This window comes from Rattus norvegicus, chromosome 3 (assembly GCF_036323735.1).
Source record: "Rattus norvegicus strain BN/NHsdMcwi chromosome 3, GRCr8, whole genome shotgun sequence".
Classification (NCBI taxonomy): Eukaryota; Metazoa; Chordata; class Mammalia; order Rodentia; family Muridae; genus Rattus; species Rattus norvegicus.
Window position 1 is genome coordinate 146031108 of NC_086021.1, and position 72089 is coordinate 146103196.

Consider the following 72089-nt stretch of genomic DNA (forward strand, 5'->3'; position numbering starts at 1 on the left):
TTTTTGTTTGTTTGTCTGCTTTATTTTAGGGGATTTTGGACTTTGGTTCTTTTGAGATGAGGGTCTCATTATGTAGTCAAGGCTTGACTTTAACTCTGGTTCTTCTTGTCTCAGCCTCCCAGGTGGTGGGATTATAGGCATGTAGCACCCAACCTGATGTCATCGTGTTAAATACTGCTTCAACATTTGTCTATACGATAAAGTCTTTTTTAAAAAAATAAGAGGAAAGTAAAATTTGAAATTAATTATTACTGCCTTGTTTGCTGACCTCTTTGTTAGATTTTAATCATTTCAAGATCAAATGCACTGACATTAAGAAGCCTCTAGAGTGACATTGCCTGCTAAGTAAAGAGACAACATTCTACTGAAATATGAACCTGGATAAAGTGTTTTGAAAAGAATTAGTATAAAGAAAGATCATGGGAGAGAACTGCATGAAAATCAAGGCAGGATAGTTGAGTTTAATTTTAAAGAATTAGGAGGTAGCATATTACGTAACTTTGTGAGACATCATTCCAAGGTTTAAAAATCTTTGAACAATCTTGCTCATGATATATATTGCAACTTCTATTATCACCACTACCATTCATCAAATGATAATTCTCATTTATGGTTTGAGACCAGTCCCATCAATTTTATTAAAACTCCTCCATTTCTAGGATAGATTGTTCAGAATAGTTTATTTCCAATTGCTGTGACACAATCACAAAATGAATGTATTCAGAAATTCTCATAAGAACATATCCTGATGATTTAAACATCCCCCCGCCCCCACCTGATCATTTGTTTTTGTGAGTTCTGGTATTGAAGTACTTTATAGAGCAGTATTTTATGCTTTGCCATTGTCCCATTAGCAGCCCAGACCACATCTTTTGTTATGGTTTTGTCATGTACTTGGGTTACAAATTTCCATTATGTCAGGAAAATTATTATTTTATACTTTACACATAAATTCTCCTTTAAATAAAATAAGACAGCAAGAAAAGATAAAAGAAAAAGGGAATTTTAGACCTAAATAAGCTGTACTTCTGACTCACCCCACCTTCCTGTGTCCTGTCATCTGAGAAGCTGAGAATCAGTGAAATGAGAATATTAAGGTATCTAAGACTTATCAGCCTCAAATGAAACCTATTTAAAATATTCTGTCATACCTCATTGACTTTTACCAAACCAAAATAGAAAGTTAGGAACCATAGTGAGGCCAGCATGAGGAAAGAAAGCCCCTGGCATTAACTATCTGATGAAGTATAATTGGCCAAATCATTCATTTCCTCTTAAGGTACCTGTCACATTCTTCTAAATTATAGTCAGGATTCTTTTTCTTGGACTATTTAATAAATTCCCTCAAGATAGAGGCATTGCCTAGAATAACAAATTGTGGTATTTGTAGACTAAATGGAATATTTTAATCATTTTTGCACGCTGCCTCAGCTATTGGACTCTACAGAAAAAAAAATCAATAAAAATGCTGATAAAGATTGAGCTTTACAGCAGCAGCCACTCTGGGAAGTTGGGAATTTCGTCAGATGTAAGCTCCTCGGTTTTTCCCAGCCTGGCAGCAAACAGAAAAAACAGAACCAGAATAGAAATTAGAATAAAATATGCCAGTGTGGTCTTCTATGTCTTTCTTTTTAAGTCCAGTGTCTTATCATATACCTAGCATGTATTTCTTATTAGTATCTATTTAGGAAATTTATTTATAAACATTTATACATATGTCATCTTTCCTGTGTTGGATACCAATCTTTTCTATTTCTTTCTATTTCTTTCTATTTATTTCTCATAAATCTGGGTTTTAAGTGTTTATGAGCCAGTGAATTGAGAAAAGTATTTTCAAGGTGCAAATATCTTTGATATTCATTTACAGATGATAACATTTGTCATTTAATTATCTTCTACTATGCATTGGATTTAACATACCTGAATTTGATTTTTCATAAGGTAACAAGTTAAAGATAGTAATATTTGGTTTTTAAATTTTTTTCCTCCATCTTTTTTTTTTTTATTAACTTGAGTATTTCTTATATACATTTCGAGTGTTATTCCCTTTCCCGGTTTCCAGGCAAACAACCCCCTCCCCCCTCCCCTTCGTTATGGGTGTTCCCCTCCCAACCCTCCCCCCATTGCCGCCCTCCCCCCATAGACTAGTTCACTGGGGGTTCAGTCTTAGCAAGACCCAGGGCTTCCCCTTCCACTGGTGCTCTTACTAGGATATTCATTGCTACCTATGGGGTCAGAGTCCAGGGTCAGTCCATGTATAGTCTTTAGGTAGTGGCTTAGTCCCTGGAAGCTCTGATTGCTTGGCATTGTTGTACTTTTGGGGTCTCGAGCCCCTTCAAGCTCTTCCAGTTCTTTCTCTGATTCCTTCAATAGGGGACCTATTCTAAGTTCAGTGGTTTGCTGCTGGCATTCGCCTCTGTATTTGCTGTATTCTGGCTGTGTCTCTCAGGAGAGATCTACATCCGGCTCCTGTCGGTCTGCACTTCTTTGCTTCATCCATCTTGTCTAATTGGGTGGCTGTATATGTATGGGCCACATGTGGGGCAGGCTCTGAATGGGTGTTCCTTCAGTCTCTGTTTTAATCTTTGCCTCTCCCTTCCCTGCCAAGGGTATTCTTTTTCCTCATTTAAAGAAGGAGTGAAGCATTCACATTTTGATCATCCGTTTTGAGTTTCGTTTGTTCTAGGGATCTAGGGTAATTCAAGCATTTGGGCTAATAGCCACTTATCAATGAGTGCATACCATGTATGTCTTTCTGTGATTGGGTTAGCTCACTCAGGATGATATTTTCCAGTTCCAACCATTTGCCTACGAATTTCATAAACTCGTTGTTTTTGATAGCTGAGTAATATTCCATTGTGTAGATGTACCACATTTTCTGTATCCATTCCTCTGTTGAAGGGCATCTGGGTTCTTTCCAGTTTCTGGCTATTATAAATAAGGCTGCGATGAACATAGTGGAGCACGTGTCTCTTTTATATGTTGAGGCATCTTTTGGGTATATGCCCAAGAGAGGTATAGCTGGATCCTCAGGCAGTTCAATGTCCAATTTTCTGAGGAACCTCCAGACTGATTTCCAGAATGGTTTTACCAGTCTGCAATCCCACCAACAATGGAGGAGTGTTCCTCTTTCTCCACATCCTCGCCAGCATCTGCTGTCACCTGAGTTTTTGATCTTAGCCATTCTCACTGGTGTGAGGTGAAATCTCAGGGTTGTTTTGATTTGCATTTCCCTTATGACTAAAGATGTTGAACATTTCTTTAGGTGTTTCTCGGCCATTCGGCATTCCTCAGCTGTGAATTCTTTGTTTAGCTCTGAACCCCATTTTTTAATAGGGTTATTTGTTTCCCTGCGGTCTAACTTCTTGAGTTCTTTGTATATTTTGGATATAAGGCCTCTATCTGTTGTAGGATTGGTAAAGATCTTTTCCCAATCTGTTGGTTGCCGTTTTGTCCTAACCACAGTGTCCTTTGCCTTACAGAAGCTTTGCAGTTTTATGAGATCCCATTTGTCGATTCTTGATCTTAGAGCTTAAGCCATTGGTGTTTTGTTCAGGAAATTTTTTCCAGTGCCCATGTGTTCCAGATGCTTCCCTAGTTTTTCTTCTATTAGTTTGAGTGTGTCTGGTTTGATGTGGAGGTCCTTGATCCACTTGGACTTAAGCTTTGTACAGGGTGATAAGCATGGATCGATCTGCATTCTTCTACATGTTGACCTCCAGTTGAACCAGCACCATTTGCTGAAAATGCTCTCTTTTTTCCATTGGATGGTTTTGGCTCCTTTGTCAAAAATCAAGTGACCATAGGTGTGTGGGTTCATTTCTGGGTCTTCAATTCTATTCCATTGGTCTATCTGTCTGTCTCGGTACCAATACCATGCAGTTTTTATCACTATTGCTCTGTAATACTGCTTGAGTTCAGGGATAGTGATTCCCCCTGAAGTTCTTTTATTGTTGAGGATAGCTTTAGCTATCCTGGGTTTTTTGTTATTCCAGATGAATTTGCAAATTGTTCTGTCTAACTCTGTGAAGAATTGGATTGGTATTTTGATGGGGATTGCATTGAATCTGTAGATTGCTTTTGGTAAAATGGCCATTTTTACTATATTAATCCTGCCAATCCATGAGCATGGGAGATCTTTCCATCTTCTGAGGTCTTCTTCAATTTCTTTCCTCAGTGTCTTGAAGTTCTTATTGTACAGATCTTTTACTTGCTTGGTTAAAGTCACACCGAGGTACTTTATATTATTTGGGTCTATTATGAAGGGTGTCGTTTCCCTAATTTCTTTCTCGGCTTGTTTCTCTTTTGTATAGAGGAAGGCAACTGATTTATTTGAGTTAATTTTATACCCAGCCACTTTGCTGAAGTTGTTTATCAGCTTTAGTAGTTCTCTGGTGGAACTTTTGGGATCACTTAAATATACTGTCATGTCATCTGCAAATAGTGATATTTTGACCTCTTCTTTTCCGATCTGTATCCCCTTGATCTCCTTTTGTTGTCTGATTGCTCTGGCTAGAACTTCAAGAACTATATTGAATAAGTAGGGAGAGAGTGGGCAGCCTTGTCTAGTCCCTGATTTTAGTGGGATTGCTTCAAGTTTCTCTCCATTTAGTTTAATGTTAGCAACTGGTTTGCTGTATATGGCTTTTACTATGTTTAGGTATGGGCCTTGAATTCCTATTCTTTCCAGGACTTTTATCATGAAGGGGTGTTGAATTTTGTCAAATGCTTTCTCAGCATCTAATGAAATGATCATGTGGTTCTGTTCTTTCAGTTTGTTTATATAATGGATCACGTTGATGGTTTTCCGTATATTAAACCATCCCTGCATGCCTGGGATGAAGCCTACTTGATCATGGTGGATGATTGTTTTGATGTGCTCTTGAATTCGGTTTGCCAGAATTTTATTGAGTATTTTTGCGTCGATATTCATAAGGGAAATTGGTCTGAAGTTCTCTTTCTTTGTTGGGTCTTTGTGTGGTTTAGGTATAAGAGTAATTGTGGCTTCGTAGAAGCAATTCGGTAGGGCTCCATCTGTTTCAATTTTGTGGAATAGTTTGGATAATATTGGTATGAGGTCTTCTATGAAGGTTTGATAGAATTCTGCACTAAACCCGTCTGGACCTGGGCTCTTTTTGGTTGGGAGACCTTTAATGACTTCTTCTATTTCCTTAGGAGTTATGGGGATGTTTAACTGGTTTATCTGTTCCTGATTTAACTTCGATACCTGGTATCTGTCTAGGAAATTGTCCATTTCCTAAAGATTTTCAAATTTTGTTGAATATAGGTTTTTATAGTAAGATCTGATGATTTTTTGAATTTCCTCTGAATCTGTAGTTATGTCTCCCTTTTCATTTCTGATTTTGTTAATTTGGACGCACTCTCTGTGTCCTCTCGTTAGTCTGGCTAAGGGTTTATCTATCTTGTTGATTTTCTCAAAGAACCAACTTTTGGTTCTGTTGATTCTTTCTATGGTCCTTTTTGTTTCTACTTGGTTGATTTCAGCTCTGAGTTTGATTATTTCCTGCCTTCTACTCCTCCTGGGTGTATTTGCTTCTTTTTGTTCTAGAGCTTTTAGGTGTGCTGTCAAGCTGCTTACATATGCTCTTTCTTGTTTCTTTCTGCAGGCACTCAGCGCTATGAGTTTTCCTCTTAGCACAGCTTTCATTGTGTCCCATAAGTTTGAGTATGTTGTATCTTCATTTTCATTAAATTCTAAAAAGTTTTTAATTTCTTTCTTTATTTCTTCCTTGACCAGGTTATCATTGAGTAGAGCATTGTTCAATTTCCACGTATATGTGGGCATTCTTCCCTTATTGTTATTGAAGACCAGTTTTAGGCCGTGGTGGTCCGATAGCACGCATGGGATTATTTCTATCTTTCTGTACCTGTTGAGGCCCGTTTTTTGACCAATTATATGGTCAATTTTGGAGAAAGTACCATGAGGAGCTGAGAAGAAGGTATATCCTTTTGCTTTAGGATAGAATGTTCTATAAATATCCGTTAAGTCCATTTGGCTCATGACTTCTCTTAGTCTGTCGACATCACTGTTTAATTTCTGTTTCCATGATCTGTCCATTGATGAGAGTGGGGTGTTGAAATCTCCCACTATTATTGTGTGAGGTGCAATGTGTGTTTTGAGCTTTAGTAAGGTTTCTTTTATGTATGTAGGTGCCCTTGTATTTGGGGCATAGATATTTAGGATTGAGAGTTCATCTTGGTGGATTTTTCCTTTGATGAATATGAAGTGTCCTTCCTTATCTTTTTTGATGACTTTTAGTTGGAAATTGATTTTATTTGATATTAGAATGGCTACTCCAGCTTGCTTCTTCTGACCATTTGCTTGGAAAGTTGTTTTCCAGCCTTTCACTCTGAGGTAGTGTCTGTCTTTGTCTCTGAGGTGTGTTTCCTGTAGGCAGCAGAATGCAGGGTCCTCGTTGCGTATCCAGTTTGTTAATCTATGTCTTTTTATTGGGGAGTTGAGGCCATTGATATTGAGAGATATTAAGGAATAGTGATTATTGCTTCCCGTTATATTCATATTTGGATGTGAGGTTATGTTTGTGTGCTTTCATTCTCTTTGTTTTGTTGCCAAGACGATTAGTTTCTTGCTTCTTCTAGGGTATAGCTTGCCTCCTTATGTTGGGCTTTACCATTTATTATCCTTTGTAGTGCTGGATTTGTAGAAAGATATTGTGTAAATTTGGTTTTGTCATGGAATATCTTGGTTTCTCCATCAATGTTAATTGAGAGTTTTGCTGGATACAGTAACCTGGGCAGGCATTTGTGTTCTCTTAGGGTCTGTATGACATCAGTCCAGGATCTTCTGGCCTTCATAGTTTCTGGCGAGAAGTCTGGTGTGATTCTGATAGGTCTCCCTTTATATGTTACTTGACCTTTTTCCCTTACTGCTTTTAATATTCTTTCTTTATTTTGTGCGTTTGGTGTTTTGACAATTATGTGACGGGAGGTGTTTCTTTTCTGGTCCAATCTATTTGGAGTTCTGTAGGCTTCTTGTATGTCTATGGGTATCTCTTTTTTTAGGTTAGGGAAGTTTTCTTCTATGATTTTGTTGAAGATATTTACTGGTCCTTTGAGCTGGGAGTCTTCACTCTCTTCTATACCTACTATCCTTAGGTTTGATCTTCTCATTGAGTCCTGGATTTCCTGTATGTTTTGGACCAGTAGCTTTTTCCGCTTTACATTATCTTTGACAGTTGAGTCAATGATTTCTATGGAATCTTCTGCTCCTGAGATTCTCTCTTCCATCATTTGAATTCTGTTGGTGAGGCTTGTATCTACAGCTCCTTGTCTCTTCTTTTGGTTTTCTATATCCAGGGTTGTTTCCATGTGTTCTTTCTTGATTGCTTCTATTTCCATTTTTAATTCCTTCAACTGTTTGTTTGTGTTTTCCTGGAATTCTTTCAGGGATTTTTGCGATTCCTCTCTGTAGGCTTTTACTTGTTTATTAATGTTTTCCTGTGCTTCCCTAAGTGTGTTCATGTCTTTCTTGAAGTCCTCCAGCATCATGATCAAATATGATTTTGAAACTAGATCTTGCTTTTCTGGTGTGTTTGGATATTCCGTGTTTGCTTTGGTGGGAGAATTGGGCTCCGATGATGCCATGTTGTCTTGGTTTCTGTTGCTTGGGTTCCTGCGCTTGCCTCTCGCCATCAGATTATCTCTAGTGTTACTTTGTTCTGCTATTTCTGACAGTGGCTAGACTGTCCTATAAGCCTGTGTGTCAGGAGTGCTGTAGACCTGTTTTCCTCTCTTTCAGTCAGTTATGGGGACAGAGTGTTCTGCTTTCTGGCGTGTAGTTTTTCCTCTCTACAGGTCTTCAGCTGTTCCTGTGGGCCTGTGTCTTGAGTTCACCAGGCAGCTTTCTTGCAGCAGAAAATTTGGTCTTACCTGTGGTCCTGAGGCTCAAGTTCGCTCATGGGGTGCTGCCCACGGGCTCTCTGCAGCGGCAGCAATCAGGAAGACCTGTGCCGCCCCTTCCGGGAACTTCAGTGCACCAGGGTTCCAGATGGTCTTTGGCTTTTTCCTCTGGCGTCCGAGATGTGTGTGCAGGGAGCAGTCTCTTCTGGTTTCCCAGGCTTGTCTGCCTCTCTGAAGGTTCAGCTCTCCCTCCCACGGGATTTGGGTGCAGAGAACTGTTTATCCGGTCTGTTTCTTTCAGGTTCCGGCGGTGTCTCAGGCGCAGGGGTCCTGCCGCTCCTGGGCCCTCCCCCACGGGAGCCCAGAGGCCTTATACAGTTTCCTCTTGGGCCAGGGATGTGGGCAGGGGTGAGCAGTGTTGGTGGTCTCTTCCGCTCTGCAGCCTCAGGAGTGCCCACCTGAACAGGCGGTTGGGTCTCTCTCTCACCGGGTCTGGGAGCAGAGAGCTGCTGCGGGCCGGGATCCGCGGGTGTGGGACTTCCGCTAAACACAGAACGTGCCCGGTCCTAGAGAAATTCTGCTTCCGTGTGTCCCAAGCTCACCAGGCAGCTTTCGTGCAGCAGAAATTTTGGTCTTACCTGTGGTCCCGAGGCTCAGGTTCGCTCGTGGGGTGCTGCCCAGGGGCTCTCTGCAGCGGCAGCAACCAGGAAGCTTCCTCCATCTTTATTAACTTGGGTATTTCTTATTTACATTTCAATTGTTATTCCCTTTCCCAGTTTCTGGGCCAACATCCCCCTAACCCCTTCCCCTCCCCTTCTATATGTGTGTTCCCCTCCCCATCCTCCCCCCATTACCACCCTCCTCCCAAAAATCACGTTCACTGGGGGTTCAGTCTTGACAGGACCAAGGGCTTCCCCTTCCACTGGTGCTCTTACTAGGCTATTCGTTGCAGTTGGAGCCCAGGGTCAGTCCATGTATAGTCTTTGGGTAGTGGCTTAGTCCCTGGAAGCTCTGGTTGGTTGGCATTGTTGTTCATATGGGGTCTCAAACCCCTTCAAGCTCTTTCAGTCCTTTCTCTTGTTCCTTCAACTGGGGTCCCGTTCTCAGTTCCGTAGTTTGCTGCTGGCATTCGCCTATGTATTTGTTGTATTCTGGCTGTGTCTTTCAAGAGAGATCAACACCTGGTTCCTGTCAGCCTGCACTTCTTTGCTTCATCCATCTTATCTGATTTGGTGGCTGTATATTTATGGGCCATATGTGGGGCAGGCTCTGAATGGGTGGTCCTTCAGCCTCTATTCTAAACTTTGCCTCCCTATTCCCTGCCAAGGGTATTCTTGTTCCCCTTTTAAAGAAGGAGTGAGGCATTCACATTTTGGTCATCCTTCTTGAGTTTCATGTGTTCTGTGCATCTCGGGTAATTCGAACATTTGGGCTAATATCCACTTGTCAATGAGTACATACCATGTGTGTTTTTCTGTGATTGGGTTACCTCACTCAGGATGATATTTTCCAGTTCCCTCCATTTGCCTATGAATTTCATAAAGTCATTGTTTTTGATAGCTGAGTAGTATTCCATTGTGTAGATGTACCGTATTTTCTATATCCATTCCTCTGTTGAAGGAATGTTTGGTTTTTAACTACAATTAATTTACATAGCATTTGAGAGAAAGTTATAAATTGTATTAGCCAGAGTTGTCTCAAGCAACAGAACCAATAGGATGAACATTATGCGTGTGTGTATGTGTGCATATGTGTATATATGTGTGCATGTGTGTATGTGTGTGTGCATGTGTGTATGTATGTGTATGTGTATGCATGTATGTGTATTACTTATGTCAGCACAAAACTTAAAGTGGTTCCGTTGGCTTGACTTTTGGCTTTTGTCAGTGGTCCATGAACCAAGTAGTATCAAAGTATGAAAGTTGTTCCTGTGAATTAAACAGAGAGGGCAAATTTTACAGGCCTAAGAGATTGAGGAAAGATGGGCCAAGAAACAAATAGAGGTTTTGTGCGCTTCAAGGTCATTTTCATTATAAAGACGTAGCACAGATTTGTTAGTTTGCTAGTTTACAAGGATGTGGTCATCATGTCTATCCCTATTTGTCAAAGGATCCGATCTTACTTGTAAAGAGCTCTGTCTCATTTTGATTTGGGGATGTGGAACTTGTTAATGAATCACTGAACTTTGTATTTCTGTTTTTCTTTAATTTACATGTATTTGTCCATGTTAGCTATGCAGCTTACATATGTGAATACTAAACAATACGCGCATATGGACACACACATACAGTATGATATAGAGCAAGAGGAGAGAAAGAGAGAGATAGAGACAGCAACACACACATACACACACACACACACACACACACACAGAGAGAGAGAGAGAGAGAGAGAGAGAGAGAGAGAGAGAGAGAGAGAGAGAGCAAGAGAGAAAAATTGATTAAGCAGGAGTACCAGAGACCCTGGGAAGAGCTGCCTAAGGCTGACTGCTGGTAAAATTCATTTGGATTATGAAAAGTCAGTTTTTGTATTGAGCTTTTCAGCTGACTGGATGAGATTCACAACAGTGAATACTAAAGTGCTTTTCTCGGAGCTACAGATGTGTTAATGATATCTCAAACACACAGTACCTGAACCATCTAGAATAACAACTACAATATAGAATTTATTTTGTCCACCACAAAACTAAGCACTGTCCAGACAACTATTATGATTCCACATCACAGATGGGCATGGTAAGGCTCAGAGTCATTAAGTCATTGGGGCTTCAACAAGCCTTTTATTATGTCAAGTGCCTTCTATTTAAGGGGCTTTGATTTGGAAAGCCCGACTGTCTTTCTAATACACATCATTTTTCATATTGTTTTTCATATAAACAAAAAGACACCCTCACAGGGCCAAAGTCACACTAACATAAGTCTTTAGCGCCTATGCCTGTATGTTCTACCGGTGTCATTTGTCCACTGATTTATCCTTACCAAGGATGATGGTCCGATGCTATATGGAAGGTACCTTCCAGGATAAACGTGTCACTACTTCAAAGGGGAATTAATCAAAGCTAGGAAATATTCTGTGTTTTATAATCTCTGGACCTTCTCTATCTTCTTTATATTCTTTCTCTTTATTCTTTATCCTGTAGTAATTATACATACTAATAGGCATGACATTTTCACATACATACATACATACATACATACATACATACATACATACGTAATGCATTTTGATCCTATTTAGCAACCAAAATCCTTTCTTGGGTAATTGCTCCCTTTGACACACTCATCTATGTCCTTTTTTCCATTTTATGCCATTTTGTTTTGTTTTGTTTTTCTTACGATCCCTGAAGTTTACTTAGACTTGTTCACAGGGGCATGGGTAAGGGGTTATTTTCTGGAACAGCCTTGTACCCGTCACTGAAGGAAGGGTCTTTCCCTCCGCTCAGAACCAGAGCTGAATTCATTCCCTCAGGGAGGAGTACGGCCTGCTGAGTTCTTTTCTGCTCTGTGACAGAATGTTGATGGCTCCTACCTTGAGCTGGCCTTGAGCTGATAACCAGAGTAACGAACAACTCAAGGATATAAGACCATGCCACACTCTATAGTAAGTGACCCCTTCCCCCTCTCTTCTATCCTTTCTGGAGTTACTTCAGTGTTCTCTAAGCCCTTTGGGGGGTGATATAGATGTTCCGTTTAGAATTCAGCTTTCCACAGTTATTCTCAGGACTTTGAACAGAAATGAGGGTCTGCAGTAACTGCTGCCTACTGAACCCATCAAGCCTTTGGACCAAAGCTGACAGTATCATCAATCTATGAACACAAAAAATATTCAGGAAGCAACTTGACAGATAGGTATGACACGTGATATCCAGTTAGTAAAATGACAACAGCAGTGTTTCCACTAGGGCCCATGATCTTCTGGCCACAGGTTTTTGACCAAGTCTATGATAGCAGTTGAAGATTTCTTTCTGGGAAGCAAGACTCAAATTAAAAAAAACAAAAACAAAAAAAGAAACAAAAGACCAGAAGGGGTTGGTTATCTCCATAGCAGATTTCCCACTACTGCACCAATGAGCTCATCTTGCCTGGGCAGTTAGTAATGTAGCATGCAGCTCCACAACTAAGACTGTTCACGACAGTTCTCCCTCAGCAGCCTGTACAGCACATTCTGGTAGAGTACAGCTTGGTCTCTTTAAGTTTTGTAACCAAACCAGGTATAGTTTCTTCAGCAATAGTTTCCCAGTGAGCGAGCAACGGTAACACTGGTCTGTCTTGCTTTATGGGCTCCAGGGAGTTTGCTGACCAGTAACTCACTAGAGCTGGTTCACCCCAAGCTGTCTTAATATTCTTGAACTTAGGATCCCACTACTTCTTACACAGGAGATAGCAAAGCATTTCGGACATTGTACCTCAAAAGGCCAACACAGGATTCCTGTTTTAAGCAATTCCCATTTATTCACTATAGGAATCTCGGGGTAAGCATTAAAGATTATTTCCAGAGGAGTCCCAACTACATTTTCAGCTGCCACTTTAACCGTCTAAGCAGCACCCAGGGTATTCTTGCCTCTGAGCGTTCAGAAGCTCATAGATCCCTTCCAAAATGTTGTGCCCTTGGGTGTATAATTCCCCAACAGGTGAGCTTGTCTTCTCACTTCACTTCTGCCTGTTTTCCGTCTCTCAACTAAGCTTTCTTTAGCACTCCGGCCAGGGCCATTCTCCTTCCTTCTACTATTGAAGAGTGTAGGTAATGTTTGTTCTTTCAAACGCTGAGTGATCTCTTGTTCATACACTCCTCTCATCAACCTCAAGGGAGTTCCAAAATCAAAAGCCAACATATCTACTACTCGGGAAGACTACTCTGGTGTCTGCAAAATAGATGCTCCACAATTATTTAATATCTGATGTAATGAGTGAACTAGAGAAGGAAGTGGCAGTTTGTGGGACAAGGACACAGATGTCTCCAGTGAGACTCTAACCCTTGAGCTTTCCTCCAATCTTTCCAGCCAGTCTTCCAGAGTCTCCGCCCACTACTCGCAGGGCCCGGGAAGGGGAGGGCTCTGCGCATGCCCCGTATCCAGGGCAGCCTCCGGGAGCGCCTCCCGGCCCCTCCTGGCGCTCGGGCGTGCGTTCACGGTCCCGGGGAGCGTGCCCTGCGTGCGGGTGCCCGCCTCGCCCGCCGGGCTCTGGATCCCTGAGTTCCCGGACCGGGCCAGCGGAGCGGGCACCTGGTCGGAGCTGCGAGCGGCGAGAGCGTCCATAGCCACGCCGAACGCTGACGGTGAGTGGGGGCAAGTGGCGGGCAGCTGCGCGCGTGCGCGGTGTGGGCCCTGGCGGGGGCGCGCGCCCGGAGGCGGGAGTGGCCGAACGAGGGGGCTCGGGCGGCGGCAGGAGAGGGGAGGAGGGTGGGTGGGGGGCGACGAGGTACCGGGGCTTCGTGCGGGGCCGAGGGCGCAGAGCTGGGCGGCCGATGGGACCCCACAAGACGATGCAAGCCTGGCCGCGACTGGGCGGAGGACGTGGGCCAAACCACCTTGGTCGGGGCGGAGGTCCGGGACAGGGTGGCGGCCACCTGCACGGTGCACAGCCGAGTCGGTCCCGAGCGCACCGAGAGCACCTAGGGGCCCGAGCAAACTTCTCCCAAGAAACTTATTGGGGCGTGGCCGACGGGGTCGGGGGCTGGGGATTCTGAGGACCCACGCCCTGCCTTTTCGCCCGGATCCCTGCAGGTGCGCCCTAGCCTAGGTCCTGTTGCTGCAGAAGTGCATCCTCCAAGTTCCTGGTGCCTTGCAGGTCCGGTTCGCACTAACCTAGAGGTTGAACTTTGGTAGCTTGGTTGTTCATGGTTGTTCGCTGCCTCGGGAAGGAAAGACTCGTACTGCCTTTATCTCAAAGAAAGTATTGTTGTTAGGGCGTGCTACATAGACTGTGTGTCAAGGAACCTATTGTCCCATGTGCGTGTGCAGAAGGCTAGCAAATTCTATTTGTTTTTATTTTTAAAGAAGGCCGGTGGAGATAAGTGGACTTTTTCTTTTTGAAATACTCCCGCCACCTCTGTAAATCCTGCCTAAGATAGTTCCTAAACTTGTCTGTGGGGGAGATTCGCCGGGTAGTTTTAAATCTCACGTGTTCGTATTGACTAATTCAAACCCAAGGCATTTATTTGTTTAAAAAAAAAAAAAAGAGCCACATGTAATTCTAAGTTCAGAAACACTGGTTCGGTAAGAGAAAGTCGGGACTTTTAGGCTTTACAAAGTAGTAGCATTCGGTTTATAATTGCTGGGATGAAACTCCAGTTCACTCCTCCTAGTCCGGAACACAGAACAGCGGTTTGTTTCCCATTGGGGGGGGGGGGCGGCGGGAAACGTCTCTAAATGCACAAAAGTGGTTTGTTTCCCCGCAGAGGAGGGAGAAAACTTCCTAACAGTCAAAGTTAAAAGTTGAGCTTAACTGTATGACTCTGGCGTTTTGCATTCCTGTTGGAACTAACGTTCTCCCCCTTGGCCCCCTGTTACAGCCATGAGGCTGTCTATCTCATTTTAACCTTTCTTCCCAACCCTCTAACACGGCCTCCTCTTTAATGTACCTCAGTCTCTGGGAGAATATCCCTTCTTAGGCTTCTTGAATCTAAAGGGTTACTGTGGTTTCCATAGCAACGGGTCCTCCAGGGGAAGTGGGCGGGACCTGTTACCATTGGGTTCTAAGCAGGACTCTTCCTTTTCATTCTCCCTTTTAAGTTCTTCGGCCTCATTACTGGTAAAGGTGAGGTCCTCTGATTCCACGTTTTGTTTCTGAGATAGAGTTTTCAAGGGTAAGATACTGCTCAATTTGTTTAGCAAGGTTCCATGTTCCTAACACTTTTCCTTCCACACGCACAAACCTGTGGATTGTGAACAATGTTTTTTAAAGCACTAAAAGACTTTATGTTTTACCAGTTTATAAACATGAAATATCTTACAGCCAGGCAAAGCAAAAAAGGAAACGGGAGGAAAAAAAAAGGAAAGTGACTCTAACAATTTTTGAGGGAAAATGCCACTGTCAGCATTTTTACATTGTTTCATTCCTAGAAGGTGTTTTCTAAGATTAGTTACAAAACTCAAAACCATTTGAGTAATATAATACTTAAAAAATGACAAAGGGAAAGAGAGAGAGAGAGAGAGGCTTGGAACTCCTTCCTTCTAGCAATACACATTCAAAGGTCAAAAACAATACAACACAACCCAAAAAACCCCATAAAACCCAAACCCAAAACAGACAAACCCCCAATAAAGCAGAATAGACATATGTTGCCTATGTGTTTCAGACTTCACTGTAGGTAATGAGTGTTGTGAATTCGAGTGCATCCTTAAGGCTGCAGAGGTTTTGAGCCTGTTTTGGGCCTCTTCTCTTGTCTTTGTGTGCTAATACAGTTTCTGTTAACTTGCTATCAACCAAAGCCTTGCGCGGTGGCAAGGAAATGTTGCATGGTGACAGAGCACACGGGCTCAGTGCAGGCCAGGGAAACAGGTGCAGCTTAGGTCAGTGCCCTGTGTGAAAGGCTTAGCATCTGTGATTTGTTGGGCAAGATTTACAGCCCAGGAATCAGGTGAGCTTTTTTATGGTTCCTGAGGCTTGTTAATGTACAGTGACCTGTCCCTTCTTTACCCACACCGTGGTCAGGTGTTCCAGCACTCGAGTGTTTACTTCATCCTGGATTTCTGTAAAGATGGATTTTGTTTTAATATACTTCATAACTGTTGGAGTTGATGATTTATTGCTGGTGGGAGTTGTCTCTGCTGGTAACAGTTCTACTTTACTTGTAAATGGTGATTTGTTTTTAAGTGAGTTAAATATATATATATAGATAGATAGATAGATAGATAGATAGATAGATAGATAGATAGATAGATATTCATTTCTTGTTTTGTCTTTCGGCTTTTTGATAGTGGAGTTGAGATTTATTGAAAACTGCATATAGATTTTAAGAACAGTGTTTTAAGAGAAGGAATGGTACTTAAGAAGAAAGGCCTATTTGGAGGTATAAATGTGGCCTCCTCCCAGAAGAGTCTGTAAATTACTCCTTGGTAATCTGCATTGTGGTGTTTTCCAGACAATAAAATGCTTCCATTTCTTTAACAAAATATTCAACCCATTTTATAATATAATACACTGGACATTATTGTCACAACTGTATACTTCCATGTATAAACTCCAGTTGTCTCTTTGGTCCTTCATGATTTTTCCTGATAAACAGTTGTGCTTGGTAAGTCCAGGGGTAACGTGAACTAAGCAAAACCTTTGGAGATTTGAATCTTTTAGGCCTTTTTCCATCTGTACACCAGTCTACATCTTTATGCCAAAATCTTAAATTTAGAATACAGAGAAATCTGATAGATTAGGTCATATGGTTTTAAAGAAGCCGTTTATTTACCTGTCCGTTCAGATAAAGATGCTAGATTTAAATTAGTCTGTAGAGTTGTAAAGGTCTCCCATACTTGTAGTATCAGTGGCCTTCTATCCCAGTCTGTTAGTCTGTCTCTCAAGTGGTAACTAAATAAAAATAAGGATGTGACTCCTCCCATGTGTGGTTAAGGAGAAGGGTGTATTGTGGATATGAGGGAGAGCATAGCCAAGAAGCATCTGGAAGGGTCCAGACTGAACTGAGAGGAGAGATGGGGAGAAAGCAAGAGGGAGAGCTGAGCACATGGGAACCAAGAGGGGAGCCAAGAAACCGTGTGGCACAGGATCTGAGGTTTAGGGTAGGGACAGGGGAAGAAGAGCTGGGAACTGCCCCATACTGAGTGAGACTTGTCCAGGTTTTTTGAGACCTAACAGCAACCAGTTTGGGCTGTTGCTTTTTCCTGCATATTTCCCAGACTCTACTTGGCTATGTGTCAGTGCCCTCCTCTAGAATTTATGGAGGGATTTGGCTCCCCACATCCTCTTTGCATAGTGTCACGAAGGTGTTTAATTTACTTGTTGAAGAACACATCTTTAGTCTTGGGCTCTGGAGCTGCCAGTGTCACACAATGAGAAGGTGTGCGTTAGAGAAAGGTCTCTGCGCTGTTACTTTAGCGGAGCATATGGAAACGGCATGACTGGATGTTAAATCAGGGTCCTTAAAGACCGTGAAGGTGTATCTTGAGAACTAGACATCACTGCTGCTTTTGGCAAGCACCATGCCCTTGTAGAGTGGTCAGTGCTCCTGTTGGGAGACAGGAAAGGTGGCTCTAATCTAGACCCCCATCTGGCTCAGCAGAATCCACTTTCTTCAGGAAGAAGGCCTGAACTTTTTTCTCCTGAGCTCTTCATTTTGTTCCGTTTGTACTTTGTTTATCAGACTGACTTGCCCGTATGGAGGATGGTGGTTTTGTGCATTTATTTTATGATTGCCTGCTACTCTAAAAGCTTTGCATCTTGTTCTCTTGGGTGCAGATAATGACACTTGTGTTTTCTATTTTGTAATAATAACATTTTAAAATTTGGCCTTATGGAAGGTGCACTAGCATTTTGTAATCTTATAAAATGCTTCTGGGACACGATTGGTAACTGTTAATGTATGAACTTGTGTTTTATTTTGATAGAACAATTTGGCTCTCGGGTTGTCATGGTTTCATGTCAGGACAAGGGAAGTTATCCTTCCATTTCGTTTACATTTAAGATTTTTTTTTTTTAAATATTTGGAAGGATGGTAGTTGAGTGTTAGCAAATGGCCATTGGCATCTGTCACTTATCACTGGTACTTCTTAAAATATCGAACTGGTTTGAGTCTCAGTTATCAGTTTGGATCAATCCCCTCTCTGCATAATTTTTTAGAAAGTTAAATTCACCAGAAGACTGAAATGCAGCGTATTCAATTACAATCATGTTTTCTTTGATTTTGAGGTACGAGTCACTTACTGTGGGTTATTTGGGAGAAAATATTCCTGGCTACTAAATTCTTACCTCCTTTGTTGACAGCTTTGGACATAATTGGCAGTCTCTCCTTGAGTCACTTCTGTAGTTGGCTCCTGTAGTTATTCTACCTCTTCCTCCTACACCATTGGTCTTTTGGGTTTTTTATTCAGATTTTCTTAATGTATGCTCACTTTCTCTCTCTCTCTCTGTCTCTCTCTCTGTCTCTCTCTCTGTCTCTCTCTCTCTCTGTCTCTCTCTCTCTGTCTCTCTCTCTCTCTCTAACTTGCTACTTTGAAATAGACTAAAGCTTACTGCCTACCAGCCTCAATGCAGTACTCAGAATATTTTAATGTAGTACAATGTACCGCCATGCAGTTTCCAAATGTATGCCATTACCTGTTCAGACAGCTCCAAATACCTTTTCTTTTGATTTAATTGCCTTAAATAAGACAATGTTAACAAGCCCAGCATTGAAATGATCCTTCTCTGTTAACGTGGTGTGTGAGCAGCCCACTTCCTTTCTAGGGCTGTTCATTCTAAAACCATCGACTCTTCTCTTCTACCCTACATCTGGGCTTCTTCAGAGCTGTGCCGCCAACCTGAACCAGGAAGTAGCGCCTTTCCTCACCTCCTATTAGCATCTTCTCTTTCCTATCACTTCCTGCTGCCTCTATTACAGCGGCTTTCCGAGGGAAAACTAGTTTCCTTTCCCTAACTTGTACCTATGGCCATAACTACCAGAACGGCATCTTTCTCCTCCCCTCTCCTGTTTTGTCTCTGCCCTCACCTCTTCTGCTTTTCCTGGTTGTTGTTCTGAGGGCTTTGCTCATACCAGGAAACTGCTTTCTCTGCCACCAATCTGTGTCCTCCACATCAAAATGGTGCTTTCAAATTTTAAATCGGTATAGGCTTAAAACTCTCTGGAGCCCTCTGTTCCTCACTACTCACCTGACCTACACAACCCTGTCCTACTAACTCCAACCTCACCTCCCATTTCTCCCCTCCCACTCTCCACCCCAGCTGGGCGTCCTTCCCTGCTCACCCTGAACACAGGAGCCACACTCCCATGTTAAGTCTTGTGCTGGACAGTCCCTCTGTGATATTACACGCTCCCATCATCCAGATCCCTCCATGAGCTCCTCACCTCCTTCGGGCCTTCACACCCTTCCACCTTCCTTAGTGAGAGCTAATCCAAATGAGTTTCAACCCGCACATAATGAACGGTAAGAGTTACACTCTGTCCTTGGCTGTGTGTGCCTTTCCTCTTTTCACAGCATAACTTACCTTCTAAATTATGTATAAGATGTTATTATTTTGGCTTTGTGAATTGCTTCTCTCCTCCACTCCTGTTATATTCTTGGGGTTCTGGAGGGCATGAAATAGATGTTTGTTGAGCGTCCCAAATGTCTACCATATAGAGGAGGTACAGTTAAATATTTTTGTGAGTGAACATAGTCTCTTTACTCCCCTTTTCTCCAGTGCATTTCTAAGAAAATAGTATATTCATAACCTTTGGCACTTGTGGTCCTAACACTGATGATTGATCATCCTACCAGCAAGGATGAGGTTGCAGAATGTCTGTATAGCTTATGATGAACATAAGGCAGAGTGACTTGCTCTGAGGATTAAGTGGGATTATTACCTGTGAAGTACTAAATTATACAGCTGTGTGACCAGGTCATTTAGCTGTCAGGAAAGCTGCCTCAGTCTTCCTATTCCCATCTAAGTTATGTAGATTCTAAAATCTTTGGTTGTTAGCATAGTAGGATACGCAGTAGCACTGCCTGAGATATCTTTAAAACATGCTTCCTCGGTGGCTCTCAGTGGTGTTCTGTCCCTCTCCTTGGTTCTTTACCCATCTGTGTCTGCTTCTAAAGTTAAGATAGATCCTTTTGTCGCTTCCCTCCCCCCCCCACGAGATTTTGGCCGCTTTTATGTGGTCCTTAAGTCTATTTTCTTCTGGTGCTCTCCCTGAAATCTCTTCAGTGACATGATTTTGACACTACAGAGAGGTTCAGAGCCATTATTAGATGTGATATTAAATGCACAAAAACAGAGGGTCTCGATTCTTTACCTTGAGTTTCCCTGAGAAAGGGGCATTGCTCTCCTTCCTGCTTTAGTCACTAGTTGTCATTTTAGTTTGCTTAGTTTGTAGCCCCTGTTCCAGTCCTTCAACTCTAAGAATACAATAAAAACTCATCCCCCCCCTTTTTTTCCCGTGGCAAGACATTGTCTTTTGGCCTTCAGATTCATATTGTGAAACACACACACACACACACACACACACACACACACACACACACACACACACACGGGGGGGGTGATTTTAAATTAGGGTGGTGCTCTCTAGACATACATGAGTAGCTCTGTTATCTAAATCCAAAATTAAGGTTTTGTTCTATTATTTTTCCTCTCTAGATATATTTAGTTCCTTGTGTGTATGCATTTTATAGGTAAGAGTTATTTATCTGCATATCCAGTTAGATAGTGATCTACACAAACCGCATGCTAGAGAAGCACTGTTCTGGTGAATTTGCCTTGTCTTTGAAACTGATTAGATCTACGTTCTGTCATTAGGAAAACTTAATGGCACAGTTACCACTCATTTTATATTGAGTCCTTAATAGTAAGTACTGTTGTCTAAAACCGAAAGGAAAGAAAGGCTTGACCTCTTCCATGGTGAATGATGTTTTCGGTAGGTTCAGCCATTAATGGGTATTCCTCGGAAAATACACCTGTTAACGGGTCTGCCTTGTTGAGGGTCTCCTGAAGGTAGTTAGTTCGCTTTTAACTAAGCCCTATGAAATTTTTGGTTTTATTTTTTTAATCTACTTATTTATTTTATTTTGTCTGTTTTGATTTGTATAGGCTTCTCTTATAGGCTGTTTTTGTTCTGTTTTTCTGTTTGTTTGTTTGTTTTTATGTCATATTCCGGTTCATTTCTGAGTGACTAACTTTGGTCCTTGGCTGCTATTATATTTTAAATCTCTGCATAGAGAAGGGCTTCTAATAACAACCACCCCCACCTTTTCTAATGTTTGTTAAAGGAAAATATAAGTAGTTTGAAGTCACATTGCTTTTAATGTGACTTAGGCTGATCTACATGACTAAAAAGCCTAGAAATGCATTAAGTTCTTAATCTTACTATCCACATTACAAATGCTGAGAAGGTCCCCAGAAGCACCTTTTAAGGAGGAGGGTTCAAGCTTCAAGGAGCTGCTGGCAGCCGGCCAGATCTCATCCAGTGCCCTTCCCCCTGCTTCCTGTCCTGCTGTGTAGACTAGGATGAGTGCCGCCTCTTTCCCTCACCTCCCTGGCTTAGGGCCATGAGACTCTTGAGTTCTTGGAGCTGGAGCGTGTCTTTTGGAGAGTGGGCTGCTGTGAGTGTGGCCAGCAAGGAGAGAAGGGTGTGCAGTCGAGCCATCCCCACATGTCCTCCACGTGACATCACTACATAATTAGTGAACGCATACAGTTTCTTTATTGAATAGAAGTTCCAGTTAATTTACTGCTTACCCTTCTCACTTGGTGTCTCCCTGAGATCCGTTCATGTGTCCCCTGACATCTTTAGCTGATTCTTTTCATCATTGTCTTGAACGTCTCCACAGAGCTTGCATCAGTTCTGAGCTCCTGTTAGCAAATGGCTCTGGCATGGCCCCGAGTCACCATCAGGCAGGATGTACCCGACTATGTGAAAGGGTCTTTTTTTTTTTTTAAAGCTCTTCTTGTACTTTGGATATTTTTTAAGTTTTGTTGATCTATGTCCCATTTTTAACTGGTGTGTGATTCTGTGCATTGTGGTTAGAAAACACCGGTTCGCTGAGTTATGTAAACCTTTCAGATGCTGACACATTTCATTATACAGTATCAAGAAGCCAGATAATACTATAGCCTATTTCATCATAACAGTGTTAATTAGGTCCTGGGAAGTTTCCTGACTTCATAACCATGGTTTCCAAAATTTTTGACTTTTGCCAAGAGGCCTGAAATTCACCAGCAGCAATAAACATTGTCAGTTTTTCTTGAAATGCCAGGCTTAACTTCTTTTGAGAAACTGTCTATCAGTCTTGATAAGCACACCTTGCTAATTCTCTGAGGTAACAATGGCTTACAATGCTGCAGGTTTGACTCACACAGATTCCACAAAAGCTTCACTTGAGGCAACCATTTTCTTTTCAGTTTTGTCAGAAAAGCCTTGTGCAGGCATCTTGTTTCATAGTACAGTATTAGAAGGTTTGTGCTCAAGCTTTGCACTTACTAAGTTGAATGTTTTCACTGTGGCTTCTCTTAGATGCCACAAATCATTACTTTACATTACTTTGGTGCTAGCTGAGGAGTGTAGTGTGTTGGGCTAATCCTCAGTCAGACAAGCTGTTCCAGTGTTGGTGTGGCTGGGGAGAAAGAGGAAGGTAAAGTGATTTACTGTGTCCTCCCTTCTGTGTATCTTACCATCTTCATTTTAGTGTCCACTGGGGTGACCTTCCACAGACTTTGCATGATAGTGAAGAGAGTCCTGCTGTGGAGCAATCTTCTCCTTTGGAGTTTGTGAAGAAAATTCCCCCTTCCTTTCTGTTTGTGACACAGAGCTCTCCTGTGGAGACTTTCAGTTCTGCATCACTAATGCCAGCTGCTGCTCTGGGAGTCTCTCACTGGTGTCTCTTTGAGCTACCTCCCCAAGCAGTGAAGTCTTTAAGATACATAATACTTTTAATTAAACAGATCCACACAGAATATATTGACATTATACCCAGAAATATGTTTTTATAGCCAGGAGAATTTACCATTGAATTTTTTTCTTTTTTTTATTCACCAGAATAAAGTTCATTTTATCCCAGGATTGTGAGGGAATGTGTAGGTGTGCCTTGACTCCCTTTCACACAGCTGACAGACTGAGACACATGTGAGCAGTGTACTGTCCCCTGTGTTAGGAAATGACCTGGACCTAGACGTGCACAGGTGGCTGTCTGCTGGGCATGCATGAGTTTTCCAACTGCCCTGTTCACACATGCCTATTTTACTGTATGTTTGAAGATTGGGTGTGTCTAATGTGGTGGAAATTTACCCATTCAATGTTAAATACAGATCAAACATATCTCAGAGCCACAAAGTCCTTTTAATTATAATTTTTGGGTTATTCATGACTGCTTTGCTGCTTTCATGTGGATCACAGAATTTATCATCCTTTCCAGTCCATTAAATCACTAAAACTCTCTACTAGTGCTATAAATAAATATGCCCGACCATGAATTGGGTTTGGTTGAAAGCAGCTTTGTCCTGGTAAGTGATCTTGCTCCTGGTTAACCCACACTTCTCTGTGAATGTCTGCACTGCATTAGACGTTAGGCTTGTAATGATCCAGATCCCTACTTTGAGTGCATGTAGGGACTGGCTTTAGGTTAGGCTTCATTATGTTCAGTTGCATTTAGCTACAAGCTAAATGTGGTATTATAAACTGCATGTGTGCTTGAACTTGTTTGGGAAAGCCTCAGGATACATTTAATAGCTCTAGATTCTTTGCCACTGCACCTAGTTTAAGCTTGCACCACAGAGAGTTGGAAACACTTAGACCCCAGTCTCAGGCCATATCACCTCAGGATCAGCTGCGCTGCACACATTTAATATAGACTGCTAGCTGGACGTGGATGTGTTGAGTGTGAACTTTGCTCTTATGTAGCCAGAGAAGGCCAGGTGTGTGGGTGTGACTTGTTAGCTCTCCATAGAGATATGAGATGCAGCCTCAGAGAATGAACTCTAATCCGGTGACGTAAAGCAAGGCCGTGCAGTTGGATGTGGAGAGCAGAAATGCCAAGGCGGATGTTTTTGATCAGCTTATGGAAGAGGGCTGCGAGAACGACAGGTTGCCGCAGACCATTTGTACTGTGAAGAAAGAAGAGGACAAGTAAAGAACTCGGGTCAGAGTGGACTCACAGAGACCCAGAGCACATTGTTAAGTCTTGTGACTTTTTTCCTGATTGTGAAAGCGAGGTGGGTTTCTCTCGCCTGTGTAGACATTTGTGTACTCTCTGGTGTGCAGCAGAGTCCATTCCCATCGTGTTGTGCTAGTTTTTTTATGATGAGCATCTCAGTACGGCTGAAATTTGGCCACCTGCCACTTAATAAACATCTCTCTTTTTGTCTCCCTGATTGATGTTATTTTAAATTTTACTAGAGGACATGAGTGTAAGCAAATATGGTTCCATGACGTGCCCACAGCTGCCTGTGTAAAGAGAACTAGCTGACTTCGACATAAACTCTGTTCTGTCTTCAGAGCCTAAGGTTGGCTTTGCTCTGATCCCAGTTGTCACCACACTGACACGGCTCTCCTGTGAGACTGTGCAGCTGTAAACTATGTCAAAATGTGTGATTAAGAAAAGCTAAGAGTCACCCCCTCAGAAGAAGATGTATGCTAACTTCAGTGGCAGTGAAGGGCCACAGCACATGCTTGTGTCTGAGTATTGTGGGACGTAGATTGGGAAACCCACATTTAATAATAGGTCTTCACTTTTGAAAGAGAGACACATCTTAAGAGCAGTTAGATTAATTTTTTTTACCTGTGGGTAGTACAAACACTGACCACTTAGGAAGTATCCTTACCACAAAAATGAAACTTCTGAGCATATTATTGGAATTGAACTTCTGTTTCAAATACTTTATTTTCTTGTTTTAGTATTATAAGCTACGTTACATACAGACATTCCTCAGCATCTGTTCATTTGACAAGAGCAAAAGAAGAAGGGCGACAGAGGAATGCTCTCCCCGTGCCACCTTATCTCCTCTGGCAAGTGGAGGCTCTCTGAATGGTGCTGGTGTTGATGTCATTAAGGTTAAACAAAAATTCACAGTACACTGTACCTTCATAACAGCTTTCACAACACACCTAAGGAACTGCAGTTTTCATTGCAGAAGTAAAACCCCGGGCCAGGGGAGATGTTGTAACCGTTGAGAGTGCACATCGCCTTTTCAGAAGACCTGAGTTCAGTTCCCCTGGCCACCATGATAGCTTACTACTGTCTGTCACTAGTGCCAGAAGATCCAGTGCTGTCTTCTGGCATGCATAAGTACCTGCATGCATTTGGTACACATATACTCATGTAGACACATGGGTGTGTACACACACACACACACACATATGCACACACATACACACACATATGCACACACACATACACACACATATATACACATACACACATATGCACACACACATACACACACACATACACACACATGTACACACACATGCACACACACACATACACACACATATATACACATATACACATATGCACACACACATATACACACACACATACACACACACACACACACACACACACACAAATCTTATAGTTAACCAAAAGTAGCATAGGCCATTTTTAATTTGAATTTAGAGATTTTACTCTGAGATTTTGCTGGAAGTTATTTTTTACTGTATCCCCATCATAGTTTTTTTTTTTTTTTTTTTTTTTTTGGAAGAGGATGTTGTTAATAATTTTGGTAAAACATATATCTTTTTTTTAAATTTCATTCGAAAGTGTATTTTTCAGAGAAGGTAATGTTAGAACCAAGCATGGGGTTGCAAACTTCAGATCCTAGTACCCAGAGACTGAGGTAAAGGGTAAAGGGATTGCTCGGGTTTGCGGCTGGCCAGACCCATGTAGCAAGACCCTATTATAGGGAGGGAGGGAGGGAGGGAAGGAGAGGTGGGGGGGAACAGGAGAGCGAGAGCGCACAAAGGCTGAGGAGAGGAGGTGCTCTGTTATCTCAGTTACTGCTCTTTTCTAGTCTTATTCTTAGACTTTCCTGAGCATCCAACCCTTCAGGTTTGTATCATAATCAATTGATGGAAATTGTATTTCATTCTAATTATATGTATTATAAAAATGAAGGAAGAAACCTCACTGAGTACTGCTTAGCTGACTCCCTATGGATGTGTGTATAGTGGTAAATCCAAACACAGAATATTAACCGCTCCTCTCTATATGCAGATAAGGTTTTTGGAACAAAAGTTCAAGTCCAATTATAGTATCCTTAAGATACTCTTCAAGCACATTAAAGAATAACTTGAAAAGGTCTTGGTAATCTTTATCGATCCGGTGTTTTAGTGTGAGCAGACAGTGGTAAATTGAAGGGTTATTTCTAGGCCTTGAGTGGTAGGGGAGCAGCAAACATGTATTTGGGTAGCATTTTGTTTAGGGTTCTTGCTTTTTAGGAGTTTTTCATTAAGAGGTACGGGTGCTGTAGAATTTTGTCTGACAAATTTGGTATCCCACTAATAATCAAGAGTGGTGCAGAATAACTATCAAGTGGTTTGGGACTTATCTGGATTCTTTCTTCCCATTTCATGTGCTCACTGGAACAGGGTGACTTTCCCAGTAGAGTAAGATGTCTGCTGTTTAAGTTTGTGACTGACGAGTGTTTCAGATTTCCTGATCTGATCTGACTGTGATGTTTTGATGATTCTCCTTCTAATACAGGTAGGGCTTAAGTCCACGAAAGTAAACTGTCATCTTCACGATACACTTATGTGTTGTTTTGGTTTTTTTTATAATTTACCAAAGCACATTAATTTTCCCTCTCTCTCATCTAAAGCAAACCGACAATCTGGAAAAGGTCACAGTGATGGTTGACTGGAGTTGTTCCATTGTGGTCATTTCCCAGTAGGATTAGAGTTCCCTGTTGGCTCAGAACATCTTCCCTTCAGAGATCTTCCAAAGAGATCTCAGGGCCCAGACTTTCTTTGCTTTCATTGTTTTCAAGTATATATTAATAGTCATATGGGGAGGGCATATGGTCATTATAATAATGTTTCTCATTTTTAAATTGACATGTTAATATGTTATTCTATTTGTCTGAATATACACAATATCTCTTTGGTTGGAAGCCTAGCCTTTAAAGACTGAGCCATCTCTCCAGCCCATACACGGCATCTTTGTTAAAGATTTATTTATTTACATATTATGTATACAGGGTTCTGCCTGTATGTGTGCCTACAGGCCAGGGGAGGCACCAGATCTCATTACTCATGGTTATGAGCCACCATGTGGTTGCTGGGAATTGAACTCAGTACCTCTGGAAAACCAGACAGTGCTCGTAACCTCTGAGCCATGTATCCTTCCTACATCTTTTCAGGACTTGTTTTACACACCCCCTCCCCGTTTTGCTTTACAGGGTTGTTAGAGTTAGTATTTGATAAATCTCTCTAGCAGCTATACCCAGAGAGTTACTGGTCTCTCCTCATTTCTTTTCCTTACATGTTTACCCGGGCAGTGAGGAAAATAATGGGAGTGGGTTGCTTTGCCGAGGCTGGCAATGGAAGTTTTCACTTCAAGATTTCCACCTACATTTTCCACCGTATAAACGGTTGTCATAGTAGCACTCTCGATTGAGAATTGTGATGATATACTTTATCAAATGCCTGCATGATGAAAGTGCAGTTGTTCTAATGCAGGTCAGCCAGAATTCTACATCGTCCTCTCGTCTGTGTAAGGGAATAGTTAAGCAACCTAGAGGAAAAGATTGCTTTCTCTCTTTTGAGTTGTGTAAATTTGAGTTGAATTATTTCACTGACTTTAAGGTACAATTATTTTATATAGTACAAGAAGAAAGAAAGGCCTAGTGGTTACAAAAGTTAGGTGTTGTCTTAGAATCACTACAGTCCAGATTAAAATCTATTTATGTTTGTGGGAGAACTTAGTAAAACATTGCATATACATGTATGCATAATCATACCGTTAACATATAAAGGAAACTGTAGCAAGTAAATAATTATTTCTGTCACATTTTTACTTACATGTGCAGATGTATCTATATGTATGTAAATACATGTCTATGTATATGCCCATAAGTGCCAAGAGAGGGTATCAAATTTCCTGGAGCCAGTCAAAATGTGTGCTGGGAACTAAATTCCAGTCCTCTTCAAGAGCAGTAAGTACTCTTAGCCACTGAACCATTTCTCCAACCCATAAATAGGTTGTTGTTTTTTTTTTAATCCTAGAAACCTAGAGAGGAAATTATCTATAAGATCATTTAGAATACATAAAATGTCTTTCTCTAAATATTTAGATATCTAAATATTTTTATCAAAATATCTTAACTTTTATAAAATATGATATTCCTTTAAATAACTATCTATAGAGTATCACTTGATAAATCTTAAATACACCCTTTCAAGATCATCTCATTTAAGTATGAATGAATAATTTGAGATTTAAATGAGTTGTTTAGCATTCTAAACAAGGTGTGTACTAAGACAGTATCTTACACAGCTATAATTATTGGGTATGTAAAATAGCCAGAGGATTTTTTAAAGAATTGGTTATCACTGAAAATTGATGTGTTCTGAGTTTGAATGCTTCCAGTCTGATGTCAAGGTTAGCTGGAGTTCTTTCCAGTAAAGGAGGTGACGGTAAAACTGACCATCCACCTCCCTCACTCATCCTTTAGACCACTGACGTATGCCTTGCCCAAAGCCTCATGTTAAGTATCGTCACTTTGTGCTAGAGTTCAGAGTGGCTCATGGAGAGAGTCCAGTAAGAGGTAGCTAGTGTGAGCATTGCCCGTGTGAGCATTGCCCATCAAGAGGCTAGATGCCTGCTTGCAGCTTCTGGCCTTGTTGTAGGTACAGTAGGGCACTATGAACCAGCATTGGCCTCCTCATTGTTTGTGGCTTGTGGTGTTGGTTCCAAGTATAGATTTGGCGATAACAGTTGGGATTCTGAAATTGCTGCGGCCCTGTTCTAAACTCATGGTTCAGAATCTTGATTACCCACACTTGAAAATCAGAGCAAGCTGTAAAGTAACTTGGAATCACAGACAGGTCCAGACCAGACCTGGAGAGACGGAATGTCAGCAGCGATGCTGCTTGGAGATGCTGCACGGATGGGAAGCCAGAGCCTTAGGTTTTGGTTGAGGTTATCATAAATTTGCTTTTTGCTTGAGTCCAATTGCCACTCATAGTGAGAGCTTATCTTTGTGTAGACCATTTTAACTCACAAACATATAATTTTGACTTCACAGTAAATGTGAGAGGGCTGAGCCATGTGTAATTATTCTATTTGGCAGATGAGAATGGGGCTTTCAGATACTAAGTAACCAACCTTAAAGTCACTTGCTACTGGCTTTTACTTTTCACTATACATGCTAGACATGCTCTTCATTTATCTCCAAATTTAGAAAGCACATAGCACGTTTTCTGGCAGCTGCTGCCATCTTTAGGGACTGTCAGCATTTGGTCACTTACCTCTCTAACCTCCCATATGACAAGCCTAAGGCTTGCTTGGTACTGAAAGGACAAATAAGCAAATAGCAGGCAGCATTCTAGCGCACCTCATCAGGTTAAACTGCTTTCTGGTTATGTCCTGTGACGCGGGGTTCAGAGTGACACTGCCTTGGATTTTATGTCCTGTAATAAGCCATGTACAAGTCCAGACAATGAGACTAGAGTTAGAACAAGCTAAACAAGAGTTGCCAGTGTTGTTGTCGTGGAGGGACACAGAACCCCATGTTAACCTGGAGTATCTGGTTTTCTGACCTTAGATTTACCTGGAGAGCCTCCTGAATATCAGCAACTTCCCCGTGGCTCTTCCTTCCCATTAGAGGACTTTCTCAATCCTGTCCATTTCTTTCCTGAAGTGCCCCAATAGGGGTGTGGACCCAGTATGTTCTTGGCTTTTGTCTTTGTGAACTCTGCACATAATATTTTTCTTTTATAGTAGATTAGAAATACAAACAGGAGCGTGTATGGTGAGTGGTTGCTGTGAGCGATACAGCGGATTGAGTGGGACAGACAGAACATGGCAAGCAGACCTGCCCTGCAGTCTGTGTCACACTTCTGTAACACGAGGAGTGGCCTGTCAGTTAGACTGCTGCTCTCCAGGCTTCCGAGAGTCCCTTTCCCAAAATGCCCATGTAAGGAGAACCCTCTGTGGAGAAAGGGTGATGATGTAAGTGAGCCTAGGCTCTGTTGATAATTTTCTCATTAATTCACAAGCCAGTGAAGATAGATAGTGGTGATTCTACTTTCTAGCAATTATAAAATCAATAAAGACCCACTGCGATTAGCTAACCTTTGGACCCAGGTTTTCTGCTCCTCCCTGTTGTGTGCCCAGCATCTAGTACAGTGCAGGTTCTGCACTGTGTATTTCGGAAATGCTTTCTTTAAAGGTCGAAGGGCTTCTTGACCTAGTTGCCTCATTAAGGGAGATTAACTATGTCTCCAAAAGCTTAGTATAGGAACAAGTGAGGAAATGTTAGTAGTGACAAGGCTTTTCAATGAGTTTTCCAAACTGTTGGTGCTGTTTCTGGATTAGAGAATGAGTAGATGAAATTCTATTTATATCTATATAAAGCGTAATGTATTTAATGTAGCAAAGCAGAAACAAAAGCAGAGAACAAGATATACAGATTCATACTAGTTTTTTTATTTTTTTCCTTGACATTTTACTGTAGTTGTTCTCAGCCCCTGGTGACCCGTTTGGGGATTAAGCAATCCTTTCACAGGGGTTGCCCGAGACCATTGGAAAACACAGATTTTACATGAAGATTCACAACAGTAGGGAAATCACAGTTATGAAGTAGCAATGAAAATACTTGTATGGTTGGGGTCACCACAGCATGAGGAAGTGTATTAAAGGGCGGTGGCTCTGTTTTCCTGTGTTCAGGCCTATGTATTACTCAGAAAGGCAGATGAAAGCTGCTGTCTTTCCAGAAACATCATCCCACACTGTGAGTTTGCATACAGTTCGGTGGATTCCGTAGGCACACTGTTAGACATGGGTTCTAACCATCTTTTCCTTTTGATACTCTCTAGTCTTAAATTTTTGGTGGAAAGAGCCTTGGATATTAAGCTTTAGGTACCCCACAAAATAATCCAGTTTCTCAAACCAGTTATTAGAAGGATTGACTATATCAAGAGCAACACCAAAACATAAAGACTAAAATAGAAAAAATCAAGTTGAACTTTAACATTTTCAACTCTTCTGATATGTGTGCTCTGCTCTAAGTCAGAGTATAAAATATGTTTCTAACTGGATTAAGCACTGTTGGAGAAATGCCCTCCCAAACTCACTGTGTAGCTGAGAAAACTGGATCCCTTAAAGACTGAGTGGATTTCAGAAGCCCCTCCCATGCTCTGGCAGTTAAGTGCTGAGCCAAGATGGAGCACTTTCTTGCTTGCTGGTGTTGCCAATAATCACAGTGAGGGTTCTGAGACGGAATTAAGGAGTTGATTAGTTAAGGGTTGGCTGGTTCATCTGCTTGGTGTTTTTGAAACGTGCTGTTGACCCCTGAGAATCTGGACTAGAACGTCCTTTCCAGAGAACCATATGCTCTAGGCTCTCTGACTTGGCTGGCTGCTCACCTGGATCCTAGAATGGCGCTATTAATCAGAACAGAAGAATTTCAGAACAAGATAGGAGAGGCTAAATTCTTGATTCAAAGTAGATGAAGTTATCCTAAGTTGTTTGCTCATCTATCTGATGATGTTCTGTGTCCTTGGGCACTGAACCTGTACCTTTGGGGCAGTCTTTCCCAAACTTGAGTACCATACACGATGTGGGCAGGTTCTCGTTAAACTGCAGTTGTGAGCCAGAGTCTTAGGGTCCGACTTCCCTACGAGCTCCTGGGGCAGGCTGCTTCTGGCCTTGGGACTGCAGGCTTAGCAGCAGTGTGTGACTTGTCTTGTCACCAGAGCAGGAAAGGAAGCTGTGTGTGGGTCTTTTAACCACCATCTCACCAGCCTCTGACCATGAGAGGGAATGGCCTTCTGCAGCAAGTGCTGCCCTAGGGAGTCCGTAGTTCTTAGTTCTCCTTCTCTTACCTTGAGGTTTTCAAGTTTTTCTACAAAGCTTGGTTTTTCCAAATACGTGGGATCTTTAATTTCAAAAGAGTGTTTTCTAAAACCTTATGTAATTTCCTTTCTCAAACTACTCCATGCGCTTCCTCTCTTCTCCTTGGTGGTGTGAAAGCCGTAGTTTTGGAGACATGCATTGTGCTGTATGTGAGATGATAAAGACCTCAAAGCCTTGTTCTGTTTCTTTTGTTTAGTCTTCTTCAGTTGCCAGTTAATAATGACTGCCTCAAATCAGCTGGTTTCCTCTTCCATTTTAATTGATCAGTCTGACCTGAGGACCCAGATACTGGGTTTGTTAGAAATATGTTTGGGATTTATGCTCAAAAATGCCTCCTATCATAAGGGCTTTGCAGCAGGTATGAATGAGAACTTCCTTCTGTAGCAGCCAGTAGAGAGACCCTCTGTTTTGACCTTCCTGGTGGGTAGCTTATGCAGGAGCTGCTTGTTTTCTTAGTGCCTTTTCCTCAGTGTCCTGTGTAAGTGAGAGACTGTCTCTCTGCAAGTGAATGTGTGTGTGTGTGTGTGTGTGTGTGTGTGTGTGTTAGGCATAGGGATTTGTGCGTTATGTGTGTGATATGTGGGGTGTTTGTGTGCGGTGTGGTATGTGAGTATAGTGGGTGTGGATGTTTGTATCTGTATGGTGTAAGTTTGTGTGGTGAATGATTTATATATATATGTATATTGGTGTGTGGGTGTGTGTGTGTGTGTGTGTGTGTGTGTGTGTGGTGGGGAGACAGAGGTTAACACTGAGTGTCTTCCACTGCTCTGTTATTTTTTTGAGACAGAGTCTATTGATTTAACTGTAGCTTACCAATGAGCTAGGCTAACTGACTAGCAACCTCTTTACCTACTGCTAGAGTTAGGGTTGTGGGCAGAGGCTGCTGTGCTGTACTGTGCTGTGCTGTGCTGTGCTGTGCTGTGCTGTGCTGTGCTGTGCTGTGCTGTGCATGTTTGCCTGCCTGCCTGCCTGCCTGCCTGCCTGCCTGCCTGCCTGCCTGCCTGCCTTCCTTCCTTCCTTCCTTCCTTCCTTCCTTCCTTCCTTCCTTCCTTCCTTCCTTCCTTCCTTCCTTCCTTCCTGTGCTGGGGATCCAAACACAGGTCTCCATTCTTGCATTGCAAGTAATTTACTTACCAACCAAACCATCTCCTGAGCCTTCTAGATGCTTTCCTACAGGTTGTACACGTCTACCATTATCCTGAAAGTACAGCTGAAGGTGATCTGCAAGGGTGTTGGTGTGTGCTGTCTTAGCCTTGCTGTTCACAATACAATACTTGTAATAAGTAAGCAGCCACTTGGTTCCATCAGAAATGGGGATGGGTAACCTTGTCCATGTCTCTCTTGCATGCTGTGCTTGCAGTGGCTTTCAGACGAGTTTAATAACGACGTCACAAAGGATGCCTTAGGATTAGGGTGCTATGGATTTAAAGACTGGTCCCTGGAATGTAATACTGCACATTAGTTACAGTAACAAGGCTCTCATTTGCTGAGGAGTCACCATGCAGGTGACTACATCGCATACAGGGCTATGGCCCTGAGGGATGGGGTCCAGGGGCAACAGATAGCCTCTCTGCTTTGAACAGACCAGAGCAGGCCCATAGACAGGGTTGGGAGTCACTCTAGTCACTGGTCTGTCTTTACAAACTGGGACGCTCCAATACATGCTGTTTGTTTTACTAGCAGCTTCTGGGGGAGCCTTACTCTCATCTAAAGCCAGGGGACCCTTTTGCCTTGTAACTAGTTAATAGGAGGCTCTGATCGGTTTAAGTAGCCCTACTGCTGGCGCTGTGTTAGAGTTTATGGATTATGTGAAATTTGTATGACAAGATTACATTAGCCTTAGGCATTGAGTTGGATTTGGAGGTCCTGAGCAGTGTCCTGTCTGACGTATCTTTAGTGAATCACAGGGTCTAAAACTGATTATCAGATTTATCTCATTTGAATGCTATTTTCATATCTAGAATTTGCCTCATGCTTCAGTACAGCTAAGCATGTGGCTATAAGCTCCTTGTAATTAACAGTGTTTTGTGACCTGGGACGCATGTCCAAGATGAATGCAGAGCTAGAAAACATCGGAAGCAAGCAAAATTCTGGGCCTTAGCAAAGCGTCCGGAGAGAAGCGTCCGGAGAGACTGAAACAAGACCCCTCTCCTCCCCCAGCTATGCTTAAAAGTATTTGGTTCAGTTTCAGAACATTGATTCCCTTTGGCTTTATAGTCTAGGAGATCTGTTCAAAACACTTGCAAGTAAACGCTGCGAGGAGGAAGATTTTTGCCAGAAAGAGATTAGACATATGTGTTCCCATTCTTTGTTAAAGGCTTTTGCTTGTTTTAGTTGAAATGAAAACGCTCCTGTACTAAAGAGAAATAAACTCCTCCCTTCCTGTTTGCAAATGTCTTTCATTTGCTGTTTATCTTAATTAAATATACAGTAGAAAAGAGAATGGAACTGCTGCTCCTTTAATATCAGAGCTGTGCACGCTACAATAGGTGTCACTGTTTGGCTTCGTCCAATCCTGATTGGTGGCTTCAGCTATTGGCTCGGAGCTCTGGCTGTCTGACTCCGTCTGCAGGGCTGTAATACCTACTCTCCTCTCCCGATCCATTCACCACACAACTTCGCCGGCTGGCCGCACTGACTCGCTGGGCTCGCCACATCTTGCTAACCTAATTCAGAAAGCAAGCGCCTCGGTTCTCTGTCTGCCTCCTTTGCTCAGCATAAGCTTTCCAGGTGATCCAGAAAACGGCCGTTTTTATGCGCAAATAAGAAAAACAGGAATCATGATGGGAATGTATTTAACAGATCCGGTCCTGGATAAAACTTAAAAGCCAGTTTCTCTTCAACATAGTGAAAAGGTCACCTTGCCTGGCTGGGAAAAGCAGGAAAATACCAGCTTGTCGGTTTCTGTTAACATCTTAGCTCCGGCTAGCCTCTTTGCCTTGATGTTCCAGCAAATTTGCGGTATCTAGCTCTAAAGAGAGACATCCTGTACTCATGGTAGATGATAAAGAAAAGAACATGAAATGTCTCACCTTCTTCTTGATGCTTCCAGAGACAGTAAAGAACAGGTCCAAAAAAGGTTCAAAGAAAGCAAACAGCAGCAGTGGTGGCGGCAGCGGCGGTAGCAGTGGGAGCAGCAAGTTGCCCCCAGTTTGTTATGAAATAATTACCTTGAAGACTAAAAAGAAGAAGAAGATGGCTGCTGATATATTCCCCCGTAAGAAGCCAGCCAACTCCAGCAGCACCACTGTCCAGCTGCAGCACCAGCACAATCTCTGTAACAACAACCTCATCCCGGCCCCCAACTGGCAGGGTCTTTATCCCACCATCAGAGAAAGGTAAGGGCCCTTGCCGCCGCCGGCTTATTTACTTTCAAAGTTTGCCAGTGTTGAAGTCTCTGCTTTTATGCGACCTGTAATGCAGTTTAACACGAATCTCCCTTTCCTCTTTCCCAGAAGCTTTGCTGGTAATGGAAAACTGTCTTGTATCTTTTCCAAAACAGTACAGCTGTTTTCCTCTCAGATAAATATTTTTGCAAGCTGTAACATTTAAGCAGCAGGGTTGTATCTGTGGAGCACAGAGGCGAGAAACCCTCCATTTCTCCTAAGCCATGGAAAAGTTCAGATAACTTTTAAAACTTCAGTCACTCCCCGTGTGTCTGGGGTGATTTCAGACAGTGGTGTGCTGGACCCTTTATTTGCTCTTTTGCTGGGAAGTGGAACACGGGACTGTTTTTGCTTAGCTTCTGTAAGTTTGCGTGTTGGGGAAAGGGATGTTAGGAATACAGGCTGCTGTGAATTAATGAATTGCCTCTTGTTTGTAGAAATGCGGTGATGTTCAATAATGACTTGATGGCAGATGTACATTTTGTGGTTGGGCCACCAGGTGGGACTCAGCGGTTGCCAGGACACAAAGTAAGCAACAGCTGCATTACCGGTTTAGTCCTGAGATTTACATAGAGGGACCCTGTCAGCACAGAGCTCCTTGTGGGCAGCTTGCCGATGGCGGGCACTGCATGTTTCGCCCAATTACAGAGAATGCAGGCCTTTGGCCACACATAATTTTGCCTTTGTTTCCTTCTACATGGTTGTAAGTCTCACCCAGAAACATGCCCTCTTCACTCTCCAGGGGTAGGAAATGTTGTAGCAGGTTTGGAAAGCCCTCTGTTTACTATTCCTATAGAAATCAGATAAATAGTCCTGGTTTTATTTATTTCACAATGGGGTGAGGGTGTATATTAATGTCAAAGCTTTGGGATATTGACAGAGAGCCCATTTTGTGTGAAAATCTTAGGCTCCCCTGTCAGGATGCACCATAACCTGGCTGTTTCAAAGATGTGGGTTAGGGACGTTGCATCCCCCCCAACCTTGATTTGCTAGCTTTTTGGGGGATTGACTGCTGAAAATGCTTTCAATTCAGTGCATGAAATGAGATTCCCCTTTCTCCACAGTACGTCCTAGCTGTTGGGAGCTCAGTGTTCCATGCAATGTTTTATGGAGAACTTGCTGAGGACAAAGATGAGATCCGAATACCAGACGTCGAGCCTGCTGCTTTCCTTGCCATGCTGAAGTAAGCATTATTCGTGTGTTCGGAAAGAGTTTGCTTGTGCTGTAGTTGTGCACTGCTGGCTTCTAAGTCAGATCTAAGTTTTCTGTAAGAGCAAAGATTCTAAAGAGAGAGGGTGCTGCTTGCCTTGGAAATGGTCCTAGAGAAAACCGCTCTTCGTTTTTCTATGGAAGTCCTATGGAATGCTGCAGGCATTGAGAGCCGTTGCTTAGCCTAGAGCCTAGGGGTGAAGAACTCAGGTAGTGAACTGCTTTTTAATGACATTTTAAAAGAAAAATAGCTTTCTGGGATAAACACTATTTAATAGGGATGTTCTCTTCCTGAAAGCAGTACACGCTAAGAAGTCTTCAGAGAAATAACCTTTACTTCATGGTTATAAAATGTTGTACCTTGTTTAGCTAGCAACACTGGGAAGACACATCCTCTGAGTTGTCTAGTGCCGCAGAAGTGGAACTTACCGTCCCATCTTCATGCACACATATTCCACCCACAGAATTGGACATGCTTATGCTGACGAAGAGATTTTTGAAGTGGTAGTGTCCTATAGTCTGTAGATTAATGCAAGCATTCTTAAATTAGTTATATAAAAGTGTAAAAGAGATTAGGGCAGTCACATACTTACATAAAAAATTTCATATCTTATAGATCCTTGCAGACTCTAATGCGTGTTAATCAGGTACCAAGAATCATCTTTACCACTGTCTAATGCTAAACAATGATTAAACATAGTAATTATAAGTTGTATTAATAAGGTTTTTCTTAATTGTTCAAGGTTATATGTTGATATGGGGATTTCAGTTCACTGGAATAAATGAAAATGTTTTTGAAGAAAATTTGCCCAGTGGGTTAAAAAGTTTGGCAATATTCTCATAATTTTTAAAACAATTATTATTTATTATTTACTGCTTACCGAAAACTAAGTTATAGTCAGTTTCAGAGTTTTTAAGTACATAATTCCTTGGTCCCGTAATGGCTTTGAAGCCTAATTGAACTAGAACTTTCCCAGTGGGGAGCAGGGAGATTAAAGGCAAGGGAGCATGGGAAGTACGACAGCATTAACTGCTTCTCCACTTTCTAACCTTCAGAATCCATTAGAGACAGTCACCGAGAGAACCCCTTTTACCTGCTTGGATTCTCGCCCTTCATCGCTGCCTGTGAAGTCAGCTCTGTGTGTGACAGTGCCATCTGTTGTTGGTGGAATGCAGCCCTAGTTAGCATCTTGGCCTCACTGAAGTCAAGTTGTGTCCTAGACACATGTTTAGTCAGGAAACAGGAGCAAGAATGGCAGAATGTTACATCTTGCCCAAGTCATTTGGTGCATTATTTGTCAAATACCTTCTCTTACAGATGTAGTACCTAGGACATGTTAGTACAGTATTTAAAAATCACGAGATCAGGTGAAGCGCAGAGAACGGAGCTTGAGTGAGGTTCCATTTACCTCTTCGGTATGCTATGCTAACAGCAGTAGGAACCGAGGTCTCCCGTCCTGCGTCCTAGGGGAGTAGCTGTACTCAGAAAAGGAGTGGCAGCTCCCTTGAGTTCCAGGGTGAGGTTTCAAATCCAACCCATGTTCTGGATGCTCTCCTGGTCCCGGCCTTAGGCAAAGCACAACTGTACTGCAGCTGTGTCGTGGAGTGGTCTTGCCGGTGTAACCGGCTTAGCCTATAGGGAAGAGTTTCCTGGAAGCAAGTGTTTGTTACTGAGGAAACTTTTTGGCTTGTATATGTGTGCTTATGTGTTTATTTTCTTTTCCTTGCAAAAGCTAGTCTTGATTTCTTAAGTTAGGTCTGTTTTACAAACATGAAATTAAAAAAAAAACTACAAAAAATTAGACAAAGTACTTTGTGCTTTATCGTAAAAGCTTAGATGAATTTTCTCAGTGTCGCTCAGAGGCAGAGTTGTCACTGATAACTCTTTTATCCTGTAAGATAGTGGGTCGTTTCCTCCTTCACAGACTGTCTGGAGGAATTGCCACCATTCCCCCCAAACAGCAAGAAGTATTTCCTCTCCTAAGATAGGTGCAGTTCACTAAGGCACAGAATCAGTGGATACACAAGCTCTCAGTTTTATCTTTTAATGGGCAAGTGAAAGTAAAGTCTGCTTTAGTTCTGAAAATAGGAGGAATAACTTTAGAACTTTAATACCCAAAAGATTTGTAGAATTCACTGAAAAGGTAGTATTGAAGTTTGTAAGTGGTAATTTATTGAACTTAGAACCACTTCAGAAATATTTAATATCAGGTTTTATTTTGTGTTTTAGAAAAGTCCCAAATCATTAGAATTTTTAATTTTGACCTAATAGTTTCAAAAGACATTTGTTTTTATTGAAATGGAAAGTGGAATAAAACTATATGTTTACTTTAAAGTCTTGGTGAGGCTGAAGAGAGCTGGGTCAGAGGACCAGGATTCAGGGCCCAGCACCCTCAGATGGCTCGGAACTGCTTGTAACTCTCCTTCCAGGGAGCCAGGGCCCTCTTCTGGACTCCAGGAGTAATCCCAGTGTCCAAACATGCACACATCCATACAGAAATAAATAATTTCTTTAAGCTGTGGGATTGGGAATATCAGTTCTTTAACATTTAATACAGTATAATAAAATTTTGCTAAGTTTTCATGATCTTACCTCTGCTATCCAGTGGTCTTTCAGATAATTGCAGGATCTCCTGTTTTGTTGAAATGAACTGAATCTGTCTTTATAGGACAGAGGATGAACAGTAACTGAGAGTTAATCCCTTTAATTATATAAGCTTACTGCTGAGCTGAAATATTAATATATTATGAATATATTTCAGATGCTTCTTTAACATGTTTGAGGTAACTGTCACATGAAATTATATTCTTGGACAGGCTTAAAAGCAGTGGCTTCCTTCCTTGCTTCACATGCTCATTTTGTGGAAATCCGCTTACATGTTGGCTACTTTCTTTCAGATACATCTATTGTGATGAAATTGACTTGGCTGCAGATACAGTGCTGGCCACACTGTATGCTGCCAAAAAGTACATAGTTCCTCACCTTGCCAGAGCCTGTGTTAATTTCCTGGAGACCAGCCTAAGCGCCAAGAACGCCTGCGTCCTCCTCTCTCAGAGCTGCCTGTTTGAGGAGCCGGACCTGACACAGCGTTGCTGGGAGGTGATTGATGCCCAAGCCGAGTTAGCACTCAAGTCTGAGGGATTCTGTGACATCGACTTCCAGACACTCGAAAGTATCCTCCGCAGGGAAACGCTGAATGCCAAAGAAATAGTGGTTTTTGAGGCAGCCCTGAACTGGGCTGAAGTAGAATGCCAGCGGCAAGATCTGGCCTTGAGCATTGAAAATAAACGCAAGGTCCTAGGAAAGGCCCTGTACTTGATCCGCATCCCCACCATGGCCCTGGATGACTTTGCAAATGGTGCTGCACAGTCCGGGGTATTAACTCTCAATGAGACCAATGACATCTTCCTCTGGTATACCGCATCCAAAAAACCAGAGCTGCAGTTCGTGAGTAAAGCCCGCAAGGGCCTGGTCCCCCAGCGATGTCATCGATTCCAGTCATGTGCCTATCGGAGCAATCAGTGGCGCTATCGGGGTCGCTGTGACAGCATCCAGTTTGCAGTTGATAAGAGGGTGTTCATTGCAGGCTTTGGGCTGTACGGCTCGAGCTGTGGCTCTGCAGAGTACAGCGCTAAGATTGAACTCAAACGGCAAGGCGTTGTCCTGGGCCAGAACTTGAGCAAGTACTTCTCAGATGGATCCAGTAATACCTTCCCTGTGTGGTTTGAATATCCAGTGCAGATTGAGCCAGACACCTTCTACACAGCCAGTGTAGTGCTGGATGGCAATGAACTCAGCTACTTTGGACAAGAAGGCATGACGGAAGTTCAGTGTGGCAAGGTGACTGTCCAGTTCCAGTGCTCCTCAGACAGCACCAATGGCACTGGTGTACAGGGAGGGCAGATCCCCGAACTCATATTCTATGCCTGAACCTTTCTTCTCTTATGCAGCATGAGGTGCCCACATGGGCCCTCCTTGCCTGACGCTTAGCTCATCTGCAGATATGTGGTCAGCACAGGTAATTTGTAATGAATGAAGCAGTAGGCAGTTTCTTATGTCTTTGAACCTTTTAATTATGTACAGGCTAAAATGCAACATTCCGCTTTTAACTATATGCTTAGAAGAGCCAAGTTCTTACTCAGGCTTTGTGGTTTTCGAGTTGCGTCTGTACGCCTAGGGAGATCATGTGCTTTTCCAAGTGCCCACCAACCTCCTACTTCCGTACCTCTGAAGAAGATTTTGGATCAACTTGAATTTCCTTTAATGAATGAAAATATGTATCCTAAAGTAGTATCATTATTTTTAAACAGAACCCTTTTCTTTCAATAAATAAATAAAGACAAAAACAGAAAACAGGTAAACCTCAGTGTACAAATTTGAAAGAATATTTGCTTTGTAACAAGTAAGGTTAGAAAGTAAACAGTAGGCCAGCAATCACGTTTGACTCTGTTCTCTCACATTTGTTGCTTCTGGGTCTTGCTTTTTTAGTCCTTGTATCTTAAGTTCATATATGTGCTGCCCACTAAGCAGTTCACACTCTTGATGTAAGGAGTTAGATGTTTGTTTAGCTCATGACTTCTCCTACAAAGCAGACTTAAACTCTTTCAGGTTAGAAGACAAGAGGCCAGGATGCAGGCCCTCCTTTCAGAAATGATGAAGCTGAAAAATGTCATTGTTGATAGAAAGAAAAACAGATGGCAAACTTGTTAATTTACTCTACAGAGGGTAAAAGGGAAGCCTGAAAATGCCTGTACAACCAGTAGTTCAGTTTACCAGTGAGAAGCATACACAGTGCAGAAAAGCTACTCTTGCCTGGTAGTTCCCCCACACACACACACACACACACATACACTCACATGCACTACTGGCTTGTTCTTAAGTCTCACTGCACAGGACTCCCGTTTCTCCTCCCCCTCCCCTGTTAAAAGAGGACCAAACAGTTCTTTAGAGGTATGGAGGAATGGTTTTGTAGCACTACTTGTCAATGTGATAAAGTACTCTTTATGCTCTTTCTTTTAAATCGAGACATTCTTTATCTGATCTTTGACCATAGACGATCTTATTTGTTGATTATGAACAAGCTTCTGGACTGCTAGAACCTGGCCTCTGGCCATCTTAAAGTGCCAATATATGACTGCAGGGTTTTTGAAAAATGGTTCGGAGTGACACTGGGTCGTACCAAGTATTCACCTCATCAGCATCACATGCAGTTCTTATTTGTCCATGGTAACATATGACAAGAGGGAAAAGCTCACAGATGACTTCTCCTTTCCCATGAAGGCTCGTGTTGGCTTAGTGCCTGTGGCCCTGGTAGTATCCAGTGTAGTCACTTGAAACTGAAATATCCATGTGTCTCTGAGCAGCTTTTCTGCTCAGCGTGATCCTGAGATGGCTCCCTGCCACCCAGAGTGTGGTCCCTGGCCACCTCCTTCTCCTGCTCTGTGAGCCAAAGTTAGCTTATCTGGAGCAGGGGCTAGTCCTGGGGTGTGTGTGTGCCTGCACAGTATGTGCATGCAAGTGTGCTTGCCAACTCAGGAACTGCCTCCTCTCTGCCTGGCTAGTAGTGGGTGTGTCAGAAATAACCCCCACACCCCTGTTGGTGCCAGCAAGGCCCAGCGAGTGACTGTTTCCACTCACTGGGCCTCTGGGCCATTTCTTCCCCTGCAGATATGGGCTTGTGGCCTTTGGCCAGCTTCCCTGGTGGAGGAGAGCACTGGATTATGGGAAATGTTTTAATCATTTTGCCATTACATACATCTGTTAACATAGGTGACCAAAAGCTGTTATTGGTGACTAGATGAATATTGAATATTCCTAGGACAACTTTCCAAAATTATCTCTCAATTGCTTCCTAATAAAGGGGATGACAGGTTGTAGTTTTGGCAAAGCATCAATGAGATAAAGGTACATTGTTGATTAAATTACTTCAACAAAGGTTTTTGCTTTACAATTATGGTTAAACATTTCAGTAACTCATAGCTACCATACAAATTGGTATGGTACATGCAAAGTGACTGGAAGGCACTTACTTTTAAGCCAGAGGAGAAGGAACTTTGTTTAGCACAGATTGCATCCTGTGAGATAGTTGAGCTGGGTGTGATAGCCTTAAAGGGGCAGTGTCTATCCCCAACTCACTCTTACTGTGATTGAGATGCCCTCCATGTGGCTAGGCAAGTGCAGTTCACTGAGGATGGAAGAACTTAACTTTATATTAATTATTATTATGTTTCCAAAAAGATATATCCACTTTCTGAGTTGGCCTATGCCAAGAACTGTGGGTAAGATTGAACAGCTGTACCTAAAATAAGAAAGTTTATGTTCTGAACCTATTCTCCTATATGCATTTTCAGCAAAATGAAAGATAATGCGCTTGCTTTGGTTTTCTTTGGTAATTTTGAACTTTGTAGTTTGTAAGAATAAAAACCATTGTTCTGACAGGGCTGGCAGCTCTAGTGTATAAACACAACTTCATTAAGCAGAAAACGCTGTAGATGCTTTGCCCAGCATACCTGCCAGTCTTCATCATTGTTCATACTGGGGATAAGGGTAACTAGGCTAGCAGTTCTAATGCAACATTCTTTAATCATATCTTAAGATAGTATTTAAGTAAATGGTCTAATTTCTACATAATTATTGCACTGAACTGTCTTTTTTTTTTTAAGGTGTTTAAATAAGCTCAGCTAATTCAGGACACTGTAGCCAACCGTGCATCAGTGTGCTTGATTTTAGCAGCTTACAGCATTATTTATGAAGGAAAACATATAAATATGAAGTACCTCATGTTGAATGTTATTGTACTGTATTTTTAATGTAACAGTGCAGATCTTGTTAGACACATGAATGTGTATAATCATGTTAAATGCAAATAAAGTAAAACTGGTTCATAGATTTGCTTTTTCAGCAGTTCTGTTGCCCTTGAATTAATAAAAACTTATTTGTCACTTTTGAATTAATAAAAACTTGTCACTTTCAGTGCCACTGCATTTACAATGGTGGTTTCCTAGGAACATTAGTTTGCAAAGCATTCAATAGCTTTCATTTCTAGAAAAAGGTGAAATTTGAAGCAAAAACATAGGAGAACAATACATGTGTTAATCAGTTATATTGTTTGAAACCTGACTGCTCAGTAAATAAGAGTGAATGGATGCGTGTATATTCCTGTTTTGGAACTCGTGGTTGACTGGCATTCCCAGGTATAGTCACCATAGTTCTCTCTATGTACCCACTGCACTAAGAGAATGCTGTACTGAACCGCATCTGGCTTCTGATGGGTCCTGCATTGCTGTTTGCCAAGGTCTTAATTGGATCCAGAAATAAAATAAACAAACTGCCAAATAAGAATGTTAGTGTAGTTGTTATATACTCAGTTCATTTCCCATTCTGCTTCCCACTGTCAACTATTTTTGGACTTTTGGATAACAATCAGGAGTATATCTCTGTGTCACATATACATTGCACATAACAGCCATATACTCATTCATAATTATATATACAGTTACGCATATATAGATGTATTTTCCTTTGTACTCTTCCAATACTTTTTCTGTAGACTTTATTATGAATCTTTCACCTATCCAGGTTCAGTCTCTACTATTTAGTTGCTCAGAAGATTTCTGGAATTAGTCTTAACTGGAAACACCCCACCCCCACCCCTGTCCTCATCAGCTTAACCACAGCTACAACCTGAATTGCAAAGATCTTTAATCCACCAAAGTCTCAGCTTTTATCTCTTCTTTGCTTCTATTTAAAGTTAATCTGCATGTTTGTTTTCATTATCCCAAGACTGTTGGGAATGATCCAGCTCCATTGTTGGGACCCTAGATTAACATGCCACTTAAATTGCACCCTCCAAGTTGACTTGCTTGCCTTGGAAGACTTTGGACCAAAACTTGAGAGAAAACTGGAAAGTAAACTAAATGGTTTAAAATGTAGGGGCCCAAAGAAGCTAGTGGGCTATGAATATCTACTGGGTCTTTGAGCAGCTCAGTAAGCTAAGCACACCTTTGGATTTCCAGGTATTACATTCCAGTGGTCTTCGCAGCGTCTCTTCCACTTGCAGACCAATTGTTTTTCTTGTTTTAAACTTCCCTCTATGGGGTTGGGGATTTAGCTCAGTGGTAGAGCGCTTGCCTAGCCCTGGGTTCGGTCCCCAGCTCTGAAAAAAAGAAGCAAAAAACAAAAACAAACAAAAAAAAAACCTTCCCTCTACCTTTTAGAATATATATTCCAATAAAACCACTTCTGGAAAATGATTTTTCAAAACAGGTTATGCATTTATTTCCATAACTAACATTGGCGGGTGGAAAGTTCCCCAGTTGAAAATTTGCCAGCACTGGGTAAGGTGAAAATGTAAGAGTAGATGAGACCACCATCAAGGATACCGCAGTGCTGGGCACAGGATGCTGGCTGCTGAGGACATGGGCATCTGAGGACATTTGTCCTTGTTTCTTTCACATCAACTTCTCCCCTCTGTTGCCTTTTCTGAACCTTCCTGGTAGGGCTATGCAGGCTCTGTCTTTGTGATTACTGTCTAGTTGCCTGTTAACTAAAATATCCAGTGGAAAGCATTTCTTTTCTTTTCTTTCTTTATTTTTTTTTTTTTTTTTTTTTTTTTTTTTTTTTTTTTGCTAGCAGACTGTCTTATGCTCTTAAGTCTAAAATCCCCAAATCAAGGTAAGTTGAACAGCTCTGCCACATCTGTGTTTTAGGTCCCTCTGTAGGACAGCTACTCATTACACATCTCTTTAAGCTGCTGGTGATGAACAGAGTGGTTTGTTAAAGGTTTCTGTAAGGCAGAACCTTCACTAAGGCCATAGCGGTATAAAACATTACATAAGTTAGGACATTTTGGGTTTTTATTACTTTGAAGGAAGTTTTATATTTAATAGACTTTCTTTTATGCCAACTATTTCATGTATTATTTTACAAGAAAGAACTTATGACAAAAAAAGCTAAATAAAAACAAATCATATGAGTGGTCTTGTTAATTTTAACAAGAAGACTTGTGTGAAACCAGAATAATCTGAGATATTTTGATATATGGCACTCTTTACTAGGGCTATACAATTTGCATTTTTCCTTCCTATCAAAGAATGGTAATGACTATTTAAGGATACATGAATAATATTCCAAAGCTTGAAGTAGAGAGTACCACCTTCTGTTACACTGCAGAATGCCGGAGAATGTTCTTTTGAGACATTTTGTGCATCTAACAGAATTCTTATTTTTGTGCTTCCTGAACTATAAATCTTAAAAGCATTTCAGCATCTCTTATTACAGTGTTGAAACTGCATGAACCCTTAACTAATTCAAAATTGAAAGTTGTCATCAATCTTTACTCTTAAAGAAAAATTCCACTTCTAAGAATATAGACAGTAGTGGACTGGAGATCAATGTCTTTCTGGCTCCAACAAGACGCAGTCATTCAGAGGATTAACCCACCGCTCATTCAGTCATTGATCTTTTATTGGTCCTTTGCTTCATCACAAGCAGTCAGAGGTACAGGGAGTCAGGCTAGGAAGATGTGTGCTATATCGTTTTGGGAGCTTGTGGTTGAAGTCAAGGATGGTCTAATGTTGGATACAGAAGAATCATAGGTGACTGAGCCCCATTCCCCAGAAGTTCTGATGTCACTCCAAAATGGAACCCAAGTGACTATATCCAACAAACTTCCTCCCGATGCTAATGCCGTTGTCTGCAGATTGCACCAAGTATAACTGACCCAGAAAGGGCTTTGTGAGTACAAAACAGCAGAGCTGAGAGGAAGGCTGGAACTAGCAGATGATCATTAGCATGTAGACCAGCTTTAGCCTGGAAAAGAAAACGATGGTTGCTAGCATAAATAGTCAATTGTAGTGTGGAGTCCAGAAGAAATCCCAGAACAAAAATACTGAGACATCCCAATGTGCCAACAGAAAGCCTCCATGTAATAAAGCCACAGCCTGTGTGGGGTTTGGAACAGGATACTGACCTAGCAGGAGCAGGAAGCAAGCATTCTAAGTGTCAGGCTCATTTATCTGACTTTTAAACAAAATATGGTAATAACACCAAAAAGATTGCAGAATAGACGAGGCAAACTTGTATTTTAGGTATCGGTCTCTGGGCAGGATAGACTGGATCAGGCTGGAGGCCAGGAGAATGTTGGTTTGAGAGAATGATGTAAATGAAGAGTAAAGCAGCTAGGAAAGTGTGAAGAGTTGGAAAAGGCCTTGGTGCTGTTCCTTTAAATCCTCACACTCCATAGCCACCCGGTTTGTAAAGCTACAGTGGGCTGTGTTGTTGAGGAATTCTCATACTTTAATTAGCTTTCTAATACGAACTTTAATTTTATCATGTTAATGAGATACAGAAATGATTTATTATGGTGTGGATGGTTCTGACACATCAGATGGCTTCTGTGCTAGGATCCTTCGGATGACTGTAAAAGCTGGACAGGGGTGCAGTTCAGGATTTTTGAGGCGTTTCCAACACAAGTCTATGTTGAAGGTTTGTATTATTTTTAATTCTTTATTAATTTCAATGTTAAAGTAACCTCTCACTATACTGCAGCCTTAGAGGATTTGGGATATGATTCCTGCAAGTATTTTGTGACTAAAACTGGTTTCAGCATCGATATTGTTTGTTGTTGGCACCAGGTGTGACCTTTACTGAGGGGATATGAATGGGACAGGAATTTTGATTGGTGAGTTACATTCATTTAAGTAACCACAGGTGACCCTAGCCTGGCCCCACAGTTGTTGGAAATCAAGTCTACCTTAGCTAGGAGTGTGTTCATTCCTTCTCCATCTACACTACAGCCAGCCAGTGCCAAGACCTCTTTCCCCAGGGTACTGACATATGGAAATGAGCCCCCTACTTCCCCACCCCTCCTCCTACCCCCCCCCCACATTTTTGCTTTTTTTTTTTTTTTTGGATTGGATTTCTGCTCTTGTAGAAGAATCCTCAAAGTAATTCATTTGCCAGAGATTGGTATGTAGAACGTGGACTGAGGGCGTCTCATTTATATGGTACTGAGGAGTGGTCAGAATTGCAAAGCTCCTGACAAGGGGAGAGCCTCTGAAGAGGGCTGCTTGTGCTGAGGCAGCTCTGCTGTGTTTCTTGTCTCAGGGAATTCTCATGGCTCAAGAAGATGACCCACAACAGGAAGACACATTTTTTATCTCTCATGACTTCGGCTCACATTGGAAATCATCACTTCTACTGCATTCCCTTAATCAAAGCTCATCAAAAGGCCAGTCAGCTACATGTGGGGAGTTAAGTGCCCTACCCCTTACTGAGGAATGCTTCAGAGATATAAGACAAGGGTCATGGATTCAGAACAGGGTGACTGGTTGGGCCATGGGTACAGTCACCGGACACAGCATTTGATCTACATCTTGTTTGTATTGCTTTGTTTTAGGAGGAGGGTTTTTCTGTATATCCTAGAACTCCCTCTAAAGACCAGGCTGATCTTTCACAGTTTCACCTGCCCCTGCCTCCCCAATACTGGGGATTAAAAACATGCACCATCATTGCCTGGCTTTGACATAGACCTACGAACAAATTTTATGGTCTTTCTGATCCTAGAACTAGATTCACATAGCTCTACCTACAGAGCCATTATTTGCATTGAAATCAGTAATGTAATCATGAAGAAATGATAGGGGAAAGGAAGTCTCCACCACACTCCTGACAGTAATTGCCAAATACCAGTGTGGCAGCTTTTCCTCTCCACGTAGCTCTGCTAAGCGATCCTTCTCAATTCTTGCCCTCCAAGTGAAGTTTCCCATCAGGCTCAGAGTCTTACTTTACCTGGAGTCAATGAACACCTCAGAGGTATTTTTTTCTAGTCACAACTTGACTTTCAACTGTAATCCTGTGGACCTCACTGTTCTGTCTCATTCAAGAAGCCAAAATAAGAAGGTGTGAAGACACATAGGAGTTTTGTTGTGTTTCTCGGCCCATCTTTAGTCACGGCATTGCTCGCTAAAGACCTTAGATGTCCCTATGCTTCATCTAGGTTCAGAATAACGAAGACACCCTCAGTTCTGACTCAAGACAGTCAGAAGGAAAGAAGTATTGTTTTCCTTAACAGCCCACCCAATTGTTGCTGTAAGAAGGATCTGGGTAAAGAGTGGGCTTGTGGAGGGATACATTAGGGACTCTACTTACCAAGAAGCCTTGTATAGCTTATCTGCAGCTTCTCGTACTCAAGTCTTGATTTCCTCAGGACTCCCTGCGACCCACAGTGTCCAACATGGAATGCTCAGTGCTTAGGGTCATGTTCAACACCAAGATAGAACAATGATGTTAAAGCTTGTTAATATTTAATTAGTATTGTCACTCTTTATCAGAAGTTCAGGACTGTGGGTATTGGTTTGGTTGACAACAGCGTTCGGTCTGAACAAGAACTACATAGCCAGTGGCCCCTGAAAGTTATTCACTGGTGACAAAGGAACTGGGACTACAGCTGAACACCAGGTCAAATCTCTTCCTAGCTGTAGAATGTTAAAGCTCCCATTTCCATTTTACCCATCTTCTCTACATAGGAAGAAAATGCCTCCCCATAATGATAATGGTTCAAAACAATCCAGCCAAGCAGAGGAAGCTACGTCCATTCTAATAGGATTTATTGGATTTTGTCTGTCTGTCTGTCTTAAGGCAGGGTCTCACTATGTATCTCTGGCTCTCCTGGAACTCACTATGTAGACAAGGTTTACCTCTGCCTGCAGAGGCTGGGATTAAGGGCATGGACCAGTATATTAAGCTCTAATGGTTATTCTAATATTCCAATATACAACTTAACTAGACGGGCAAGAAAACTACTTAAGTGAGATTTATTTACTTGTTTATTTTATTAAACATTTACAGTAGGTTTCCTCATCATTCTTTAATGTCTCATTTTGAAGGCATGGTGCAAAAGGACAATACAAATAAACTAAGCTCTCCCCCAGAGCTCAAAAGAAATGCCCACCTTCACAGCCAAACAATGACTAGATCCATATATTCAAATCCATCCATATAAGCAAATTTCTTTGGCCTATTATGTAGCAAAGTTCCAAAACTAAACAGGGGAGTCTTCAGGATCCTAACATAAAGTAAAATGGGGAGGATAAATGACTGGGAAAATGAAAAGGGGGGAGGGGAAGAGAGATTAGACAGCATGGCACACTTTTCTCCTAAATGAGAAGCCTTTGGAAGGATGAAAGAGAAGGCTCAGCTTCCTTGGGGCAGGGAGGGCTCTGGCATAGAGCCCTACTATGAAGATTAATGGACATGGTTCTAGTAGGTCTTCCTGCCCTGGCTCCCGAAGCCTGTAAAGATTTCTTGTGGGTTTGCTAAGCCTTTTGCTTACAGTTGACCTTTTCAGGGCATTTGCTTGGTGTCTTTTATCTTCTGGGCTTCCAAGGGAGTCCAAAGTGCAAGCCAAATCCATGACCCATTCAGGGCCAATGGGTGAGGCCAGAAATAAGGCCGTTTCTGACAGGTTCCAACAGAATCCTGCTCTGAAGACTGCTTGAGATACGTGAGCTTCGTGAGCTTCATGCTCACAGGAAGAGCCAGGTCTTGCTCCTGACAGCCTTAGACACTCCCTGAGGCCAGCAGACACTTGAAATCTCCTTATTACTCTTACTTGCTCTGCCCCAGACTAGATGACGTCAGCTTCACATAGGAAGCCAAAGGTCCGTTTGGGTCCCCACACCTTCTATCATAACTTTCCTTCTTTTCTCAATGACTTCAGCTCAAGCCTGCCTTAATTTTTGACCTTGGACAGCTAATGCCAGGTCCTGCTTGGCCCTCACCTCACTCAGTAGCAAAAATGTAAGAATAAGAAACTTTTTTTTGTAAAAAAGCGTGAATATCTCAAAAACAAATGACCACTTCACAGAGGTAGAAGAATAAGGAAGGGCCAGATCGTCAAATCGGTCGAAAAGGCTACAGTAGCCCTGTTGGTAGAGTGGTTAAGAATTATTCTGTGGAGGGTGTGAGTGTCACCAGATCTCTATCAAATGGCTTCTTAGGACCTAAATAAACAGAATGGGCTAGTTGCTGAGTTTTGTCATATATGACTTCTATTACACGAGGGACATATAGTCTCCCAGTCTCCTGTCTCAGCGCCCTGGTTAGACAGGCATATCACTGTGTATAACCAGAATCCAGTCACTCACTGGTCATTATTAGAGTTGCATTGTCAGCACCATATGCCTGATGATAAGCAGCTCCCAAAATCATTTGGATTCTTTTGTGGGGGAAACACATTTGACCAATGTCTGCTGACCTGTCATTTTGTGCTAACCCCAAAAGTGTATAAAATTGATGCCTCTGGTCCCCTTTCTTCCCCAAGCACTTTTCTTTCTGGTTAACAATGAAAACATTTGTGCAGTCATCAGTGGACAGAAGTAACCCAACATGCACTGGGAAACCTGAGAGGAATGCTTTTTATTATCTACAGGTGTCCATCAGGTGAGCACATTTCCATCATTCAGGAGGATAGAACCATGACTCCCATTCGGGTACCAAGACAAAAACACAGAAACAGACACAAACTAAGAAATGCACCCCCTGCTTGCTTCCATAGCAGAGGAAGATTCTCCTGAAGCCTGATGTGTTACCACCAAACAAAGGTTTACAGTCTGAACTTCCTCAAAAGGACATGGACCTCCCTGTAAAATCTACCATTGTGCATTTGGAAATTCCATTATACAAATTATTTAAAATTGAGGAAGGCATAGGTCCTTGGAGCTAATAAATTAGATGAACTTACTTCCTGGGTGGAGGTAACTTGTCCATTACATTTAATTTGTTATTCTAAAAGGATGTGCTCTAAACACTTAAACTGAACACACAATTTCAGAGTGAACCTAGCTTGTTTTAGACTCTTGGGCAGACCCAGGGGCCTTGTGGTCAACTTTTCTGTGGCAGTATCTAGAGATAATCTTTTATGCACTGTGGAAAAGCATTGACCTATCAATAAAATGCTGATTGGCCAATGAGCTGATGGAGGACTAGTAGTAGGGTAGAGAGGAATTCTGGGATTGAGTCACAGATGATAGAGTAATTGCCCAGACATAGAGGAAGATGGTCACATAAAACTGAGGACCAGGTGACCAGTCACATGGCTTAGCTTAGACTACTTTACGGGGTTAATTGAGATATGACCTAGTGGAAATGAGCGAAAGCTAGACCTAGGCATTTATTTATGTATAAGATGTCATTAACTTGGGGGAACTTATGAATGGGTAGGAAAGCCCACATTTACAGCACTGTGTAAGGTGGACGAGATTTCCATACTCTTGAATTTTAAAGCTTAAATAATATCCTAAATGTATGGATTGATATTTATGCTCAACTGCTTAAATGAGAGTTCCCAGTTCATAAAATTCCTAATTAAATAGAGAAGCATTCTAAATTCTTGATCTTTGTTAATCATATTTAGGAGAAGCCTGGAAGTTTAGATCATGACTTCATTAGGGCATTCACACAGTTCCCCTGGTGGCAACGTAATCTAATTTTAGCAAATTTTAATTGCAAGTGCAGCAAAGGTTTATGAACATTTGAGATGAGTCTCAGATACGCTGCTTTCTGAATGCAGTGCTCTGTGCCTTCCACCACAGACTCTGTTTAGCTGTGCCTCACAGTTACGGTGCTCTGCACAGCCATATAAATGCCTGTCTGTTCACCCTATGTGTAAATATTATGAGTTCTAAATTAAACATACAAACTACTCTATCATACGTCTGGCTGTCTTACTCAAGTTAATAGAACTGCTGAGCAAAACTCTATGTTAATCATTCTTTGTAACAGCCTAGAAGTCAGGTTCAAGTTTCAAACTCTTGATTCCATGGAGCTCTGTACCTAGGAATGTGGTCAGGGAATCCTAAGCCCATGTGCCGAACTCATAGCCATTTTGTTTCCACCCTCGCTTTTATCTACAAAAGCAGATGTCTCTTTACTTCTTCATGGTTTCCACTACTTATACATTGGAATTGGTCCACTATAGCCCAAGAACTATCTGTGGTATCTATGTGAGAACATCCTGGTGGCATAGCCTGTAAGGGAACTTAATGCCTTTGGGCTAAGAAAGCTGAGTCCACAAACTACATGATGCAGAGATTTGAAACATGGGTTCTAGGTGATCCTGCCTCCCTGATTAAGAGGCTTAGGGGCACTGTAAGGAAAATATTGTTGCATTCTCCTTTGTTACTGTTAAAGCCCTATAAACTTCTTATTTATGCCTAATAATTATTCACAATGTTATAGCCCTTGTATGTCTCTTTTTCAATAGATATGCATCTTTCTTAGTACCAAAGTGTAGTGGATAATTTCCTGTATTAACTTGAATAGGCTAAGGAATACCCAATTACGTGGTCAAACGTTATTTCTAGGTATATCTGTGAAAGTATTTCTGGAAGGGATTATCACTGAACCACAATATCAAATGGTAAAACAAAGCAAAACAAACAACAGCAATCAAAACCTGACCCTCTACCCATCCACCCTCACTAATGCAGACCAGATAATATACTGGAATCTCTAAACAGAATAAAGGGAAGCGGAAGGACAAAAACTCTCTCCTTGAGTTAAGATGCCCATATTTTCTGCCCTTGATCACTCTACCCATGGACATCTCATCCTTACTCCCACTATCCTCATGCATTCATATGCATATTCATAAATACATGAGGTATTTATATCAGTGCACCCATGTTCTAAAACTTATGACCTGGGCTGAATTATACTAATAGCTTTCTCAGCCTCCAGTTTAAACTTTTTGACCTCTAATTTACATGGTTCAATTCCAACATTAGAATGTTCTGTTCATCTAAAGAACAGTGTCTATGCATGGAGATACAACAGTGATGAAGACAGGCTAAAATCCCTTTGTTACAGAACTTACTTTCTACTGAGAGAGTATGATGAAGGAGATGTGTCAGTTTTAAATATGATCTTGAATTATCTGCTGTTCTGTCAGTATAAAGCAGGATCGTTGCCTACTCCTTTGAACTTGGCTGGTTCTCAGTATCCAATAGAAGTAATGGTGATGCACTATGACTTGGAAGGTTGTATCAAAGGTCTTGATCACTGTTGACCTCAGACACTCCCAGAACTATTAGTGACAATCGGGTAGACAACTACAGTGAGACAGTTGTATATACCGGGCCGGGGGAATGGGGGAGGTGGTCACATGTATTCTTGGAGCATAGCGATCTGAGTCCATCCTTTAGAGCATGAATGAGAAGACAGCTTGTAAGGGGATCCTCTAGGCCCAGCTGTTCCTACCCCAGCCATTCAAGTCACTCCCCAGCTGAGTTATCAGATGTCAGGAAACAGAGATCATCATATATCTTTACTCTGTTAATACTAATTCACAGAATTCTGACGAGAACCAGGACATCACCATTCACTGGATTTTGAGAAATGCCGAATAATAGCCCCTTCATTTCTGCTGAGCCCAGCACTCTGGATTCAATTTAGTGCATTCCGATGCCTCTTGCTACTTCATTTGAGTGTCCAAATGGTCATCTCAAAATCTATTTCCAGAGGAATTATTGATTACTTCTACTCCTGGACCAAACAACAAAACAAACCACCACCATCATCAGAATGTACCTGCTTTTGTTTAGACTTTGAATAAATGCCATGATTCCGAATGCAGTTGCAAGGCTCTTTTTTCACCACTGCCCATATCTAATCTATTAGTAAATCCTGCTCTTTCCATAATAGAAACAGATCTCTAGTCTGTGCATTTCTCCACATCTCTTCTCCCTGAATGCAAACTCTCTTGGCAGTGTGTCTTAGCTGAAACAACTCCCCTGACATCCAGAGAATGCTTTTCATTCAGCTCCCAAGAAATGTACACCAGGATCCCTAGGTCAGGACAGGGCAGTGCAGTGAATGGGTGTATACATAATTGCTCCACATCTCAGTCCTTTAATAGTAACAAATGTTATGCATGGAACTGGAAAAACTAAAACGGCAAACCTGTGATCACATACAAAATATGTATGTCAGGAAAAGAAAATGGAGTAGTATGCACACTCAAGCACACACACACACACAAACACACACACACACACAGGCACACACTCACAAATATGCATGAGCACACATGTCCACACATACACAAATACACACACACACACACACACTTATTTTAGTGCATGTTTCTCCTAGGCTTGATATAATGCAGCCATATTGAAGTTCAGACACTGTAATGACTTATAGGAGACCTTGGTCTGCAGTCATGACAGCAAAATAAGCAATATATACAAGATAGTTCAGTGTGTGACTATGGAAATGGCACTTGGTATTTCCTTGTGGATGGAGAGAAGACAGACTGAGCCTATCACCCGAGATTCTAGACACCACTCCCTTTTTCCTAGTTAAGCAAAATCTTACAAATGTTGCAGTGCCTAAGAGAGTGAAATGGGACTGACTTAGGCACCTGTCAACAGTGCCATTTTGGAGTCACCCCATGCTTCTGGAAAGAGTCCAGGAGCCTTCTTTATTTGCCACTCTGAACGAGAAGGAACTCTTGCTTTGATCTGCCAACTCCTTCTCTATTTGAGGTGATGTCACAGTCTTGCATGGCTCCAAGGGGAACCCTAACTAGGGGTGGCAAGGGAATAAAGAAAGGATAGATGTTAAAAACCAAGCAAGCAAGCAAGCAAGCAAGCAAACAAACAAAAAACCTCAAGAAATGTGGACACAGCAAAGCTGGAATTGAGTAAACTGAGCTCTCTGATGGAGAAGCCATGGCAACCCAGAAGCCCAGCCTAGTTATTAAATATGCTGAGTTGACCAGGGAGGTGGGTTTACTTCAAACATCTGAAGAAGGAGGCAGAGTTTATGGGTTACAATTGAATCAAGGAGGAAGGTATAAGTCATCTCATTGGGAGCAGTCTCTGTAGGGGGAACATCTCTAGCAGAGCAGCACTTCGACATTAATTTGCCAATATGAAGGCACAAGGGAACAACAGTAGACATTTTCACCACACACTATCAACATTTGCACTCAGGTTGGCGGCAGGTTTTGACATAGCTAGCTCCTGTTCAAACCACACACCTACTCAGGACTTCCCACACTGATGGATTCCTGCTCTTCCCATAGGGCCAATAGATGCTTTCTTTTTTCCTATTAGAGTCTTCCTAGGAAAGTCCAACAACAATGACAACAATAACAACAACGTGCATGCACACACACCACATGCACGTGGGTGAAGAAATTTTTTTTTCATTCATATCAGCGTTTGACGACGGACTTGGGTACTGACCAAATGAGCCCTTTGGCCATTTGGGAGGGCACAAATAAAGGTGGCAATGAAGCAGTATTATCAGAAAGAAGAGCCCATGCTGGCTATCCTGAAATAGCCATGTGGGCCAGTGAGGCATGAGAGGCAACTGTTGCTGATGGAGAAGTTACAAAGAGCTTAACGGGAGACACCGACCTCTGACAAGTCAAGTGAATGCTAGAGAATACAAGAAAGGAAAGGTCTGAATCTTGTCATTTATTTGTGGTAGTCACTGAATCTGTAGAGTCCAGAACAAGGTATCAAAGAGTAGCAGTGTTTGCCAAATAAAACATCTGGGGCATTTTCAGGCAATATTGGAGACTCATATAGAAGAAAACACGAAGCTCTCAGGTTCGCTGTGCAAGCCTCCGTCCGTAAGATATTCTAGCAGCCCCCTCCCCCTATAGGGTGTGCAGGGATGAATCTTGTGTCACTGGACTCAAACTGCTCTGTGATTTCCTGAACATGACGCTGCGTTACTTTACCAACTGTCAGAAAAGATAGCATAGCGTGTGATTTGTGTTTTGGGGACATTCACACTTCTGGAAAAGCCAGCAGCTCTCCTCACAAAAGGACTGAGGTAATTTTCCCATGAAAAGATGTAAACAGAGCTGAGACCTCCGCCAACAGCCAGTAAGCACACGAGGGTGTTGGGCAAGCACGGCTTTCAAGATTGAAAGAGAAGACAGATTCTCAAAGAGGCAGTGTAAAACTCTGAGGTGCTAATAATTCGACAAATTGTCTTTCAGGTGCTTATTGCGCCTTAGTTAAAACTAAGCAAACCAGTAGCTTGGGGCCCTAAACTAGCCTCAAAGTTGAAGAGTAAACCAAACTAGCCATGCGGTCCTAAGTCCCAGCCAAATAAAACCGAAAGATAAATTCATAAGGATAAGGACATTGCAAACATTCATCTTAAGTTTGTGGCCACTAACTCTTAACCGATGGAAATGTTCTGACCAACAGTAATAGAACACATCTGACTGTTTCTTCCATGACTGGTCCAAGGGCTGAAGCACAGTTTGCGTGCCCACCCCTCATGTCATCGAGGGCAGTAGGCAGTCTTTATGTCCACCTCAGTAAACCATCTGGGGATAAAGAGATGAAGACTGGTTATAACAAGCTTTAACTCTTTTCCTGGTCTAACCTGCCTTGCTCTTGCTATGATATTCTGCTCCCTTGCTGCACTCCCCTTTCATTAAAGCTTGCTTAACCTTTCTTCAGGTCTCTATCTGATTCTTTATCTGAAAGGATGTTCAGGGGGAAGTGTCCATAACCTTAGGGCACTCACCAGGAACCAAGGTGACATTTTGCTATCAGGTAACAGCAGCTGTTACCAGCTTCTTGAGTGAGTCACCTTAGAAGCAGATCTTTCTACCCTAGTCAGATCTTCAGCTGACACCTAGACTGTATCTTAGTGTGAGACCCAAGAAGAACCTCCCTGCTAAGCCCGATCCAGATTAGTGACCCATATAAAGTGTATGGATATAATAAACACGTAATTTTTAAGCCCCTGCAACAGTAAGACAAACAGTTGGGAATGACCAATACAGACTTTGTACCCTAAATAAGCTCAGAGAGGATGTGCCTTCTCCAAGATTCTATGAATTCTATATATCTTTTTTGGTTTAAATTCCAGTAGGCTGAGATGACTGAACTTGGTTGCAGGAGGCTATCAACAGACTACTCTGTTCAGAAATATGGTGACGGAAATTAAGACTGAAGGAGGAGACTATACACACTTTTCTAACCTCTGCTTGTGTCAAATGTATTACTGTTCCATTGTTCAAAATAAAAGACCAAATACAGTCATCTGGTAAGGTAAAGATAAACAAGGTCATGATGTGGGCAATTAAGACACTGAAGGTTTATTGATACTCTTTTTGATTCCCATAGGTATTGAACCCAATTTAACTTATTCTATTATTTATAATTTATATTTAAATTATAATTTATAATTTAAATTATATTTAAAATTTATTTTAATGTGTATTTGTGCTTTGAATCATGTGTGTCTGTGCACCCCATGCATTCATTGCCTGCAGAGATTAAAAGAGGGCATTGAGCATAGATTTGCAGATAGGTGTGAGCATGTGGCTTCTGGGAATTAAATCCAGGTCCTCTGGAAAAACAGCCAGCGTTCTTAACTGCTGGACCATATCTCCATCATCAATTTTCTTTCATTTTTAATCAACAAGTCTTTAAAGGTACATATAATGTTTAAAGTTAAGTCCTTCTCAGTCCATCCAGCCAATATTTATATTAAAATCACTTGGAGCTGCTTTCTTCCTACAGTCTCCGTAAGTTTTGATGTGCTATCTGCTAATAAAATCTGATTACTTACAAATATGATTTTAAAAATTCTATTACATTGTTATCTTAGAACTGTAATCTACTTTTCTAACACACATGTTCCTTCCTGCTTGCTTTTAAGAGCAGCACTAAGAAACAAAAAGGAAAACCACCTGCTACCAGAAACCCATGATTATTTTTCTCTGCACTAGAAGGTGCCTCTGTTCCCCTCAGTTCCTGGTCAATGTCTGCCCTTTGAAGTGGAGCCTCCAGTAGTAATTTCATACTGAGTGGTGTTTGGACAGAACTTTCTACCTGCTAGGATACAATGAATCTAATGTGTATTCCTGCTTTTTATAATTTTATTTAATTGTTTTAAACTTTTTTAATCCTTTGCCACTGTATTTAAAGAAAAAGAAATAGTACCTAACTGGCAGGAAACAGACTGAAGCTACACTTACAGTCTTTGGAAATAAAGCTGCCTAGAGGTTTGTTTGCATTGCTGGATATTGCAGGCGGTCCATCTGTTACAGAAGCTTCCAGAAAAAGTACCATGGGTGTTTGTGGCCTTGTATGTTGTTGGATACTCATAGAAGTATGGCGGCTTTCTTCTTGGAAGACTTTGTGGGCTCCAATGGCTTGGGATTTGGCCTGTTTTTACATGGAGGGCGAGAACCTGTCATACCTTTAAGAAATGGTACCAGAAGATGTAGATAAGAATGTTCAGTAACCCGAGCCTTCAGAGCCAGTGATCGGCAGTTTTGTTGAAGCAAGCATTTCCTCTGAGGTTTTGGGATGCTATGTTTTGGGTTAGAGGCCCTCCGTTCAGTGGAGCTCTTCAGGCACACGCACCTGGGAAGTCTGGTGAAGCCGTGATAGAGGAAGGCAAACCGTGTGCCTCCAGTGACAGCAGAGTCCCCTCTCCCCACATTTCTCCTGTACCCTGCTGAGTGCTCTCTGTTGGTCACTAAGGCCTTCATTTCCGCTTTGGCATTGCACCTCCAGGTAGGCATCACGTGGATTGGGTCCACTGTCTTATTGGTTTCAGGAGAGTCTACTATTTAATCTGCAGCCAAGACTAAGAAAATCTGAGTCAGTTAACTGTTGCCATGTAACACACTACCACAGTACTCAGATGTTTCAAATTAGTGGTTCTCAAATTTTCTGATGCTGTGACACTATAATACAAGTTCTCATGCTGTGCTGTGGTGACCCCCGAATATAAAAATGATTTCATTGCTACTTCATAACTGTAATTTTACTGTTGTGAATGGTAATGTGAATATCTGATACGCAGGATATCCGATATGCAAACACTAAAGGGGTTGCCATCCAGGTTGAGAACCACTGTTTTAAACACTGAGAGTTTGTTATAACTCATAGCTCCCTAAGTGTGTTCTGCAGTTCTTCTCAGCTGACCTTGCCCGTGGGCCTGTGGCCAAGAGTGTTTAAGTGCTGGCTGTCCATAGGTTGGTCTGGGTTGGCCCAGTGGATGTGACTTATCTCTGTTCCATGTGACCTCTCATACCCCATTAGGACCATGAGGATAGTTTGTTGTAACTTTAATTTTTTAAAGTCTTATTTTTAATGATTGTTCTTAAATGCTTTAACCTTCCTTGTAACCCACCACCTACCAGAGGTAATGGAAAAGAAAGGATAGGGAGAAGTTAACCTGTTTAGAAAGGTTCTTTGGAGCAACTCCAGTCTGTGTTGTATGGAAATAGCAGTTCAGTGGCAGCTCGATCCACCTCTCAGATATCCCAGCAGTCCAGTTTGGTAGAGTTGGGTTAGCAACAGCGGTGACACGACCTAGCAGAGACAACGAGGCCTCAGCCTCAGCTCAAGTAGCAGAAGGTACCAACAGGGAGCACCAGGAGCAGTTCTTGGCTGTGCCTTTCTCACCAGGAGCAGTTCTTGGCTGTGCCTTTCTCACCAGGAGCAGTTCTTGGCTGTGCCTTTCTCACCAGGAGCAGTTCTTGGCTGTGCCTTTCTCACCAGGAGCAGTTCTTGGCTGTGCCTTTCTCACCAGGAGCAGTTCTTGGCTGTGCCTTTCTCCCCAGGAGCAGTTCTTGGCTGTGCCTTTCTCACCAGGAGCAGTTCTTGGCTGTGCCTTTCTCACCAGGAGCAGTTCTTGGCTGTGCCTTTCTCAGGGAAATGAAGATTAGGAAAGACAGAAGACCCACAGTGTTGCACAGCTAGCTGTACCAGCAAGCCAAGCTCTGTCTCTGTCACTCTGTAGAGTCCTAGTTATACCCTCCAAACATCACGTGTCCTCCAGGTGCCTTGCCTCAAAATGGCTCTTGCCTCAGCACATTCATCCAATCAGCCCAAGTCCTTGGAAGCAGCAACAAACAGCAGTATATCACCAGAACTTTTTGATGTGTTTCTCTTTATGGCATTCCAGCAAATGCAGCTCAACTATACAATGTAAGGTGGACCAATGCATGCATGTTCCTAGCAAAAAAATCCTTCATCACATGTCCTTTCACATGTTTGCTTTAGCAGAACAGCCTCACTCCTGCGTCTGCTTTGGTGAAACGCTCCTTTCTAAGTCGGCCTTAGCTTTTCACACCTGTGTCCACTTCAGCTAAACTTTCCTTCACGTGTTTGCCTCAGCAAAACACCATCTGACCAGCTTTCCAAAGAAGCCTTACGTTTCCACCTCATGTTGTACTCATATTTAAGGTGGAACCTTGAGTTAGTGACTACAAAGTTCTCTTGAAGCTTAAGCTCAGAACAAGCACTTTATCATTTCTGCCATACTCTGTTGGCTAGTGTAAGCTGTAAGGCCAGAAAACTTCAAAAGGTAAAGGAGGAGGCTCTACTTCGTGCTGATAGAAACCATAAGTTTATATTATAAAGGTTATGATTTCAGAGAGGGGTTGAAAATGGACACTTTTCTCTAAGCAGTCTTCCAGAGTCAAGATAAATGTCAAGATGAAGATTGACTCTTTGTCTCACTGCTGGATACAAAGGAAGTAGATGAGAACCCCCAGAGCTGCTGGCAGCTTCATTCTTACTATGAGCAAAGGCAGCCCAAAGACCAAGCCAACACACAGTGAGAGGATTATTTGGCAAGAATCCCAAAAGGAATGTACCACAGCTCTCATGATATTGTGGCCTCCTGAGTGTTGGCCAACAACCCATATCCCTCCTTGGATCTTAAAGATAACACCAGTAAAGTCTGACATTATCCAGGCCTGTGTGATTGGCGTTTCATCTTTGGAATGCAGACACACAAATGGTCCTATAATACATAAAAGAATACTTTACTTCTCTTTAAAGTAATGCTTCCCACCCAAGAAAACCAAGGATCTTCTGTGGAAGTGAAGAGAGAGTGCACAGAATTGCAGAAGGCAGGGACTAATAAGAAAGTCAGCATCTTAGGACTGAATAGTAGGAAATCTTATTCCAAAGAAGCTCATATCAGTGACTCTAATCCTATATTTATTGAATATTCAACAGGCTGAAAGGGTCACTTAAATTTTCAGATATAATTTACTGTCTCTTATGGGAGAAATTACACGTTTCAGTAGACAGTTACTTGAGCTCTTTTTAATTTACATCTTCTGAAATGTTCCCTCAGTTTATTTTCTCCATATTTCCACCAGTCAGGATTTCTGTTAAATATATATTTACATCCACAAATGTTATTCATATACTAAGTGTGCTTTCCATGAACTTACATAATCCATTAGATTCGAAAACACTTTTAGTAAGAATTAAACTCTCTCACACACATGTACAAGCCTATTTTCAGTAGTTAAATTTTTCATTTGTTTTGAGACAGCCCTAGATAGCCTGGAACTTGCTACATAGACTAAATTTCAAACACAGTGAGATCTGTTTGCATCTACTGCTTGAGTGCTGAAATTAACAGTGTGTGCCACTACACCCAGTCCTGGTAATCAATGTTTAAATACTGTAGATTCACCAAGAGCAGTGAAGCACATCTTTGGGAAGTGTTCATGGCTTTTGTTAGGCACTCTACTAATTTTAACAATAAGTAAATGTATCAAGCTTCAACAGTCAATATCACTAGAAGCAATAATACCACATGATTCAGCTCTGAAAATGGGAATGCATTCTCAATCTACTATGATAAGAAGTCAAACATGGATGGAAATATGATTATAGAACATGGGAAGTCATAAACAATTTCAGATCAGCCCTAAGCATCAGGAAGAAAAACTAAGTCAGAAAAAGCATAAACAAATTTTCATCAAGTTTGAATTAAGTCTAGTCTAGAGAACGTTTGTAAATATTTCAAATATGAAGGCTGAGTAATGATAAAGGTCTGAAAGTTTCCATCTTAGCTCTGTGATGTATAATGGTTGGCTTAAGCAGAATAACCATGCATATCCTTGTACTGTACATTGCTGTTGTATATACACTGCACAATGTCAAAAGCACTGGTCATATAGACTGTGAAGTAAGTGAATCTCCCTGCACTTGTATGGGCACAATATACAATCCACCTATGTGTAGTAACTGTGTATTACCATCCCTTGTGTTACTTGTTAAACAACTGCTTACAAATGCTGTCCAATTTCATAAGCTCTGTGTATCTTATGATCCAGTCCTTTGTTCTAAGCTTGTGATGGTTTGGATGAGAAATGTCCCCCATATGCTCAAATATTTGAACACTTGGTCTCATGTTAGTAGTTGGCGAGGTTTAATGGCCTTGCTGGAGAATATACATCACTGAGGGAGGATTTGAAGAGTTCATAGCCTCACTTCATTTCCAGTTTTCTATCTCCTCTTTGTGTTTGTGGTTGGAGACAGGATCTCTCATCTTTCTGCTCCAGCTGCCTGCTGCCATACCTGCCCTACCAATATGGATTCTCTAACTGGAAATCTAAGTGAAAATAAGCTCTTCCTTCATAATAATTGGTTTTGGTCATGATGATTTATCAAAGCAATGGGAAAGTAACTAATACAAATCGTTCCCTACTAAGAAAAATGTGGGCCTTACTTACTGACAGTGTCCCTGCTTTCTTTTCATCAAGCCTCTCCCAGGAGAAAGACTATGGTTGGAAAGGAAAGAGGTGGTATTTACCTCTCATCAGCCAATCAGTTGTTTCTCAGGAGCTATCATTAGCCAAACATGATTTTTCTCTTTCCTGAGAAATGCTTTCTTCTTTATCATAGTTACCAGTGTTTCTACTCTTTATAGAGGCTCTGTAGATACCTGTCATGGTTATGGAGTCTCTGCTTATACCTTCCTTACGCTGTCAACCTTTAGCGGAAATCTGTGTTGTCTTCAGATATAATGGTAAATGCTCTAACTTATTATTTAGTCACTATTCCACACTGTGCAAAAGGCCTATATTCACTATATTCACTATCTCTTTCAAGGTAGGTGCAACTTTTCTGGATGCCAAATTTCAAAGACAAATATGAAAATATTAAATGGGTTAGATCAGAACTGACCCAGAAGGGCACAGTGTCTTCCACAAAACAAAAACAAAAACAAAAACAAACTCTCAGACATGTCACAGAGGATTTCAACAGAGCCAAGTCTGGACTAGGATACTGTGTTGGTTTGAAAGAAAATGGACCCCTTGGCCTCACGAGGAGTATGACATTATTAGGAAGTGTGGCCTTGTTGGAGTAGATGTGGCCTTGTTGAAGGAAGTGGCCACTGGGTGTGGGCTTTAAGGTCTCAGATACTCAAGCCATACCCAGTGTGTCAGTCACTTCCTGCTGCCTGCAGATCCAGATGTAGAACTCTCAGCTACCTCTCCATCACCATGTTTGCCTGCATGGCACCATGCTTCCCACCATGATGATAACGGACTAAACCTCCAAGTGTAAGGCAGCCACAATTAAATGTTTTCCTTTATAAGAGTTGTCATGGTCATGGTGTCTTTTCACAGTAATAGAAACCCTAAATAAGACAGATATATAGGCATTGGGGCAGACTCTCAGTGTCTTACTCCACCATCGTATTAACTGTGGAGTTCACATTGACTTAGGGATGGAGAGCTGTGTTTCAGAGAGAGGGTAGAGAGGGGGCTCATTGGTGCAGTGACTCTGTCTCTTGTTGGCTGTCTCAAATTATTCAACTACTTCCAGCCATGTGATCTATGTTGGCCAATAAGACAGTGACAAGTGGCACTTGCTTTCATGTCACTAAAGACCACACCTGAGCCATAGAGATAGTGGAAGTATGGACAGATTTATTCTGGCTCATGGCTTCAAAGGGTATTAGTCCACTGGGGAGAGGGAAAGACACGGTGGCATTCATGGTGGGAAACTTGTGACAGAGTCTATTCCATAATGGAATACCAGGAAGTAGAGAGCATGGCAAGAACTAATGGTTAGACTGTACTCTTAAACGACCTACCACTAGTGACAGATTTCTCCAGACCCACCTCCTAAAGTTTCCATAATTTCTTAAAATAGCGCCAACTTAGGGACCAATGCTTTAAAATATAAGCTTATGTATGACATTTCAAATCCAAATGTTAACAAGCCATAAGAAGAAACATGGGCTTATTAATTCTGCTCTCTAATGCCTATTGTAAGAGTAAGTCCAGGCCACCTTGATGAGGAGATTTGAAAGACATGAAGCGACAAGAAGACACACAGTTAAGGCCTTTGTAGTTGTCAGATTATCCTCTGAAAGCATGAACAAGCCCTGCCCAGATCAGGTGGCTTGACTCCAGATCCTAGAACAGTTCAATCAACCCATAGATTCACAGAAAACAGCAAGCAGCTATTTGATGTCACGAGGCATCTACGTTTGTTATATAACAATAGATAACTGGTGCAGTTACCATGGGTTGTTTCTGGACTACAGCCAGTGAAGCAGCCATTGCCAAGCGGCCTTTGGATGCATGCTGATGGCAGCACAGATGTTCTGTGAGAACAAGATGTAGCAGCTGGCACCATATGACCTTCCAATTGACAAAGGCCACCCACAGAGTTTATGCCATTACTGGACCTGCTCATTGCTAAAGCTGTGTGTTAGAGTTTTAATGTATTCCTTTCAAAATTCTTGTGTTCAAACATAACGACCGATGTGATAGTATTAAAAGGAGGACTATTAAAAACTTATTAGGTCATGAGGGCTCTTCCCTCATTAGTGGAATTTTGGTCCTCATTAAAGATGTGCTACTTAGCCTTTGGCCCTCTTGTCCATCTGCCATGAAAACACATGTCATCACCCCCTCTGGAGAATGCAGTAACCAGGTACATTTTTCAAAGTTCCAAGTAGTATTCTGCATTTTCCGGTGACTTGATCTTGGACACCACAGCCTCCAGGTTCTCTTAGGAAAGTTAAGGTATTATAGTAAAAGATATTTCACATTGCCTGTTGGGACACTTGCTTTTGGAATGCTGAGTTAGTGGGGGTTGAAGGTAAGGAAGCATGAGGCCACCATGCTGGGAGAAAGCCCAAAATGCATGGGAGATCTTCCAGTCACCACTCAAAGCATCTCACAGGTAACAACCAACATTACCAGATTCACATGGATCCAGCCCCCATAATCAAGCCCAGTAGCCTAAAGCTGAACTCCTGGGTCAGGCCTTCCCCTAGGGTGCCTTGTCCAAATTCTTCAGCTATGGAATCAATAAACAATAGGTGTCTTTTTTGTTTTTTTGTTTTGTTTTGTTTCATTTTGTTTGTTTTTTATTATGGGGCAGCTTGTTATAAAATGAAGTAGCAATGGAAACATCATTTAACTACTCTCTCTGTGACTTCGTATGGCCAAATTGCATTGTCTTTTGGTTGGTTGGTTGATTGGTTTTCTCATATCCTATTCTCCCTATTAAGAATTCAACTAGTTTTGCTACTATGGTTACTTACCTATATTGACCAAGGCAGTATTAGCACATATGGTCAAAGAATAGTTATCAAATGAATAAAGAATTGATATTTACCTTATAGAACTAAACTACAGGTTTCTAGAAACACTGAGGGGGTGTTTCTGTGAAATAGAGATTTTTTTCGTAATATGTGCATAAGCTATCCTGGCAAACATTTCAGTGTTCGTCCAATACACATGTATGGAACACCTATCCCACAGCACAAGCCAGCCTCTGGCGGCCGCACTAAGAGTCCTTTCTCGGAGGTGTACTGACTGATATCTGAAATATGGGGTAGAGTGTGGCCACAGAAGTGATCCCCATACAAGACAGAGATGGTGACAATGTCTCCATAACATGAATATTTTCAGGGTTCTGCTCAAAGCACCAAATAAAACAGGTGCCCCGCAATGCTTGTTGACTTGTGAGCAAGCAAGCATGTTTCTGAGCCAGGCAGAAAGCAGAGAAGGGTCAGTAACAACACCAAGTGGGGCCACCTATTAAATGTCTAAAAGGCACAGGGTCCCAGTCTGCTTGCTGTGTTGTCATAAAGAGTCATCACAGAGCCCAGGAGCCAGGAACCCAGCACAAACACATGCCGGTCTTTTGAAATCAGGTCCATTAAAAACTCATGAAGAAATAACGGCATCTCCCTCAGGTTTCTGCTTGAAGGTGGATTCATGCAATCTCAGCACTTTATCCTGGAAGCTCCCCTGAGAAGGTGCACTGGGGAAGCAATTTGTATTTCTTTTAACTAAGACAGGAAGCCTTGAAGTCTGTGGGTCATCCACTTCCCTGAGACTCCCATCCAATTGCCGAGAAACGTGTTAGATCTGAAGATTTTTTTTTTTTTGTGTTCTTAACTGTATGTGATCTCCCCCCACACACACACCCCCGGCATTTACATCTGAGGCAAATGAAAAGCCTTGGGTTTTACAGCCGAGTTAGTATGCTGAGAATGTTCATATGTGGAGTGTGTCTGAAATTAATTAAAATATGTAGAAATATGGTCAGGAAAACAGGTTAAATTACATTATTGTTTGTTAAATACATAAGAACAATGAAATGATTTATGTATGCTTTTTAAAGTCTTAAGACATTTTGAACCCATTCCCTCCCTGCCCCCATTCTCTAGAAGAGGATTAGATAGCCCTGCCACTTTGTAGAGTGAGAAAAATGAGTTTTATAAGGTAACACATGGAATAGAGAAACAAGTACATGCAAATTCCTGATTCACTAAGTGATTTTTTTTTTACAATGCTTTATGTAATAATGAACTTTGGAGACTTCTATGGATCTTGCTGAGCTCCCAGACATAACCATCAAAGTCAAAATGGAACTTCTAAGGTGGCTCAGTGAGTGAAGGTATTCATAGAATAGGCCCAGTGACCTAAGTTCAATCTGCAGAATCCGTGCAAGTTAAATGGAAGGACAGAAGGGACTCCATAAAGTGGCCCTTTCACCTGTACACACATGATATGGCACACAGAATGCCCCAATCCATACACATCATATTCCACACAATGATGATGATGACGATGATGATGGTTTTGTTTAATGGAGAAGATAAGGATGAAGCCCATCCGATCACTGACAGAAATAGATGATTCTGTGCAGAGAATTGCCCGGATAAAGCATGAAGATGATATTGAACGAGGCATCTTTGTCGGCATGTAAACATTTCTCACTTGTGTCATTTATTCTTCACTGGTTTAAGGGTTCTTGCATATTTATCTAATCTCTACTTTAGGAGGCAGTATAATGGGCATACCTGTTTAAGTAGAAAGTCCTGCCTCATGGATATCGTAAGCTTCAGTTTTCCCATCTATCAGTTCGGTCTGTACCATCTATATCATAGGATTAATGCGATAGTTGACTCTTATTCTGGGTGTGAAGTAACTTATATGTGGCATAGCACATAATTAGGCAAATAAGCCTTACTTGTCTGTCCTCACATTTAAGCCAGCAGGTAAGAAGATCCTTGGAGGCTGAAATCTGGCACAGTGCCTTGCAGATGAGAGTTTCATAAATATTTATCAAATGCATGGATGCATGAATAACCATAGGATGAAAACATATTAATCACTGTAATGTGAGCAGTAAAACCAAATATATTTCAGCAACTTTTCCAAATAGGATACTATTGATTTACCACCTGGGATTCCCATTCCAGTCTTCCTAAGAGCAGATGATTTTCACCACTTGTCAATTTCTGACACCAGGTCCTGTCCATCCAACATCCCTAGGACTCTTGGTATCTTTGTAGAGAAACAGCAACAGAAATTGCTTCTTCATCACAGACCCAGAAGATGAGAGCTAACTATCATTCCACTAACTTTCAATTGGAGAAACTTGATCACATGGCCATACCTGGAAGCAAGGGAACCTGGGGAATAGACAGTTGACCTATTATTTCACACTGTAGACAAGAGAGACAATTATAACAACAGAAATGCTTTCCATAAAGAAGGAACTGGAAAGTTAGAGGTCAGGTTGAATATGTGTCAATCATCAGAGAAGTTATTTCCATAGCAGGTCTTCATAACACAAGTTTCAATAACTGGTAAATTCAAATGAGTACATAAAATAAGTACTAAATATAATGGGTCATGCATGTTTGAGGCAATGAAGATCAATGAGGACTCAGTCCAATGTTAAACTGTGCCTTTATCTCAGGCTTATCACACCCCTTTCTTACTGCTGTCATTGTCATATGTCAGATGTAGCAAGGGCCCCTTTTTCATTTTATTAATTTTAGTTAAATTATTACAGTATTTTTGGAGCATGTAAGATATCTCAGGTGGATAGCCTGATGAAGATTAACATACAAAACATACTCAAACCAACTAGCACTAGAATAAAAGCAGAGCATCCTCAGTATCTCAGAAGACCACCACCTGTTTCTTTCTAGGCAGATCTTTCATAGGAAGCTAAAAATATGGCGATGGTGATATGGATAATGATATTTTTTTCTAATTTTTAATGCATTATAATAGCCATTTAGGAGACATTTCCAACCTGCAAATATCTCTTTTGTAAATAGATAAACACAATTTTATATATAGAACTACCATGAGAATTACACACACACACACACACACACACACACACACACACACACGTACATACGTACGTCCTGGTCTACTGATCCAAAGATAGTGACATAATGTGAGCCAAGATTTTATATAAGGTCACTTGCTACCCAGATCGCCCCTCATTCAGGTTATCTGCTACCCATTGCGCCTAATAAATTACCTCATAATAGAGGTGTTTAAAACAATGCATATGTACTATGTCTTATATGTCTGCCATGGTTCCCAGTAGTACTGCTGGTCATCTGAAAGAATATATAAGAACTGCAAGCTCTAGAGGTAGCTGAGATGGAGGCTAATTCTGCTCCATGTGGAGATTCATCCTCCAGGAAACTAGCTAGCTCGGGCTGGTCAAATGGTAACTGAACAATGAGGAGAGACTCATGCTTGGCCTTTGATGTTTATGGAGAGAACAACTAAAACACCTGTTTTGTCATGTTCCATTAACAGAAACAAGTCAAAAGCTGGATGCAAACTCGTGAAACAATGAAAGATTCTTGGTGTCAGAATCTGCAAAGAATATCACAAAGCAGAAAAGAATGGAGGTGTACTTTACAGTCACTGTATCATATGGTAGGTACCACAAGCTACCTGAAGACCTGGTAACTTAGAAACACCAGGCAAGAAACACAGATCACATAGGACCCATGCGATTACTTCTTATTACTTCTTAATTCTGTTGGCTAAGCTCGGGTGTAATAAGTTTCTCAATCAGTGTGTGAGTGTTTTGTCAAATGCATGGTGCCTATACTGAGTTGGAGAGAAGGCAAAGAAGAAGGCTTTGGGGTCTTTTCTTTGAACAACTTGCAGCCAAATGCACCAGCAATGCCATGGAAGGCAAAGCCAGGAGAGAACCAGCATGAGTCACTAGATGTGGAAAACTGTGTGATGAGAAGAGCCTACTCAAGAAAGCAGTGGCAGAGCCCAGCCTGAGCTTGACCCACAGGGCTCTCTAGAGTATATTTGCTTTGCTCTTGGTCCTCCTGAAGGCTGGAGCCCTGTGGTTTGGGACATCTGTACTATCACTAGCTGGCTGTGTGGATATCAGTTTGGACCCCTATCCCTTGGGGGTGAAATGGGTGACCTTAGGATAGACTTGAAGAACACAGGTACCTCTTTTATTAACACAGGTCAGAGAAACTGAGGGTGGATGTAGAAATCAGACACTGGAGACCTGGGTAAGGCTTTAGACTGCTATTTAGCACTCCCTCACAGTAGAATGATTGTTCTACCCTGTGCAGGCCACTGTGTTTGGTGCTTCCTTCATTTCCCGCACTAAATCTTTGCCAGTAATTGAAAGTTGCCATGCAAAATTACAACCTTCAAGGTTTCAACACAGGAAAGTTAAGTCATTAGATCATATGGTGAAGGTGGCTGTGCTGGAGCCTGAGCAAGGAAGTTTCCCCTCTACTGTTTCATGTGCTGTCCCCTGTTTGCTGCCTGCTTGTCTGATGCTCCTCTTAGCAACTGTAGGTTTCCATGGAGCAGCGAGGGGACAGTATTCTAGGTCCCCTGTTTCAGGAAATCCGAATGAAGCTGGTAAAGAAAAGGGAATGTTTCATCAGCTAAAAGAAAATTTTAATCGATGTGCTTAATTAGGTCAGATACCCATTTTCCTCTGAGTCTTTTCTAGTTCTTTGAAGTCAAAGGCCGCACTGGAGAGGGAGAGGAGAAAATATTGGAAAGAGAGTTGGAAAGAAGCAGCTGGCATACTTAAAAAAATATTCCATTGGTTCTTTTAGAGGGTTGAATTCAAATAAAGTTAGCTATCAACCCTATCGACACAAAAAAATGCTTAAAATAAAATGTAGGGCAATCCCCCGAAGGAGGAAGATCTCCTTCAGCATGGAGAAGACTTTCCCAACTTGTTAACAGCTCCACTCTTACCCTCTCTCCCTGCAATACCGATCAAGTTTCCAGCCAGTCCAAACATTCCCCAGTGGTTTAGTTATTTTAGGTAAAATAGGAGATTCCATATAGATTTGAAATTTTCCAAGGAGGAAGCACCCTGATGTGGTGGCTCTGGGGGTTTGATCTGCAGCTTCAGGTGGCTCTGCTTAGCACAGGTTGCCCTTAATCTGTGTTAGTATGTGCAGTGGCCAGTGACAGGTGTGAACTTGAATCATGGTTAGTATGACTAAAGAACTCAGCTTGTCTTTTTCCTTTGTGTGTGTGTGTGTGTGTGTGTGTGTGTGTGTGTGTGTGTGTTTGATGTATGTTTGTATATGTGTTTGTATGAATGTGTGCATGTGTGTTTTCAGGTGTGAGAGAGGATAGAGCCAGAGATCATAATCATAGTTAAGTGTCTTCTTCAGTTTTTCTCCAGCTTATTTTTTGAGTCAGAGTCTTTCACTGAAACTTGAGTTCACTACCTGAGCACACTGCTTAGTAAGCCCCTGAGATCTGCTCCTTTCTTCCTTCCCAGTCAGGGATCACAGACATGTGCCCCTTGCAACCAACTTTTTATATAATTTCTGGGATCCAAGCTCAGGACCTCTTGCTTGCACAAAGAGTGCTTTACTGACTGAGCCATTTCCCCAGCCCCAAGCACTCAGTGCTGACTTTACTTCATTTGAATGGTTGTTTACATTCTAGCACTCACATGGCTACGTGAACATAAAAAAGAAAAAGGTTAAAGATTATGTATGCCTCCCTATGTCCACACTCCACTGTGAACTCCACTGTGTGTCCCGTCAAAAGGTGGATTCCATTTTCTGGCACTGTCCTCTTAGCCAGCCTTGTAACTTGCCACATGGCTACTCAGTAGAAACTCAGCAGGATTTTAAGCTTCTGTGAATATGGTTCTTTCAAATAAGTACTTAAAATAAGAAACCTATATCCCATCGCCTTTTCAAATAGGTGAAGAAACCAGGTATGTTTGCTAAACTTGGCTCCATAACCAACCGCCCCATGACACTGGCTTAAAATAACAGTGATTTACTGAGCTCATGATACTGTGGCTAACAAATTTAGGATGGGTGTAGCAGGACAGCTTTGTTACTCTGTGCTAAATTTGTGCTTTTGTGGGCAGATCCTGCCCAATTGAGAGTGGCTAGGATAGGGTGACCTCAGCCACATGGTTTATCCTCCCAGCATGGGGAACCCACCTCTGAAGAGCTAGCCCAGCCCAAGATGACTGAGCACGTTTCAACAAAGGCATCATCACTGTACAAGTGGCTGTGACCAGCTCTGAGGATATAAGCAATGTCACTTGTGCTATGTGCTATTGATCAAAGCATGTTAGAAGGCTGGATAGGGTGACAGTAGCAGAAGGTGGATCCCACCCTTTGGTGGGACACACAGTGGAGTTTATTTCAGAGTGTGGATATAGGGAAGAATACACAATTGTGGAATGTTTTATCCTTAGTGATTCTGAATGACAAAATATTAAATAGTTGGCTTGAGGAAAGTAAACGAACTTTTAGGACA

The 72089-nt window shown here is 41.8% G+C and overlaps 1 protein-coding gene across 2 annotated transcripts; it reads left to right on the plus strand.

The window, feature by feature from the left end:
• The first annotated feature begins 12945 nt into the window (after positions 1-12945).
• Btbd3 (BTB domain containing 3) lies at positions 12946-43082 on the plus strand. 2 transcript variants are annotated; one of them, XM_006235099.5, is made up of 5 exons: positions 12946-13155; positions 34653-34938; positions 35424-35514; positions 36051-36169; positions 39094-43082. In XM_006235099.5, the coding sequence occupies exons 2-5, from the start codon at positions 34796-34798 to the stop codon at positions 40124-40126; spliced, it is 1386 nt and encodes a 461-aa protein (XP_006235161.1). In that variant the 5' UTR covers positions 12946-13155; positions 34653-34795; the 3' UTR covers positions 40127-43082. The 2 variants fall into 2 exon arrangements, with proteins under 2 accessions (XP_006235161.1, NP_001101252.1); NM_001107782.1 differs by lacking the exon at positions 12946-13155 and having other exon boundaries at positions 34212-34938; positions 39094-40554.
• The last annotated feature ends 29007 nt before the right edge of the window (positions 43083-72089 follow it).

Bases quoted from the DNA above. Each gene is read 5' to 3' on its own strand.
- Btbd3 (NM_001107782.1), top strand. From the start codon at position 34,595: ATGGTAGATGATAAAGAAAAGAACATGAAATGTCTCACCTTCTTCTTG. The intron at 35,515-36,050 runs GTAAGCAACAGC...CTTTCTCCACAG, and splicing joins AGCGGTTGCCAGGACACAAA to TACGTCCTAGCTGTTGGGAG. The intron at 36,170-39,093 runs GTAAGCATTATT...ACTTTCTTTCAG, and splicing joins GCTTTCCTTGCCATGCTGAA to ATACATCTATTGTGATGAAA.